General features: G+C 34.5%; 1 long non-coding RNA gene across 1 annotated transcript; it reads right to left on the reverse strand.

Annotated features, from left to right (window-relative positions):
- Nucleotides 1–8,169: 8,169 nt before the first annotated feature.
- LOC119871650 lies at nucleotides 8,170–45,234 on the reverse strand. The gene is made up of 3 exons (XR_005357656.1): nucleotides 45,147–45,234; nucleotides 19,666–19,961; nucleotides 8,170–9,558 (listed from the first exon to the last, which is right to left on the reverse strand). It is a non-coding gene; the product is annotated as an uncharacterized LOC119871650 (long non-coding RNA).
- Nucleotides 45,235–72,089: the final 26,855 nt, after the last annotated feature.

Below are 72,089 nucleotides of genomic sequence, written 5' to 3' on the forward strand. Positions count from 1 at the left end.
TTAAAAAGGAACCAATACTATTTATTAAATAAAAATAAAACTAAAATAAAAATATGATTTTTATCTGCAGACATATCTTTTATCAACAGCTTCTAGAAATTAATCAAATGCAAAGTTCCCAGATTTTGCAGTTTTTGAATTATGTCTCTCTAGTTCTCTTTTCTTGTATTATAAATATAGTTGGATGAATTTTGCTGTAAGTATGAGAAACATTTTCAACCCCAGAAGTTAAAGTGCAATTTAAACGGAATGCCTTTTTATGTATTTTATTTAATCGCCAACTTTACTTTTGACTCAATGAATGCCATATATTTTTTATTCCTGAAATTTAGTTCACTTTATAGCAGCTGCACAAATAGTCACTCACTCAGTCACTGCAATTAATAACAGATGGCAGGCAAGTAGTAAAAGTGTTCAAACCATTTATTTTCTTTAGTGCAGACTCTTGGGGCAGTTTGCTATGGCACAGGTTTCTCACTAGTAAGCAAGTTTCTGTTGAGTCGTGTGTGACTTTTTTTTCTGAGAGTCTCAGCCACAAAATAGTCTAAGCTCATGACTCCATTGTTCTCACCGAATGCTTCTCCCAAATTGCTCCTCTACGTTCGTGCCTTCGCCTATCACCTTCAAGATTAACAACCCCTCATACTTGTTTCTCTAGTTATGTATTCACAACAGCTTTCAAAATATTTGCACTTTAATTTTCTCCCAACCAGACAAATTTAAGTCATTAAACAAAAGTTATCTTCCTACACTGCTCTTGTGCCTCTTTTTTCCTTAGACTCTTCTCTTGCATCTGTAGATCGTGTCCAGTATCCTCTCTTCCCAGACTTGAAGGCTTCAATTCCTTCTGGCAGTGGCCATTTCTAGTTCCTTCAAACGGTCTACTCTGAGTGTGTGTGTCAGCTTTCATTTGTTTTACAAAATGCCATCATTTCATAGAATCTTTGTAATCTGGCTAAATCCCTTAGCCATCTCAGACTTCCATAACTGACAGGACATGTTCTATTCAGTCATGCTTACCTCTTAGCTCTTCAAACCAATATCTTTAGTTAAGTCATCTTCACTATTTGTCCCCTTGTACCATCCTCTACACACACACATACACGTATTTTACTCATATTGGCAACTGGGCTTTCCCCATTTTATGTCTCATACGGGAAACTCTGAGATGGTCAACTAATTTAAACCCTATATTTTACTCTAACGGCTACCTCAGAACTTTTTTTTACAGATTCCGAATTGTTTATGCTTAAATATTCCAACATTTTGATAGTCTCTTTTTACAACCTTGACCACTATGTGATGTGTGATGACCTAGAATTTAAGGGGAAGATTTAAAGAGTTATTTATTTATTGGAGGGAGCATGTGAGTGCAGGGAGGAGCAGAGGGAGAGAGAGGGAGAGAAAATCTTCAAGCAGAATTCCTGTTGAGTCGGGACTCCGACCCAGGGCTAGATCCCAGGATACTGACATGATGACCTGAGCTGACACCAGGAGTTGGATGCTTAATCAACTGAGCCACCCAGGTGCCCCTTGAGGGAAATTTTTAGGAGGAAATTTCATGGGAGTGTAGATGTTCTCTTTCACTCCAATCTTAATTAAATATGTTGGCATTATTTTAACACGATGACATTTAAAAAAAATCATTTCCTTTTTTGTAAATCAGTTAAATATAATAGTAGAGGTTATAAAAAACAATTATGATGTAATGATAGAAATTTCAGGATTTCTGTGGGGACCAGATGCAAAATTCAGAAAAGGAAAATGTAATTCTGGAGAGGAAATATGAAGGAAATTTTGTAGAAATTCTCTGAGTTTAAATATAACATTTAGTAGGTTTTATTCTGCTTAAAAATGATCCAAACATGGTGTAAAGTAAAACTCTTTAAATTTTTGATATTTTAAATTTGTGAATGCACTGCCCACTCCCGTTTTTGTTTAATTAACCATTTTTTTAAAGACATGGGCAGGGTACAGGCATTATTTCTTGCACAATTTTGCCTTCATGCCATTATATTTAACAATTGAATGATTGAAAGCTATGACATAATCAAGTATAAAAAACGAAGTAGAGACTGCAAGCTTGGCTGTCAAGAACATCGCTTTTCGGGTGGAATACAGGTTGAATAAGACAGGAAAGGGGCTGATGGATAGAACTTTTGTTAGACTGAAATTCTCTAGAGATGATGTCTGAGAGAGATTTATTTGCATGAGATGTATTGAATAGTTCCCTTAGTAACAACTGCCATTAAGTGACAGAAATAGTGAGGGTTTGAAGCTTGATGTTAGTTGAAAGAGAGGATTCATTCAATCCTATGAGAAGCTCTAGAGTTTGGTTGGCCAAACAGACTATAAACTTAAGTGAAAATTTGTGGTAATGACATAGATAATGCTGAAAAAAAAAAAAAAGACTGATAAAGAATGGTAAATGATTATAAAACTAATTAACAAGAAAAAATGAAAAATTACAAGTATGAAAAATAAATTAAAAAGCATAAATGGTAAATCTCTGTAGAGTATAATGGACAATACCTGATTTAACTTTGTGCATTGCAGGTTTGGGTATCTTCCTCTAATAAAAAGCTTCACATAATAAAAAAAGTCATACCGACTTACACTTTCAGGTTGTAAGTCTTCTAGATAACTATCAAGATAAATGGAGACATTTTTAAAAGAATTGACCTAAAATTTCTGAAACCTAGGTTTAGGAATAGTAAAATAAAAGTTGGGTTCTGATAAACCCAATGTATCACCAGGATATTTAAGAAATAAAAAAAAAAATCAGTCACTGTAGTCATAAATTAAATTAACCAATATTAGAGACTAGATTTAACCATCAGTTTTTCTATATCAAGAGGAAAGTGATTGTCAACTAATATAGGAAGATGAACAAGCAACAACAATGACATAACGCATGCTATCTGAGCTCTCAGTATTTGCGAATTTATTTGATGCACCAAACACTCAATGAAATGGATGCTGGGGTAAGAAAATGGTGCTGGAGCTGAGAGTTACAATACTCTGCTGGTAAATGAAATTGTTCTCCTCTTACTTATCTAAGAATCATTCAGTTTCTCTAAGGAAATACATATGTTTGCTGTTGTTAGCCTTTGTAGGAGGAGGATGAGGTGTCAATTTTGAAGGAAATGAAAAAAATAAAAAATGAAAAACAAAAATTGAGAAAAACTCACTCCAGAACTAATTTTTAAAATTTCCTGAGAAAAATAATCTACATTGTCAGAACTCAGGATAATAATTCCCTTTGGGAGTAAGGATGGAGGAGACCCCTAGACTAAGATGTTTAACAAAATCAGTACACTTCTAAACAGTTGCATCTTTTTTTTAATGCTGCAAGCTTGAAATATTTTTAAATGATTCCAGTAAATTATGAAATAGCACAAAAAATAACTACAAAACCTAATGATGATATTTAACATCTGTATTTGGATCCTGCAGTAGAAAAGATCCTAAATAATCCACCCAAGATTCCTGCTCCCTGGTGTAACGGACTTCTATCATCTTCCCTGGAGCATGAATGCAGTCTGTGAACAGGGCAGGACATCACTGCTGTGATTAGTTTATCATTAAATCCACTGTGTTAATCAAAAGGGAGATTATCCTGGTGGGACTGTTAAGTAAGCCTTTCAAGGAAGGTGAAGAAGCCTCAGAGATGAGAGAACACAAAGTTGTTCCATGCATTCCATGAATAGTCCTATTATAGAAAGAAGTTTAAGGAAACCTATATCGAGTTCATGGATTATAGGTTTTGCATTTTCTATTTTTATCTATTATTATATATAAATTATCTAATTTTATTAATTTCAACTATTGCCTTTCTTCTTTCTATTGCCTTTGGATTTAAAGGGAAAAGTTTAGGACATTGTCTTGATCTCTTTTTTTTCGCTCAGTAAAGTACTCAAAGTCACACATCACAAGCTTGCTTTAGCAGTACTAAAAACATTTTGATCTAATGTATTTTTATTTTTAACCAGTTAACATATTTTCTATTTTCCTTATGAATTTTTTTCCTAAGTATTATTTACATGTGAATCATTTCGTTTCTATACATTTGAATATTTTTTATATGTTCTTTTTTTGTCAAAGTCTTATATTTTAGCTCTTACATTTAGGTTAGTGATCAGTTCTGAGTTAATTTTAGTGTCTGGTATGAAGAAGTGGTCCAGCCACACCTATTGCTTGTGAATATCCTGTTGTTTTCATACTTTTTATTGAGAAGACTATTCTTCCCTTATTGAGTTATTTAGGAAGACTTATCAAACATGAATTGACCATGAATGTAAAGATTTGTTTCTGGACTGTCAATTCTATTCCACTGATCTATATGTATATCTTTATGACAGAACCACACAACCTAGATTATTGTCGCTTTGGTTTAAGTTCTGAAATCAGAAAGTATGAATCCTTAAGCATTGATATTCTTTTTTTAAAGATTGTCTTTTGAGTGGCTCTTGCATTTCATAGAAATTTAGAATCACCTTGTCAATTTCTGAAAAAAAAAAAAAAACTAGCTTGGATACTGATAGGGATTGCACTGAATCTACAAATTAATTTGAGTTCGGTCATATAACAATAAACATGGGATGCCCATGAACATGGGATTTTAAAATATTTGTTTACAACTTTTAAAATTTATTTCAACATTTTCCAGTTTTTTTCTTGCATTTTTTCATATTTGTTTTGAATGATTTAATTATTTTTTCATTCTATTGTGAATATGTTTGTTCTTAATCTAGGCCATATGGCATTCATTCTTACACCATGAACTTTGATATAAGCTGTGAATTATTCATAGGTTTTCTTTTTTTTATTATTCATAGGTTTTATTTAACAAGTTGAGTAATTTTGCTTTTATTCCTAGACTTTGGAGTACTTTTATCATAAAAGTGTATTGAATGTTAGCACATGCTTTTTCTGTATCTATTGAGATGATCTTGTGCCCTGTGTGCCACATAACTCATTAGTCTATTATGTTACATTGATAATTTTCATAGATAAAATTGACCATTCTTTGGAAGAAGCCTAGTTGGTCATGTATAATATTTTCATATATTATTGAATTCATTTTGTTAGTAATTTTTGAAGATTATTTGTCTATATTTAATAGAAATATTGGTCTGTAAATTATTCTTATAATATCCTCATACTAGAAAGAAATAACCACCTGTTTTGTTTCTATGACAAGAACATCTTTTTTTTCACACTAATTCATGAACTCATCTGTTTTGATCATAATATAAGCAGAAATAATATAAATTTATATTAATGTAGGAAAATTAATCATCATTGTCCATTCTTTTGAGTGGAAGAGAAGCATGTAATCTCTATATGAAAATGAACATTTAGAAGGAAAATTACTGTCTTTATTTTATGGTGCTTTTAAAAAAGATTTTTCACCTTTAGTGTTGTTATTTTAGATCCAATAAATTTGAAATGTATATGTAGGGTAGTGTTTATATCTCATATGTGCTTGGCCATAAACATTATCTAAATTATGCAAGTTTTTTACATTAGGGCATTATTTCCTAGCCTCTCAACTAAGATTTATAAATAATTGATTCTGGCACTTTGTACATTGTAATACAAATAAGCATCGGGTGCAATATCAAACTCTTACCATAACTGATCATTAACACTCAGGAATGTTTTATGTTGGAGGAAAAAAAAAAAAGTTGACTATCATTGAATGGAAAACAGAAACATGATTATACTTAGAAAATAAAGGCAGTAAATGGTTCATTTGCTCTCTTTCCATTTGCAGGATTGTAATAAAAGTGCCAACTAGATTGATATTTAGGCAAACAGTACATTGCAATAAAGTTAAGATTACTAGAGGAGATGTATTAATACACAACATTCTTCTTTGAGTCTGCTTTTCTATTTCAATTTCAAGAGTACTTCGGTGTTTTAATTTCAGTTATAGAATACTCATTTAGCTCCCGATTCAAAGAGAACTCTCTTTTCTATAAAATAAATGTTAACACTTCTAAGTTATTTCATTTTACCATGCTTTCTTAGATTTTAATCTTAATATTAAAAATCATATTTGAAAGAAGTTACAGTCTTGTATATCATACAAAGTACTGAATGCCTTCCTGTTTACACATTATTAAGCTGCTGTAGCAGCAGCTGCATAGGATTTAGCACAACATATGGTGTTGATTCTTTCTCTTTTTTAATGAAAATCTGATTTATAAATCTCTTGCAACAAACTAGTGATGAGATGTTTAGCAAAGCTCTAACACATATTACTTGATATTTAAAAATGCCACTTTTTTTTTCTTGTGAGCAAAAGGGTGACAGGATTATGGAGGTATGTTAAAAGACAAGAGGAAATAAAACGGAGTAAAAATGAGAAAAATGTAAAATTACAAGGTTAATATCTTATATAGTTAATACCTCCTATGAGTTTCACAAAACAATAAATTTAGTTTTATAGGTTAAATAATTATTTAAATAGTAATTTTAGATTTTTTTCTGAAAATTTAAAAGCAATAGGATATGATTGATTTTTGTGTGTCTTATTGATGAAAAGTAGAAAGGTAGTACAGAAGCTAAAGAAAAACTATGCTATTTCAGGATGTGTAAGAATATTATGTAAGATATTTCAAATACATGTTTTTAACAGTAGCTATGCAACCTTGTAAAATATAGAAAAATTATGTTATCATTAAAATAAAATGAAAAATGTTGTACAGACTCTGGGGCATACATATTCCAAGAAGGAAAACTTGATGAAACTCGCTTTTCTTACTCATCAAATCTTATTTTTTTCTATTCCTGTGGCATTTATTCTTTCTACAAATTAACCAATGACTTCATGTGGTTCCAATTCCTCCATCTCATGTAAGGTATGATTCTAAGTAGCTCCATCTTTAACTAAAATAGTTCCCATAGGACCAATACTTCAAGTTTCCCTGCTATGGTGCCTGGAATCTTTCCACTTAAAAAGGACGACTTCAAAGATATCACAATGAAAATATATATTATCAATAGAAGATCTAATAAAGGAGGAAACCATCTTTACCTATAAAGTAGTATAATGCAGGTGTTTTAAGGAATAATAGAGTTTCCTTACATGTTCATATATGCAGAGAAGCTTGATTCCCCATCTAATAAGTTTTAAACCTCAATTACTCTCACAAAATTGATGTTTTTTGTTACCAAAGATACTATCATAATCTATCTATACAGCAGTCCTTCTCAAAAAGCAGCACTTCCATCATCACCAATGGTAGTATATTATTTTTCAATGTCGCTTGTAGATTATAGATTAGGAATTAATGAATAAATAAATAAAAATCTTAAAAAAAAAAAAAAGGGGGATCCCTGGGTGGCGCAGCGGTTTGGCGCCTGCCTTTGGCCCAGGGCGCGATCCTGGAGACCGGGGATCGAATCCCACGTCGGGCCCCCGGTGCATGGAGCCTGCTTCTCCCTCTGCCTGTGTCTCTGCCTCTCTCTCTCTCTCTGTGACTATCATGAATAAATAAATAAAAATCTTTAAAAAAAAAAAAAGATTAGGAATTAATGTGTCTCTTCAAATCCATTTATTAATGCAAGCATTCACATGTTCTTGCAGTCTGAGCTCGAGAATAATGGGAATGACAGGTTTTTTTTTTAAGCTATTTTTTTTAACCTTTCAGGTTCCACTTCTTTATTCAAAGTAAGTCTCCATCCCACAATTCTTGCTAAAGAAGAACTTCCATGTCCTGGAAGAACTTTCCTCACCCTAATTTGGATGTGTCAAAACATGTCTGAACATTAGAGCGAGCATCAATTGGTCACAGGCTGGTAACTCCACTATATATAAGAATACTCAGATCAGGACACCTGAGTGGCTCAGTGGTTGAGCATCTGCCTTTGGCTCAGGGTGTGGTTCCAGGGTCCTGGGATCGAGTCCCACATCAGGATCCCCGCAGGGAGCCTCCTTTCTCCCTCTGCCTGTGTCTCTGTCTCTCTGTGTGTCTCTCATGAATAAATAAATAAAATCTTAAAAAAAAAACTTAAATCAATATCAGACTTGTAAGAAATAAAACATTTAGAGCTAGCAAAGATATTTGAAAAAAAGAAATATAGTAACTGATATCTATTATTAAGTAGTGTATTTTTATTTATTTACAATAAATAACACAGATCTTATTAAGCCAGCGAATACAGCTTATAAAATATTTATAGGTATTTCCAATGGAATTCATGGTATTTAGAAATGGCCAGGCATTATCATTGTTCTGGTTATCATTACCCTTATACCCATCATCACTGAGCACAAATAATTTATGGTTGTCTGTTGACCTGTATACAAAAGGAAATGGCATCAACAGAGAGGAAATTAATGAAATATTAAATTAAATCTTGACAGTAGGCTCTCAGAGATGGCAAAGAAATTCTGTTTATAATACAAAACCAACATATTTAACATATTTTCTCACTTATAGTATCTATTATCTAATCACATGAGACACCTGCCCCAAAGTTTCTATTCTCTCAACTCTTACTCTCAACTCCTAGAAAACATGATTTCTGCAACTCAGGCTGGTGAGTACATCTATGTCCTTTCCTCCTCCCTCCCCACACACAGTGTTTTGGAGGCTTTATATTTTAGTGTAGCTGTCTATAATTCTAGAATGATTTGAAATAGTCAGTTTTTTTTTTTAATTTCATTTTAGTGCATCCCAAGAGACTGACATTGATCAGACACAGAGAATCTGTCTTTTAAATCAAAGACTAAGTAAAAGTCTGTGAATGCTTATGTGTGAATATGGTTGTGTTTGCCCCTGACATAGTTGCTGTCAATATTACTTTTCTTTTGCCATACCTTTGCACTGAATTTAACCTGTTGCATTAAAGAACACTATTAGGTATTCCAGGTAGCATAGATTCTAAAGACCTCTTAACAAGCACCTCTGAGGAGCTAGCTCTTGGAACTGTCCTCGTATTTATACTGCTGAGGCAAGACTCTTTTGATAAATAAGATGCTATTCATTTTATAAATCACTTGATTTCTTAAACTGGAGGAAGCAGTACATACCCTTAATTACAGAAGTTGAGAACGCTTGGGGAGAGAGAGATGTGAAGTTCTTTTAATTTATTGCAGTACTGGAAGAGTGCTTTACCTGGATATGCCATTTGTTTAGTCTCAGTGGCTATCCTAGGTGTTAAAGCTCTTGCTTCGGTGTCTGTGACACTGGCCTCCAATTTTACTCCTTATTGACAGCTGAGTCCTCTCCACTTAGATCTAGATTCCAAGGCCAGGCCAGTCTGGATGGGGCTTCTCTCATTGGATATGAAAATGATCATGGTTATTATAAAGTGGTGGATTTAATTGAGTATACAAGAAGACACCACTTGTAGAACTGAGTGGTCACAGTTCAGGATCTGTGGTAGAAAGATACCCAGTAGCCATGCAGATTGTAGTAAGTGGAGTAACTGGCTGGTGTACAGGATTTTGGTTCTAGAAAGCTGTAAAACTTAAGAGTAAGTGCAGTAGGCCATGGCTTGCTTCTTCATATTCTCCAGTCACAGTGGTGGTGTGCAGATCAACTGGGTTGGAGTTGAAAAACATAAATGAAGCAAGAAGACATGATTAAGAAAATGAACAAATAAAGAAGCATCTGAATCAACAATAAAATCAAAGAAGCAATGGATCTTATCAAACAGAACATTGTGAAATCCAGTGGAATTGCAGGAGGCTATTTGCTAGATTTGCATTGCAAGGACATGGATGTTCTGTCATAGTGGATTCATTTGTGCGAAGAGAAAAAATGGTGACCAGGGGATGTCTCAACAATACAAGCCACCAGATTATCCAGGGGGAGGAGAAACAAGCTGGACAAAATCAACTCAAAACTCAGTGTTTTGCCCTTTGAAGCTTTGCAAACTAGTATCTGCTGTCAGACAACCTACATATGTGCACAATAGTATTCCTGAGCGAAACATGGCTTTCATCATTTTTTTAAAAAATTGCATCTGTTTAGAAATTAGCCTATAAAACACTGTCATTCGACGAAGAAATGGAAAAATAAAAAATTTATTGGATTGATTCTCCAATGAAATACTACTCTCTTTTTAGGTTTTTTTTGTTGTTGTTGTTGTTGTTGTTGTTTGTTTGTTTGTTTTTTAAAGAGGGAGAGACAGAGTGAGAGCATGCCCTTGGGTAGGGGCAGAGGGAGACAGAGAATCTTATTCCACATCCAAGGTAGACCCTCGACACAGGGCTCAATTTCATGCCAAAATCAAGAGTCAGACCCTTAACCAACTGAGACTCTTGGGTGCCTCTACCCTATTTTCCTTTAAAGATGTTCTTTGTTGTTTTTTATAATATAGTGCTAACAATTAAAATTTTGTATTATAGCTCCACTATTATAGCTGCTACACTTTTTAAAAAAAATATTTGCAATAAACCAAAGAACTATAATGCCCTTTTGCTGGAGGTCTTAGAAATGATAGAATTATTAAAGGCATTAAATGGATTCTACTGACGTAAACTAATAGTAATTGGGGAAAAATTAGTACCTTTCCAAATTCTCCAAGTGAATGTATCCCCATTAATATACTTTTAAAACGTAATGTGTACATAGTGACATAGTTGGTCTTTATGATATGATTAATCCGGCGTGTATCTCTCAAAGCTTCACATTCTATCTCTCCCCCAAGACCAGAATGTAGTGTTGTGCTGTGTGCTCTGCTTCTCAGCATAGAAAATATTGGCAAAGAACAAGCAAGGTGGCTATACTTCTGATTGTTTTACTTTTTTAATTTATTATTGAAGTATAAGTGATATACAATATTATATTAGTTTCAATTGTACAGCACAGTGATTCAGCAATTCTCTGCTCTATGCACTACTCAGTGCACACCACAATGAGGGCAGTCACCATACAACATTATTACAGTATTACTGACTATATTCCCTATGCTGTACTTTTTATCTCCATGACTTATTTTATAACTGGGAAGTACGTACTTCTTAATCCTCTTCAACTCTTTTGCCCATCCTCCCACCTATTTGTTCTCTGCATTTAAAAATCTGGTTTTTGTTTGCTTATTTGTTAGTTTTGTTTTTTAGATTCCACAGATAAGTAAAGTCATATGGTATTTTTATTTTTCTGTCTGATTTATTTCACTTAGCATAATACCTTCTAGATTTATCCATGTTGCTGCAAATGGCAAAATCTCATTTTTTAAAAAATGGCCAAGTAACATTCCAGTGTGTAGTGTTGTGTGTCTGTGTGTGTGTATGTGTGCATGTGTGTATCTCACATCTTTATCCATTCACCTACGGATGGACACTTGGTCGGTTCCATATGTTGCCTATTGTAAATAATGTTACGATAAACATAGTGGATATATTCTTTTCAAATTTTAGGTAAGTAAGTAAGTACGGTAAAATAGTATTTTAATTTTTAATTTTTTGAGGGACTTCCCTACTGTTTTCCACAGTTGTGGCACAAATTTACACTTTTATCAACAGTGCACAGGAGTTCCTTTTTCTCCACATGCTCGCCAACATTTATTATTTCTTGTCTCTGTAATACTAGCCATTCTAACAGGTGTGAGGTGATATCTCATTGTGGTTCTGATTTGCATTTCTCTGATGATGAGAGATTAAGCATCTTTTCATGTGTCTGTTGGCCATCTGTATGCCGTCTCTGGAAAAAAAAAATCTATTCAGGTTCTCTGCCCACTTGCAATTGGATTACTTGTTTTTTGGTGTTGAGTTGTATAAGTTTTTTGTGTATTTTGTATATTAACCCCTTATCAGATACATCATTTTTGTTTTGTTGATGGTTTCCTTTGCCGTGAGAAGCTTTCTATTTTGATGTAATCCCAATAGTTTATATTTGCTTTTGTTTCCTTTTCCAGAGGAGACATATCCATAAATATGTTGCTAAGGTCCAAGTACAAGAGATTACTGCCTATGCTTTCCTTTAGGAGTTTTATGGTTTTAGGTCCTGCACTTAGATATTTAATCCATTTTGGGTTACTTTTGTGTATGGTGTAAAAGAAAGTGGCCCAGTTTCATTCTTTTGCATGTAGCTGTCCAGTTGTTTCAACACCATATATTGAAAAGACGGTCTCTTCCCAGTTGTATATCCTTACCTCCTTTGTCATAGATTGACCATATAGGTATGGTTTTATTTCTGGACTATCTATCCTGTTCTATTGATCTATGTGTTCATTTTTGTGCCAGTACCATACTGTTTTGATTACTACAGCTTTATAGTATATCCTGAAATCTGGGAAGATAGATGTCCTTTTAATCTATTCTGAACTACCATTTATTCTTGAAGGAGAATCTTTTAAAGAACTGCTTGCTTTGGTTTTAAATGGATTGTAATGAACTCTGAATGTAGACAACTGGATTTTACAGTTACATAATGGTTTTACAGTTGCATAATGGTTTCCTCAACTGAAAGATGCCTAATTTTAGTTTTTCTGTTTTCATTCGTTTTACTAAGAATGTTTTATAAATTATAAGCCTGAAATCAATCATACTTATGTGTATATGTTAATAAGAGTAATCATTTCTAGGTCAATCATATGCCATAATGTATACAGATGTTTTGAGTACTGAATTTATGGAAAATATATCTATCTCCATTAACTGCTAGTAACACATTTGAATATGTGAAGACACTCCTGAAAATTTATGTAGAAAAAAAATCATATCAGATAGCTCACAGATTAGATTGTACAGATATTGAGGACATTAATAATCATTCATTAAAAACAATCCTATGCAAATATAATAGTAATAGGAAGTCAGTTTTAAGTCAATCTTTTGTGAGAAAAAGTTAAGAGCATATAGGGTATACCTAAGAGATATCAAGGGTATAGTTTAATATATTAAAGTGAGTGTGCTAATTAAGGATATCATGCCACACTAGCAATTCAGAAATTTTAACAATTAAGGTCAAAGTTATTATGATTATTTTGCAGTGCCAGCCTGGGAATACACTAGGAAGTGTATCCCCACTTCCTTGAGGATAAATGTCACCAGATAAATAGTTAAATATATTGATTACCAGGCATCTGCTCCAAGAAGTCCTCATTCAGTAAGTTATGTTGAGACATAATTATCTATAGTTTACTGAGCACCCCGTGAGACTTATCAGGCAAACTTGAAAATCACCAAGGCTAGAGAAGGACCATGACCTTGACGTATTCTCAGTCTTAAAATCTTCCTCATTTGTACTCAGTTTGTGAAGCAGGTTACCACTGTTACATTTTTGAACCATTTTATCAGCCCTTGATCACCTGGTCTATCTGTGACTGACAGCTCTGTGAGCTATTTGGTATATATATACCAAATAGCTTATATATATATTCCTTATAGTCTTTACTTGGATTTAAGAATACACATGTATTCTCAAACTTAATGTGCATAACGGCCACTTGGACAAATCAAAATCCAAATTCATGACCCACCACATAAACACATAAATTCTGATTCATTTGGTGGGACCTGGTGGGACTTAGGAATTCACATTTGAAAGAAGCGTTCCTGCCAATGCTGATTAAAGTGTTGTAAGGATTGCATATAGAGAAATCATGCTGTAGACAACTTATAAAATCACTGTAAATACTGGGAACTGCATCATACTAAAATACCTCCCTAAATCTAAGAAAACATGATGGAATTTTCTCTGTATTTGGGGGGTCCTATCAGCTGCCAACTTATCTGAATTTACTATAAGTGACGTACTTGAATGTCATAGGGCACTATCTTTATTAATTGGAATTATTTTGAGATTCAATCTATTAAAAAAGAGCTCTAGGAAAGAACTGGTAGGTGAATTGATTAAAACAAAATTTGTGGGGGTTTTTGTGACTTACCTGAACTTTTTTCTTAATATTCAAGCTAAAAAGATAAAATTTGCAACTGCAATTATGCTCTTTACCTATGTATCAGAAACTCCGCAAAGAGACTGAGATTGCTTCCTTACAGGAAATCTTGAAATTCTGGAATTCACATTTTTAGCAGGTAAGATATAACTTTCATCATTATGCATAACAAGATAGGGCTTTTAATTTATTTGAAAATTTAAATGTTTCTGATCCTTTTTGCAATGTTATGTACATGTTTTAGGACAGTTGAATTACTCTGCTTTTCACTAATGATCTGAGTGAAATTTTCCATGAATGTGTTATAATATTTCTGAATCTCATTAAATATTTGCAGGATATTATTTTGGAACCATCTATCTTAATTGTCATGATCTGGAAAAACACTGAATACATTTAAGCTGGTCTAATTTGCATTTTGATGTATTTTAAGTGTTTAATCTCAGATATCAAGGTTGATCAACATTTGAACATGTCTGATTTGCAGAAGAATGAAGCTGTCAGTCTTATAGTGATTAAAATAATGAATAAAAATATATTAACCATGTGAACTGTGGATTTCTTTATTGGTACATTAGTATTATAAATTAGGTAAAATTTGTCAGTGTGATCAATTTCAGGTTTTTTAATTTCAGAAAATGTAGTCCAATGTAATGAAGAATAATAACACTGGCTTTTTCATAGAATTATTACTATAATGCAATCAACAAAGTATATTAACAATTTGAATGAGCAATGCTTTGTGGTGTGTGTGCATGTATATATATGTATGCACATACACATACAGCTTTGATTATAATATCAGTGTTTTAAATATGGCTGATTTTGTGTGAGCCAGTTTTGATTTATTTTTTGATCAGAGAGCATTAATTCTACTATGCCACTGATCATCTATATCTGATTTCCAAAATAATTGTTTTAAACAGAAGTCATGTTATTTCTCCAGGCTTGTTTTCCTCATCAATATTGTGTAAAAAAAGTACCTTTATGAAGAAAAAGAGAAAACCTGAATCTTAATTTAGAGGAATGTCTTTACATCTTCATCCTTGACAACAAAAGGGCAGACATTTTAAAGCTTGGGCTTTTTATATGATTGAGGTTAGTAAGTATAGAACCAAGAACTTTATCTTCACTTGCCTGAAAACATCAAACTTGATATAATTTTTCAAGAACAAAGTTTATATATTATATCCTAAGTTACATTTCACATCTCACTGCCACAGTCACATGCTTTCTCTCTCTCTCTCTTTTAAGAAAGGAAAGTAAGCCTTTCTGTTGTGAATATTATTTTTATCTTATATGCTTTTATAATTGTTTTTAATATCAAAGAATTAATACATTTATAACAATAATGTTTTAAAAACAGAGAAGATTACAATTTGTGAGAACTTAAAGACATGGTTCTATTCATTTATAAAATTATAAAATTGAAAATTATAAAATTTAAAAGTAATAGTTCTTGTATTTATTAAAGTGTGGTATGAACAGTATTTGAAAAAGAGTCATAGACTTGTGTTCCATCTAGTATCACAGAATATAACTGATAGCTATGGTTTCAGCCCTAGGAAATCATTTTAGATACTTATTTGTCCAGGGGATTAGTTAAACAAATGTCCCTAACCAATTTAAATTTGTCATCTCAATTGAAGACAGGTCTCAAGAAAGTGAATTGGTGGACCCTGAAACACATGGACACATGTTGTGACTTTCCTATTCTTGGAAACTAAAAAGGTAATTACAAATCACAGAGGTGGCAGTGACTCGAAGGGGTCAGGTTAGAAAGACAAGGAGAAAAATTATGGTCTAATTAAAAAAAAAAAAAAAAAGGATGTGTGTTTAAACCCAATTGAGTTATTTAATGAGTAGATTTAGAGAAAGGATGGTACCCTGTCATACCACTTCAGCATATTGAATAGCTCAAGGGGAAAACGTTGCAAGGAAGCTTTAATTAATTTCCTTCATCTAATCCTCTGTTAACACTGAACAAGCCTCTGTCACATGCATCATATGAATTCCAAGGACAAAGTAAAAGCCATTTAAAAGTAGTCATATCCCAATAAGGTTATTAAGAGACCATTTCTAAGTTTTTCATTAAAGTTAATGCATTTAACACTAATGCCATTTAAAAAACATATTACAGTCTGGCAACTTCACAAAATATTGATTGCTTTGGTGTGTCCTTATATACTAACTTATTATATTTTTAAGTAATTTAATGAAGCAAAAGTCTAGGTTATTTAGTTCCAGCTTGTTGTGAAAGATTGCAACTCTTGTAACAGCTTGAAATAGCAATAGCTCAAGCCTTTGGGTCTATCAGTTTCTGTATCTAAAATTGAGTGCCAGCCTTATAGCTCTTGTGTTTTATCTAGAGCTTTTCTCTCTCAGGGTCACACAAAGGGGTAGGAGATTAATGAGGTGACATATTAAAAAGTTTTATGAGTGATAAATATTATCCCTATTTTTCCGTAGGAAGAAATGGAGTCATATGTAGGTTAAGTAACCATTAAAACTGTTATTCTTTAAAAGGATCCATTTATGCTGCATTTAACTGCATTCCAAGCACTTATTCCCTGCTACTATTCTTAACTGTCACTTTGAATGCCAAAGGTGGGGTGAGGGTAGGTATCATGTATAAAAGTATGCAAATTTTGAATCACTCAAACTATCTTTTTAAATATCGATCAATATATCAAATTTAATGCTAAAAGAAGAGGTTTTTGCTTACTCTTTGCCAAAAAGCTTCTTTTACTGACATTTTCTTTAATGTAGTTGGGGCTGGAGGTGGTGAACAAGAGATAGATTTGCATATAACCCTTCAGTAAACTTACTTACTCAATCTCTAATACACTCTTGACTGAAAAGATGGTGTAGAAAGAATGTCAAAGACCTCATTGAAGAGTGGTTGTAGAATGCTTCCCCACTGATTGCTGTAGAGCAGGTTTGACGGGAATGACAGCATCTTTCACTAGCTTAAGGAAATTCACTTTTTTTTTTTTTTTTCCCCTGGTCAAAATGCAGCTTAATTCAGCATCAGGAGTACAATAGCTTGTTCTGTGAGGTGCAACATTTTCAGCATAACAGTGATGCAGTATCATTTTAACAATGAATTCTCCATTAAGATTTTGAAGAATATATTTTCAGCATAATGGGTAGAGTGGGAGAGTATCATACAGTGGACCAGGAAGGGAGATGGGAAAGTTAAAGGGATGCAAAAGAAATAAAAAGGTATTATTTTACATGAAATAACATTTTTTTTTAAGATTTTATTTATTCATGAGAGACCCAGAGAGACAGAGAGGCAGAGACACAGGCAGAGAGAGAAGCAGGCTCCATGCAGGGAGCCCAACATGGGACTCGATCCTGGGGCTCCAGGATCATGCCCTGGGCTGAAGGTGGCGGTAAACTGCAGAGCCACCCAGGCTGCCCAAATAACATTTAATTAATTAATTAATAATTTACAGAGTGTTAAGCATAACAAAACATGCTGAATGAACTGGAAACTAACGCAAGTGGCTAAAGAAATTTTTGCAGATGTATTCATTCATAGAAATAAAGGCTGAGTAAAGAAAGAACATGGAGATAATTTTCTTTAATTTCCATACAAAACGTTAAAAACCTATTGATATCAGAAAAGTTCTTTGTTTTTAGACCTCCCAAGTGAGTGGTATAGCTCTTTCAATGTCCTTAAATCCTTCATCAGTGAATTTCAAATTTCTTCTATGTATGCTAAAGACCTATGTCATGAGTATTTTAAAGAAATTAACTCAAATGACAAATAAGAAGAAATGAAGGAGAAAGAGAGAGGAGGTGGAGGAAGAGGACATGTACAAAGGAAAATGCATTAATTAACATCAGCAAAAGCAAATGATCAGTGTCTGACCTCCTTTCTGGCAATCTGCTTCCTTATTTGGTCAAATTTACCTTAGGCATAGCTATGTGTTTCCCCCCCCCCCATACTTTCCATTTGCATGTGAACATATTCATATTTCCCACGTTTTCCAGAATCTGACTGAAACAAGTTTATGTCTTAAACACATGACAGGTTCCCTACTCTGTTCTAAGCAGAGCCAAATGTGCCATGACTAAACCACAGGGAAGTATAAGACAGTGTAGGGTGAGGTACATTTGGAGGAAAGGAAGGAAGACTTTCCTAATATACAAAACACATTCCAAAGGTAGTTAAGCTTGAGGAATTTCGAGGGTCCCTAAAAATTAAAGTTCAACATGAACAAAATACAAGTGGAAGAGGAAGAGATTCCTATGGTCTGAGCTTAAAGCATAGAAAGTTAATCATTTCAAGAAAACACTAAAAATATTCGTATTATTGGATATTATTTTATTAGAGGGAGAAAGAGATTAGGATATCAAATACATGAGGTGTAAACATTTCCTTGACCATTTAAAATCAGCTTTCCTTTTTTTTAATAATTTTTATTTATTTATGATAGTCACACAGAGAGAGAGAGAGAGGCAGAGACATAGGCAGAGGGAGAAGCAGGCTACATGCACCGGGAACCCGACGTGGGATTGATCCCGGGTCTCCAGGATCACGCCCTGGGCCAAAGGCAGGTGCCAAACCGCTGCGCCACTCAGGGATCCCTAAAATCAGCTTTCCTAAACAAATGTTTCTATTTGTTTCTTTACCTATAAAAGAGGGATTATAATGGCACTTCTTGGCACAGAAGATTATTGTAGAAAGTCAATGAGATGTTATATGTAAGTCACTTAGCATAAGTTGACAGTTTCATGCATATTCACAAATTTTAGCTATTATTGTGACCACTATCATCACCATTTAAAACCCTGATGATGCATATAATGTCTTCACAAAAAAAGTGAATGCCTCAAGATTAAATAAGCAACCCTAGTATCAAGAAGCCAGGTAGAGAGGGAGAATCCAGGACATGAAAAAGGAATATGAGCATCTGTGGCAGTAAAAGTGTAACTGTGAAAATGTTATGCCATAGATATTAAGAAGGGGAGTCCTCCAAGCATGGAGGGTGTAACTTTGGGAAAAAACAAACAAACAACTCCAAGTCCGGAGAAGATGAGAACTGAATAATTGTCCACTGTACTAACAATAAGAGCATAGCAAATATAATGGCAAAGAAAATGAAATAAAATATAAAGATGGAATTGCCATGGCTTAGGCATGAATTCTTTGGAAGTTCACTATACCTAAGGAGCAGTAACTAGTATCACCAAAACATTTATCCATAACAGATGTCATGGCTTTGGAGGTTGAAGACAACAAAAGGAGAAGAAAAGGAGAAGCTAAGAATATCCTCAAATGATTGAGGATAACTTGTGACATGTTTGATGGAATTAATCCTGCAAAATTTTTTGGAGGAGTGCAAGCTATTGTATATATTTAAGGGAATTGACCTGTGTTCTAGAAGAGAAGTGTATGGTCACTTAATCTTCTAGAGACGCAGGTGTTGACAAAAATTTGTTTCAATGGAGTAGTGATCATCAGTAACATGATCTCTGAAGTGTTAGGAAGAAGAAAAGTTTGTGTTAAAAGCTGTCACAACCTGATTGGATAATCATGGTCCCTGCTGTATTATCCATGGGGTGTTGCACAATATCAGCCATATCGATCCAGGGTCAATCCTTAAAACAAAGACACTTTACAATGGCTTATATTCATTTCGTCCTCTATCTACGGATAAAAATTCTCATAAAATATAGACTCCTACAGCATTTTAACATGAGTTTTACAGTATTTCAGAGATTATCTCCCCTTCAAAAGAGACTCACTCCTTCAGCACTTGTTCAGGCTCCATCAAATTAACCACAAACCTCTCATCGTGGTACTGCTTTCTTTTTCTTCATCAGCAAACATCTTGAGACAACTTCCTGCTGTTAATCACTACTCTTTCTTTTTCATTTTTGGGAGCCTTTTTCCTTCCCTTTCCTTTTATGGGCATTCCTGTGTGTTTCTTTTTCCTAGCTTCTAGTCTCTCCTCATTCTCCATATTCTTAGGCAGCAATTGGATCCAAATACATGTTTTAATTTTGGATGATAGGCAGACACTTCCACCTCAGACTCAAATTCAAATGCCAATGTTTTTAATCCCAGACCAGAGGCTTGGGAGCTGGAAATGAAAATGGAGAGAAAGTCAGATGAGAAAACTGCTGTTGAAACCATGGCTGCCCTGAGACCATGTGGTGGTGAGTTTATCCCAGATCCCATGGTTGGAATAGTCCTGATGGAAGTAGGAGAGAATGGGAATGTGTTGGATTGACACAAAATGGTCAGACTCTACAAAATGGAATTAATGAATTGGATGACTCTGGGACTCTGAAAGTACTACACTCTCATGGAAAAATTAGGGGGAAAAATGCAGGCTGTTACCATAAAAAAAAAAAAAAATCTTCTGAAATGCCCAGAGTGCTAGATGGAGAAGACAGGGAAGACTCATGTGAAATCATAACCAAAATTCTGCTATCTGTAGGAACAGAGTTTTAACTCTAATCCTTTAACTCTATTCCTTAACTATCCATAGAGTTAAAGAAATGAAAAGTCCAAAGATTAAATATAACTAATTGTTATTTCTTCATAATCTCTGCAGAAACAAAACAAATTATCTCTAAAGTTAGTCTTTCTGATAGGTAGGAAATCGTATGAATTTGCCTTTGTCTTGACATCTAATGAAGTTGAGAACTTTTTCATACATATATTTTTTTAATGTAGATATCTTTGTTTGTAGAAGGCTTATTTGAGGGCAGTCCCAGTGGCTCAGTGGTTTAGCACAGCCTTCAGCTCAGGGCATGATCCTGGAGACCCGGATCGAGTCCTGCACCTGCTTCTCCCTCTGCCTGTGTCTCTGCCTGCCCCCCCGCCCCCCCCCCCGCCCCGTGTTTCTCATGAATTAAAAAAAAAAAAAAAAAAGGCTTATTTGAGACTTCTGTTCCTTTTCTCCAAGATGCCTTTTACTGACAAATTTCTTGGATTTCTTAATGCATTTTATATGTATCTTATAAATATATGTATTTCGAATATATTTTGCCATGCCGAATCTTGCCTTTTAAGATTCTCAGTGGTGTCTTTTGATAAGTAGACAGTCTTTCTTTTATGTACACTTGTATTTTTTTTTCCTGCATGGTTAATGGTTTCTGAGTTTAAGAAATTTTTCACACTCACTAGAATTGTTAAAATGAGAAGACAAACAGTAGCAAGTCTTGGCAATTATATGGAGCAACTGAACATCTAGTGGTTAACTGACCCAATTCCACTCTTGGATAAGTAGCCTATAAATAGAAATACCTTTATTTAGCTACCTGAAATCATGCACAAAAGTACTGGTGTCAACAATGCATATAATAGTGAAGAAAAAAAAAAGAAATAACCCAAATGTCCATCAACAATAGAAGAGATACAGATTGAGTTGGAGCCACACAATGGAATGATAAGGAATAAATTAGGTTTACACACAATAGTTCAGAGTCTAAAGATGATTTTTCTCTTCCTTCTGGAAAATTTATCTTTATTATTATTATTTTGCCTTGAAGTTCCAAGATTCCTTTTTTTAAGATTTTATTTATTTATTAATGAGAGACATGGGGGGTGGGAGGAGAGGTAGAGACATAGGCAGAAGGAGAAGCAGGCTCTATACAGAGAGCCTGATGCAGGAGCCTGATGCAGGACTCGATCCCAGGACTCAGGGATCACACCCTGAGCCAAAGGCAGATAGATGTTCAACCGCTGAGCCATCGAAGCATCCCAAGGCTCCAAGATTCTTTATTCAAGAGTCCTGTAGTTTCATTTTGGATATATGTTGGCATTGATTATGATGACAGACACTGCAGCTTCAGATATTTAATTATTTCAATAGTTCTTACATTTTCCTTTGAAGGGTTTCTATTTAATTTGTTATTCTTTTTTCTTCAGCAACAAATGTTATGCACGCTAGATCTCTTTCTGTGCCATAGCTATCATTTACTTCCTAATAATACATAAATCTTTATTTCCCCCAGCTTTATTAGTGTTTATTTCCTCAAGTGATTTCTGTGTCTTCAGTCCATTTTTTCTTGTAGCTTCCAAATTACAATTTATTTACTTTATTTTTTTCCTTTCCTTTTTGTTTAATTCCTGAGTATAGTCAGGACATGTTTATAGGCTTCTGTTATCTCATCACTTCTTAAATGCTTCATATCTCTTATTAGATTACATCTTTCAAAGAAAACCATTTTCTTTAATCTCTTTTATAGCATTGAACAAATGATATTAGATTGTTCTAATTTCTGATTCAATACTGCTTGTGTGAGTTTGTTTCTGTATTTTGGGGGGATGATCTATTCTTTTTATTATTTGGGATTTTTTAAAATTATATTTTACTAATACCTATGAATATGCCTTCTAAGTTGTGAGAATGATCTTTTTCCTAGAATAGCTATTGTTATATGGGAAAAAAGTCAGGTTGGCAAGACACAGACTCTTAGCTATAGAGAACAAACTGATGGTTACCAGAGGGGACATGGGTGAGGGATGGCTGAAATAGGCGATGAGCATTAAGGAGTGCACTTGTGATGACCACCGGGTGTTACATGTAAGTGTTCAATCACTATATGGTACACTTGAAACTAATATTACACTGTACGTTAACTAACTGGCATTTAAATAAAAACTTTAAAGAAGTCAGGTTGGGAAATAGACCTTTTGGATTTAAGGGATGTTCTCGCACAGTGCTTTCCTACCATTTCAGCACTGGAAGTATATCTCTGCTCCCCATTCTTTTTCCTTTCTATGCTTTTCACTAAAGTCATACATTTTAGAATGCTTTGTTTTCATTTTCATTTGTTTGTTTCCTTGTTAGCTTATTGGTAATGCTTTTTAAAAAATTTTCAATTGTTTATGTATTGGGAGAGCATTTATGATTAATGATATAATTAAGTGAGTTGAGACAAATAAAAACACCTTATCTTCGCTAATCCAGTGAATGTTATTTCAGACAAGAAGGCATTTTCGAAAAGCTTGATGTATGAGAATAACATAAGATTTGCACTTTAGGAAGATCTGTCTTGATTCAAAATAAAGGATTTTTTTGGAGGAGGGAGAATGTTCAGTTTGATATGTTGCCACTTGTGAGATATAAATGGAAATATGTAAAATGAGTAACAAATGTATATATGAATATGTCAAGACCCAATACCATTCATAAAGAAAAAAAAAAAAAGGTTCTGGAATGAAGAAAATGACCTGGAGATTCCTGTGGAGGATATTAGTTTTTTGATGGCAACCAAAGTCACAGGGTTAATGTAGTTCACTTTTATTAATTATCCATTCTTTAACATATATTTTGAAAATCGGCTGCATGTCAGGCTAAGAGCTAGGTACATCACAAGGAACAAAACATAAAATGTTCCAAGCCTCATATATTCTGGTATATAGAGAGTGAGAAGCAACCCACAAAAAGTAAATGAGAGGTCATATGATGGAGCGTCTGTAATTAAGAATGAAAATAAACACAATAGGATAAAATAAGAATATAATGATGACCCAGAAACACCTACTATGTAAATATTCACAAATTTAATTCCTAACTGCTTAGCATTTTCTATTTATTTATTTATTTATTTATTTATTTATTTATTTATTTATATTTTATTTATTTATTCATAAAAGATGCAGGGGGAGAAGCTTCCTCCATGCAGGGAGCCCAGTGTGGAGCTCGATCCTGGGACTCCAAGATCACACCCTGAGACAAAGGCAGATGCTCAACTGCTGAGCCACCCAGGTGTCCTGAGAGTTTTCTACCTAATTCAATGTGTATTTGATCGTTTCTTCTGAATATTCATAGATAGTATGGATACAGAAGAAAGTATCTATCCCTGAAGCATTTAAGTAGAAAACGTTATGTCTGAGACAACATATGTGATCTTGAATGATGAACAGGTTTATATTTGTAAAACAATGCCATATTATAGACTAGCATATGGAGACAAGGACTGGGAGAGGTCAGAGCAAAAAGATGATGTGGGTGAAGGTTGTATTGTGAAAGGAAACCAACTTAGAGAATTATTTTTGGTTTGATAAGGAATTTAGCCTTTACGCTAAAGATACTTGAAAATGTTTTGATAATGGGGTGAGATTTAGTTTTAGACATATTTGAAATCAAGATCGAAAATTGAATGGGGACAAAAAAGAAACAAATATATTACCTATGAGCTCCATATACTGTGAGAGCTGAGGTTCTGAATTAAAGCACTAATACTTGTGATAGTTAATGGGAAGTTTTATTAATTTTTGAAATGTGGAGGTAATGAAGTCTCATTTGACTTGTCAGTAAAAAATTGGGAGTAAATCTAGTTTGGAGGGAAACTAGCCTGTTTAATTTTGCAAATGATTTGTTTGAAAACATCATATGATATACTTATTGGTGGCAGCATGAAGCTGGTAGTGAGTAAAGCATATGGATATGGGCATTAGTACCATAACAGGTATGGGAATCTGGAGAGAAATCTCAACTTAATAACAAACACCAAGCTGTGTAAGAGATTGCTGGAAGTGCGATATAAAAAAAAAAAAAAAAAAAAAAAAGAAAGTGCGATATACGTATGTATACATATAGCTAGCTAGATATGCACACGGAGCTCATTCACAAATAAACATACCCGTATACTTAACACAGAGATCAAGAAAGAAAATCACGCATTACATATTCTTTGGAGTCTCTGTTCATTCAGTCAACACCGTTTGAGAAATTTATCCATAATATATATAATTATTAATTCATTCACATTGTATATAGTATTTCATTGTGTAAATAGCCTAGAATTGATAAAATTAGCAGTGGAGGAGGAGGACATCGATACTTTTAAGGTTTCACAGAACTTTTGAATGCATAAAGATAATAGGAAGGGACATGTCTTGGTGACACATGGTGAACCATGGCAAAAACTCAGTAGACAAAAGAGTATGGAGAATGTGAAATTTGTTAATAATATCAGGTAAAATGAACATCAGATAAAACAGAAATTGTGACATTTCCATTAGATTTGGCAATTATTGGCAACATTGTTTAAAGCTGCCCATTAAGGAAAGATGCACAGGATGGGAAAGTCTGAGTTAATGATGTTTGAATAAAATGAAGAAGAATATATAATTTTTTTTTAAGATTTTATTTATTTGAGAGAGAAAGTGAAAGCATGGGCAGGGGGAGGACCAGAGGGTGAGGAAGAAGTAGACTCCTCACTGAGCAGGGAGCCTGACACAGAGCTCAATTCCAGGACTCTGGGGTGATGACCTGAACCGAAGGCAGATGCTTAACCCACTGAGCCACCCAGATCCCCCCAGACTGTTGTTTTATGACAAAAATTATTAATAAAACATATCATGCAGTTGTCCTGGGAACACATAGATTTTTAGAATAGCTTTGTTGTTGCTAACTTACTTTTTACTTACTGTGGGAAATGTATATTTTTATATGTATAGAGAAAAGAATGACTATTAAGAGAACTAAAATTGTAGACGGGGGAAAGTCTTAAACATAAGGCATCATGTCAATATTGAAACATGCAAGAGGGGATACAACCCAATGCAGAGACAGTGGATATAAGTTTACACAAGAAATGAACACTCATCCTTTGGAACCAAGGAAAAAGAAGGCATGTGGTTGAGTTTTTAAATAAGTAACACAGTATGGTTGACAAAGAGAATGTCTGTGAATTTTGTGCCTCCTGACTTGATAATTATTTTTTGAGATAAATTCTTTTTATTTATTTGAGAGAGAGAGAGAGAGCAAGTGTGAGGAAGCTGTAGAGGGAGAGGGAGAAGCAGGCTCCCTGCTGAGCAAGGAGCCTGATGTGGGGCTTGATCCCAGGACTCTGGGATCATGACCTGAGCTAAAGGTAGATGCCCAACCGACTGAGCCACCCAGGTGCCCCTGACCTTGATAGTTCTAATGAAGCATGAGGCAAGGGTAACAGCTGAGAAAGGAGGAAAGCAGTGACATAGAGGTTACTTCACATTTGTGACATTTTGCAATAGCTAATTCATGAAAAGCTTTAAAGTGTGAGGAATTTGAAAGGCAGGTTGTTGAGATGATTGATGAGAATTTAATAGAGATCTGTGATTAAAAAACAAGTATGGAATCAGAATGAATGGGTTTGAAACACACTTCAACCACTTACATATTTTGTGACTTTGAGTTTCAGGTTATTCACTTGAAAAATAAGAGTAAAAATAATTTATATGCCTGTAAGATTGCTATAAAGATACAATGGAATATGATAGGTAAAATATAGACACACATCTCAATAAATATTAGCTACTCTTTTTTTTTTTTTTTGGATGAATTAGTGGATCTATAATGATAGGATAAGAAAGTGGAAAAGGTTGATGGAACAAGAGAAGAATAAGGGGTCACAACACATGACATATTCGTTTTTATTTTTATTTTTTTAGACCAAAAGTACGTGAAGTGAGGTAGAAGAGTTAGAAGAATAAGTGGTTTTAGTGAAACTAAAATTAAATTGATTAGCATTCATCATTTAAGATATGGCAAAATTATACCTGATGTCTTGGTGTGAAAGGTACTCAATACTTACTAGGAAGTGGAAAGTTGTTCCTGAAGATTCTTAGTAAATTCAGGGTGTCTCACCCTCACATTTACTCATTCTCCAACCAGTATCCATCTGTATTTTGCTCTTAACACTCTGGTGGCATTGCTTTGTGAAAATCTGGTATCTGCTTTTAGTTGATCTAACAACAGATAAAACAACTGAATGAGCTCCTCTTCCTTTTCAAAACAGCCACATCTCTTGACTGCCTTCACGTCTGTACTGTTGTCCCAAAGTCCTGCATCTGTGGCTGCTCTACCTCTAGCCTCTCCCATGATTCTAAATCCTCAATTTGGGTGTCTTCAAGATAGAAATGATATTCAGATTGTGGATGGAGTTTACTCAGCTTTGGGGAAAAAAAGTGTGAGTTGAGAACATGATAGCCCAAATCTATATCTTGAGTAAATTTGATATTCAGACTTGCTTAGAATGGAAGATTCTTTCTCTATTGATTACTGGGTGCTTGAACTAGTATGAATAGCCACCTATCCCCAGGGCTCCTTTTCTCTCATTGTAAGTAGACAAAACAAGCCTTCTTCCTCCCATGGTCTGTAATCTAGTCCTTACTAAAAAGTTCTAAATAAGCTATATGTAGTTTTCATAGAACTCTTTACCCTCAAACTTCTAGCATTATTCTGTTCAGGCTCTAACCTTCTGGTCAAGTCTTCCACCACAGCACAGAAGATAAGGGTATTTCCACACCTCAGGCCACTTTTCTTTTCATACACATTGAATGACAAGGGTCTTTCTTGTCTCTTTTCTAATGATAGTATTTCCCATCACCAGTACCTTCAAGGTCAGCCCAGGGGGAGAAGTGGGTGCTGTCATAAGATAGCAGTCCATTTTCCATAGTGACAACAGACCATACCAAACTTTTAACGAGGCACGAGTCTTTCTCATCTCTCTCTACACGACCTCTAGTTGCAGGGAACCTTTACAACTCACTTTGAATTTATAGTGGCTGAGACCTCAAAGTACAACAAAGTATTCTGTAAGTTAGGAGAATTTCTGGAATGTCACAGACCACTAGACCCGCACAAACATCACAGATATGGCAGATGAGTGAATTTTAGAAAGTTCTATCTCTCACTTTCTGGTTTGCTATGTCTTACTAGAGAAGAGTACATCACATTTACTACTTCCGATTCTAATTAGCATGACATTATTAATATTGGTGGATCAATATGTTGTTTGGTGGAATATCAAGATAGTCAAGGTCCTTTTGAGCATACTATAACAGAGATCAAGAGTTAACATACTCCTGTGACAAGACAGTTAAAGATTTGAGAACTGAGTAGGAGAAGCCCTTCCCAATAGAGGCACTCCTCAAAAAAACAACACAAAACAGTGGTGCTTCTCGAGAGGATGGCATTATCACTCCATCAGACAGACAAATGAGAACCAAAGTGCTGGCCAAAGATGAGTGAAATCTAAGATGAATGGTGAAGGAAAAAGAAGATAAATATTGATTTTGATTTTGAGATTGCCTGTAGCATCAAGGAATGTATCTGAAGATATTCAGATTGACCTCTACTTTGAAAGATTGTACTTGTTCCTTTCCTGAGAAAGAAGGAAGGACCTCTTTTTGTCATAGCAGATTTGTATATGGACTATTTAATTGGCATAAATAGTAAACTGTTACAAATTGAGATAATCTACCATTCATAGCTACTAGGATCTCATTCATTTCCCTTGATTCCAGAGTAGAGGGAATGATTGTAAATCCCTGGCAGCAGTGACAGTTCCTCGTGTCTGAACAGCACAAGTATTCCCCGGGTAGCCATGGGACCAGGGATGCTTATTAGGTATGGGTACTATTGTGCCCTCCAGGGCATGAGCTGCAGCAACTTTAGCATCCAGTTCAACTGAACTGGACTTGGTTCCAACTGGAAATTTCTGCCTTCCTCATGGCACAGTTCAGGTGAACTAATGTCTTACAAATATTTTCATTGATAAGAGACAGGAGATGGGGAACAACTAGCATAAAAATGTCTTTCATTTCTTCCATCAAGGAATCGATCTGAGAGCAATAGTTCTGAGTAATCTCATGGAGATGTCCCATAACTGAGCGATCATCTTTGTTCTCTTTGAAATTATATTCAGTTTGATAAAATGTAATTTTATCTCCTATTCCACTTTTCACACATTAGCTTACATTTAACTCTGAGCATGGAAGTCATGCTCTGCTTTTTTAGGAAGCTAAGGCTAAAACATGTTTCTGGGACAGGTACTTAAGATAAGTTGAGAGTAGAGTAGAAGACAGCTTAAACATTTCACAACCCTAAGATTATGTGAGGCATAGAATTTATGTCTTTAGTTAATTACACTTATGTTTTAACCCTCACAGTATTATTGAGACTATAAGCAATACCGCAAAAAGAACAAGAACAGAAGCAAAACAAAAAACAGAGCTATGAGTCCTTACTACAGGAAAGACTTTTACAAGTGTGTTTTCCAAAGACAATTTTTCTAGTGTGAACAGATGCAACAAATTAATTTTTTTCCTAGCAGAGCTATAAAAATATTGCAAACAACCTGTCAGTTACGACCTTTAAAATGATATTGGCCTTTTAATCTCATAATGGTGAAAATGCATTAAAGTGTGGCTGCACATAAATTGTATTTCAAAAGTCCCCCCCAACAAGATTGGATAAAATAAGAAGTGGAAAAATACAGGGTTGTTTAGGGCAAATCACATTCAGGGAGTATAAGAGTTTATGGGACAATTATTTTTCACATCCAGAAAAGAAACATGTGTGTGAGAATCTTACTGTTCTAAGCTGCAAAACTAGTTTTTTTTACACCATATTCAGCAACATTGAACTAATATTATTCTAAAGTTAGAATGATTATAAAGAGGACAGTATTATAATGAGAAATATATGAATATGTGAAAAGCTGATATTTAAAGACAACCTTATATTATATTGCAGTTTATGTATCAAGACTAATGGGAAAGGGGCAAAACAGAGGCCCTTTTATGCTAAATTAAAGAAGAGGTGTATGTTAGAGAAGGAGGATCACCACGGTGATTCCTCCTTTAAGAGAATGTCTATATTATGTATAATACCCCAAATGGATACCAGCGTTTGTAGGTGAGTGTCCAGACCTGTTTCCCTCAACTTCTTTGACCAGAGTAGAGGCTCCAAAGCCACCTATTTGAGCTACTTTACCTCTCTTATATGACTCCAAATCCAGGATTCTGAGTTCTTCATCAAGTAGGCAGTTACTTCTGGAAGGTACAGGAATTGTGTGGTGATGTGCCAGGTACTTAAATCCTCTTACTCTGAGTCCCTTAGAGTCAAACTTCAAATGAAAACTATGTTCTAACCCATGAGCACATCCTGTGGCCTATAGGACTGTATTCATAGATCTTTTAATTGATGAGTCAGAGAAGTTTTATGAAGCTGATTTAGAAACTTGGAAGTAGATCTCTTAGGTGGCTCAGTCAGTTAAGCATTTGCCTCAGCTGGGGTCATGATCCCAGAGTTGGCATCTGGCTCTTTGCCCAGCGGGGAGCCTGCTTCTCCTTTTCCCTCTGCCCACTGCTCCCCCTGCTTGTGCTCTCTTTCTCTCTCTCTCTGTCAAATAAATGACTGAAATCTTAAAAAGAAAAAAAAAGAAGAAAGAAAGAAGAAAGAAAGAAAGAAAGAAAGAAAGAAAGAAAGAAAGAAAGAAAGAAGAAAGAAAGAAGAAGAAAGAAAGAAAGAAAGAAAGAAAGAAAGAAAGAAGAAAGAAGAAAGAAAGAAGAAAGAAAGAAAGAAGAAAGAAAGAAAGAAAGAAAGAAGAAAGAAAAGAAAGAAAGAAAGAAAGAAAGAAAGAAAGAAAGAAAGAAAGAAAGAAAGAAAGAGAAAGAAAGAAAGAAACTTGGAAGTAGGAGACCTAAAGTCAATAAGATATGTGGTGTTCTTTTCTGTATGGACAGATAACTCCAAACTCCAGGCACTATTAGAATGAGGTAAGGAAATAGGTGAACCAAGCAACTTTTGGGGATCACCAACTAGTAAGGAGTCAAATAATATTAGTGGACTAATCTAATGTGATATTAGCTTCTCTACTCCTTATAAAGATGACAAACCGTAATTTAGACCAATTCTCATCTGAACAGGATATGCCACTAAAGACAACACTCTTTGCTGCCTCTTTTGGTCATGCACAGTTCCCAGCTTCAAGCTGCAGCTTCAAGCTGAACAGAAGTCTTACACCAGCTGCTAACAGAAAAGAGGAACCAATAGGTACAATCATCTTTAATTCCCAAACATGCCTAACAAGATGAATGGTGTATTTGGTGATTTAAATGTAAACCCTTACTGTGTTTTCTGAGGGGAAAAAAAAATGTATCAAATAACTACAAAGAAAAATGAAAACTGCAGCTGCCATCAAGTTGAAAACACTTCCTTAAGGTGTTAAGTGCAATTACAATTAGGAAACAAAAGTAAAACAACAGAAGCAAAGTTTCAAGCTTACTCCTAGAACAAAACTTGGAACTGTATCTATGTATGTTAACTCTAACTTTAATGAGAATGAGTATTTTCTGACTCATGCTCTCTATTTATCAATAATAGATAAATGTAAGATGATAGGCAGTAGCAAATAAGCAAAAATACTAGAAAAAATACTAGCAAGATGAAGCTGCTTCTTTTACTTTACAGTATCTGACACTGAGACACTAAGTGTTTGACATGAATTAGTATATTCCTATTTCACAGATGAAAAATCAAGGCCCAGAGAGTTCAAGTAAATCGTTTGTGACCATGATACTAGGAAGTGGCATTCAGCAGTTGCACCAAAATCTTGGACTTTAACCACTAGAGTGTCTCTACCAGGCTTCTGAAGGGAGTGAAGAATGTAGAAGTCAAATGTCTAAATGATATTGTATATGCATTGGGCAATGTAGAATAAACATGTGGAGTCTCTATTTTTGGGGCATCCATATTGACTTTACCGAGATGTCTTAATTATATAGATTTCTGAGAAGTTGATTTGATAAACAAAAGTTACAAAAACAAGATCTTTCAAGTTGCTAATTTATTGTGGTGCTCATATTATTATTACTTATTTAATATAACACTTTGGGGGAAAAAGCCCTCCAAATTTCTCTTTCATGATTCCAATAGTTAAATAAAAGAAAAAACAGCATGTGAAGGATTACATTTTTTTCTATTTACAAACACAAATGAAAAACAAAGTCATGTAAATCATATGGATGGATTTCTAGTACAGATGTGAAGGGAAAGATTGATTACAACCTCAAATTGTCTTGGATATGACAGGAGTGAGTTAATTAATCAATGGTTATGCCATATTACTCTAGTACTGCTTTATTTTCCCATCCAATAACAATTCTAAGTTACTAATGTTCTTCTTGACAGACATGACTTCTGCATTCCAGAGACTGGTTTATTTGAGGGTCTGCTGCTTCCTCTGTCACTGTGGAGGAGCATTATGTTGAAAATTAACTTCATCTGGTTCGTGGAAAATAACAGACCATTGGGAATCTTCACAATAAATTATGTACTTACATTATCAGAACAAAAAAAAAAATGGACCTTTGTCAAAGAAATTCTTGCTTTAATTTGTTAAACATTATCACTTAGATTATTTACATGCTGCAATAATTAAAATAAAAATCACAGGAGATAATGAATATACATTTTGATATGTTTACATAGAAGACAAAGTAAATTGGGTCAAACAGAGTATGAACACCAGGGCAAATGCAGCAAACAAATAAATATTAACTTACATTTTCCAAAGGAATAATATCAATAAATAATAAATAAAATCAACAGATTTTTCCAAGGGAATAATAATAAAAAATAAACAAATAAAAAATAGAAATCAAACCATACTTGAAAAATTAACATCAGTTGTCTAAAACACAGAAATTAGCTAAAACATTGAACAATTTTGTACAGGTTAAGAGGAAAAGCCCTCTTCACTGTCATAAAATACTCTTTCTTTCTTTCCCTCTGATATTTCTTTCTATCTAATTAGGAGATATCTTAGAATTTTTGTGTCATCTCTCAGGAATATGCATACTGTGGCATTGACAGCTGGAGTCCAACGTGAGAAAGGGAGAGGTCTGAAAGACGAAGAGTTCCCCCTGAGAGCTAACATTTTCAGAACAAATTGGCCAGCTGACAAATAATCGCCGAATTTCAGAAGATAGTTAAAATTGGTGATTTCAGAATGACCAGAGTAAACAATTACCAAAGATGTACTCAGAACCCAAATATTTGTTGTGACTCTCTTCAAAGAACTCTCAGGTAAATTTTTTTTTAATAACTGCAGATTTTGCTTACTTTCTGAATTTGACTGCTGAGTAATTCAAATACTTTTCCATGGAACAATATATTTTTCTAAAGTAGATTTAAATATAAATGAACAAAAATATTCCAATCCAAGATCAAAAAAGAATATTGCAATTTGAATCAAATCCATATATTCTTTAGTATATGGCATGCATTTTATTTATAAATATATATAAATACATATATTCAGACTGCTTATTCTTATTCATAGATTTTGTTTTGTTTTATTTCATAGAATTCCAGCAGCAATCACTCTTTCTGCTCTTTATTAATGAACACCTTCATTTAATTGGAGAAGGAATGATGCATTTTTTTAAAACATGCATACTTGAATACATGTTCCCTACTTTTCAAAAAAGGAGTTTGCTGTTTTTCACTTACATTACATATTCAGATTTAAGAGCATAATGGAGAAAAAGTATTAAGAATAAGTATTTAAGCATATTTATAATATTTCTAGTAACCTTGATATTCTTGGAAAATCATTTTTTATACTTGAATGACCTAGATTGAATCTTACTCTTCTGTGAAAAATGATGAGAATTTGGAGTGTTGCTGTATTTGTTCTAGGACATCACACTTAAATCTGGAGAAGCAGCATGTCGTGTAATTGTTAAGAACCCAAACTGGGGGGATCCCTGGGTGGCGCAGCGGTTTGGCGCCTGCCTTTGGCCCAGGGCGCGATCCTGGAGACCCGGGATCGAATCCCACGTCGGGCTCCGGTGCATGGAGCCTGCTTCTCCCTCTGCCTGTGTCTCTGCCTCTCTCTCTCTCTCTCTGTGACTATCATAAATAAATAAAAATTAAAAAAAAATTAAAATTTTAAAAAAGAAAAAAAAAAAAAAAGAACCCAAACTGGGGACCAGGCTACTTGGGTTAAATTAATAGGTCTGCCTATTACTGGCTGTGTTTCCTTAAGAAGTTATTTAACCCTTGTAAGTCTTTGTTCTTCATCTATGCAATGAAGATACTACCTCTGTTTCTGCTGTCAGGATTAAATAAATTAAGGCATAAGAAACACTTAGAATGTGGTCTGACCCTTATTAAAGCAGGGGATGTTGGTGAATATAATCAGTCTGTGTTCCTACTCAGTGATACAAATTCTAATTTCACATTCCTAGGGGGATTTTATAACCACTAGAATCCACAAGAAAACAACAACAACAACAAATAGAAGTTCTCATAGGTATTTTAACTTGCCCAAAGTGCTTTCTGCCTGTATGTATTTCTTCCTTTGTCTAATCTGTATTCTACAACCGATTGTCCTACTTTACCCAAGTACCTCTCTGCTGACGTTTCCCCTCAGATTCCATGTCAGATGCTTCCTTCTTCACTCAAAAGCCTTATTAAATCCCCTGATACTAATCAATATTTCTCTATCTTAAGTCGCATAAGCATTATCTTTTCCACAGTAGCCAAGATTGCTTTCTGTTTGCCTATGTTCACCCTCGGGGAGACCTTAATTAGCTCATCCTTGTACTCTTGGGCTTCGAGTTGACTCATTCTTCATTGCATGTATGGAAGGAGCTTTTTCATATTGCTTTACAGATAGTTTTTAAATGATAAACGAATGGTTTTAGCATATTCAACATATCTTAATAATATCTTACATAGGCAGATAAAATTATATATTTTAGACATTCAAATTCAGGAATTTTCTAATTTTTTTTATTTGCAGATATTTAAACAGATATAGGTCTTTGCTCTTTTCTGATTTTAATTTAAGAAAAAAATAGTACTTTTCCTCTGCATTTACACATGGCTCTACAATATTTCAAAATTTAATTTTCTCAGTGTTCAACCATAATATTAAGAGTGTATAGTATCCTGAATATAATTATATAAAACTATATATATAACTATATATAACTATATAAAACTATATATAACTATATATATAAAACTATATATATAACTACATATATATCATATTCTCTTTAGGTGAGTTGGCCTAAATTCTAGTTTGGCATCTTTATAAGAGGTAAAGAAATTAATCCATATCCCATTAGATTAATCCACTAATATTATCTAGCTTTTTACTAGTTGGTAACCCCCAAAAGTTGTTTGGTTCACCTATTTCCTTAACGCAGTCTAATACTGCTTGGAGTTTAAAGACAGTTGCCCCTACCTACCTGTCCATTTAGAAAAGAGTCAACACCACATATTTATTGATTTTAGGTTTCCTACTTCAAAGCTTCTAAGTCAACTTCTTGCAAATTCCAGAGAATTAAAAATAAATAATGTACTTCACATACAATTTCAGGTGAATTTATGCAAAAAAGAGAGATAGAGAGACAGAGATTAGCTTTTGAATCCCCAAAACACAATTATTGGTTCCTTGTTAAAACCTTTACTAATAAAATAAGGATGCTTGGACTTTTTTATTTTTTTTCCTCACTTCCATAGAAAGGAGTTTTTATTCTTTTAAGACATAGCTTCCTAGCATTTTCCTTTTTTTATGGGAAAGAAGCTATTCTTATATTTATTACATGATTTTCACAGCATCAGGATCTAGAATAATCAGAGTCATTCACCAGGATGGGCGTGCACTGTAACAAGGCCATAGACAGCAGCAGTCTGTCAAAAATGGAATCATTTTTTAATGTAGAGGAGCCAGGAAGAAATAAAATGAAATGTCTGCCCTTTAACATTTCAGAACAGGGAAACTGATTCACTCTGCCCCATTGCAGTTAAATGTAATAGATGTATTTTTGTACATGTTCAAGCCACAGAGTTTCTGATGGACATTCTTTTAAAAAACTCCTATAAATAGAATATTTTTTTCCTCTCTGCTTATTTTCTCTGGAATGGTAGCTGCCTCAACTTAATGAGATTGAGACCATTTCTCTGAGGATCAGGTGCTAGTTCAATAAGATTAATGAATAGCGTGAAAGCTTAGTTTGCTATTTGAAAAAATGATAATAATCTATCTATATGTCCATCTATTTACTTACCACTCTCTTGTGGGATTCTACTCCATAACTAGTGAACTCCAGTTCCCCAGACCTGATTGAGAGTAACTTATAGGCTTTAATATATGACCAGTAAAGTAATATTTTTCTTAGTTTTCTTAATATTCACCACTGATAACACAGGCTTCTGTTCATTTTCATGGCTAATTTTGAAAACAAAAGATTATCATTCTTTGTTTACGGCTATGACTCACTAATGGCCCTCCTATTCTGTCAATTTGTTATGATAATTTCATACTAACGATACGGTTGACATTCTTGAAGCTCTACAAAATCAGTAGATTTTTAGCAACATTTATTATTTATACATTGGTTTATAAAGATTTCATTCATTTGCATTATCTACTTTTCACAACGTATTCATGAAGAATGATGGCTATAGTTTCTACAAATACACATTCTCAATTGAAGGAAACTTCTCTCTAATCCTTTCATATCTTGATTAGACATGTTTAGAATGTAAGTATTATTTACATCAATTACTTTCCGATACCAATTAAAATAAAAGCATCATTTCTCTGTGTATCTATTAAAACTGTAATTGCTCTATGGTAAGATGGAAAATATCTTCCTCAAAGATAACCAAACACAAAAACAAGTTTTTGTTTCAGGTGTAATTACATATCTCAAGAGGGGAGATTGTCCTGGATTATCATGGAGTGCTCTAAATGCCATCACATTATGGCTACAAGAAGGGCACGGAGGCGCAGATTTTACACACCTCATGGAGAAAGCCATGTGAAAACAGGGCAGAGAGACTTAAGGATGCTGCCCTTGAAGATTGGAGTGATGGCACCAGATGCTAAGGGATATGCCTATAGCCTCAAAAATGGGAGAATTCAAGGAAAGATTCTCCTACAGAACCTACAGAGGGAATGTGGCCCTTCTCCCACTGTGATTCTGGTTAAGTGAGATGCTGATTTGAAACTGGCCTCAGAACTGTGAGAGAATATATGGAGTACATTTTGTTTGTTTTAAGCCAAGTTTATGATAAATTCTTGCAGCAGCCCCAGGAGACTAAGGGAACTCATGTTTATTTAAAATCCAATTTTTCCAAAAAAAAAAAAAAAATCCAATTCTTCCATCAAAGAAACAGAATCAGAGGAGATATATATATACATGTATACTACACACACACACACACACACACACACATGCACACACACACTGGCATAACCACGCTTTGGAAATTTCCACGCTTTGGAAAACTGGCCTGATCTACTACTATACACTATCTATATACTTATCCAAAGATTCAAGTTTCACTCTTAAGTATATATTATAAAGATGAAGATGGAGATAGAAAAAGGAAGACATGAGTAGATATATAGATAGAGAGGAGAGAAATGGGAAAATATAGAAAGATGTGTTTATTTTGAGTCCCTAAAACCCCTAGGACAGGCTGTCAAGAAGGGCCGGCTGGAACTCTGGGACATAAGCTATAGCCACAGTCCACAGGCAGCATGTCTTCTTCCTTCCAAGAAACCTCAACACCCCTAAGGCTTTCCTGCAAATTGAATCTGACCCCCATGATGTCTAGGATAATACCCTCAAAGTGAACTGATTAAAGAGCATCATTCTTAATTAAGAGCCATTGGGGTGCCTGGCTGGCTCAGTCAAGCATGAGACTCTTGACCTGGGAATTGGGAGTTTGAGCCCCATGTTGAGTGCAGAGATTACTAAAATAATAAATAAACTTAAAAAAAAAAAAAAAGAATCACATCCACAAAATACCTCACTGACTAGTGTTTGAACAACCGAGGAGTATAGTGTCACCAAGTTAAGATATAAAACTACCACGAGTTAAAAAATAGATGCATATTAATTTGCTAGGATTGCTGTAACAAAATACTACAGATCGGATGGATTAAACAATAGAAGCTGTTTCCTTCTACTTATGGAGGTGAAAGCCCAAGATCAAGGTGGCCCACCTCTGGTTTTTCCTGTGGCTTTGTTCAGTGCCTTGCAAACAGCCACCTACTTGATGTGACATTTTCACCGTGTGCATATCCCAAGTGTTTTTTTTCTCGATCTTCTAATATCTTCTTATAAGGATACTGGTTAGATAGGACCCAATCTCAGGACTTCATTTTAACTTAATTACCTCTTTAAAGGCCATATTGTCAAATAAAGTCATATTCTAAGATACTGGGGTGAGTACTTCAACAAGCAAATTTGAGGAGAACAAATTTAGCCTGTAACAATACTTTTTTTTGTTTTTTCCCATTGAAGTATTCTTATTTGAAACATATGCAGTAGTGATGTTCTTTTGAAATACACTTCTGTCTTCAACTTACTACTAGTGTATAAGGGAATTTTATCTATAATATTCATTTTTTCTGTAATCGGTTTTTGGTTTTGTTCTAAAGCTTATTATAGAATCAAAGAATGAATATTGCCATTTTTAGCTACTTCTATGCTCTACAGTAAGTCAAAGAACAAAGCAACTGTCTGTTTTATTTTTAGGTTCTGAAAGCTTGATACCTACAATTTTTGAAGATTTATTATAATTAACAAGTAGGAAGAACCATGTGTACTTGCTCTTTATGAATGTATATTATTGATTATATATTCATATTTTAGTGAATATTAATATATTTAAGTTTTTTTCTAGAATAAAGTTCAAGAATTTATATTTCTATTTAAAATAACCCCACCTTTTAATTTTCTAAATTAATTGGCATAAATTTTAATAATTTTCCCATATGTTCTAATTTTTTCTGGATTGGCATTTTATCCTCTTTTTAAAATAATATTATGTATTTATGTTATATCTTCTTTTCAGTTAATAGAATTTTCCAGTGATTTATATAATTTTTTATACATATGCCATTTAACTGTTTAATTCTTCCTTTTATGACCCCTAACTCATTTTGTTTTAATTCCTTTCTTTTTATTATCCTTATATGAACTGTTTTAACACAGAATACATGCGTTTAAGTCAAACAATAAATAACACAAGGAGAGATGAAATGATAACCAAGAACCACCATGTATAAATCTCCTAATTCAAAACTTATATTTGGGATCCCTGGGTGGTGCAGCGGTTTGGCGCCTGCCTTTGGCCCAGGGCGCGATCCTGGAGACCCGGGATCGAATCCCACGTCGGGCTCCCGGTGCATGGAGCCTGCTTCTCCCTCTGCCTGTGTCTCTGCCTCATTCTCTCTCTCTCTCTGTGACTATCACAAATAAATAAAAATTAAAAAAAAAAAAAATTAAAAAAAAAAAAAGAAAAAAAAAAGAAAATTCTTTGGTATCTATCTTACCTACCAATGAACACATTATATCATTTTTATTTGCTTTGAAAAAATATATTTTACTCCATATTATTTCATAATATTTATAATAAAATATTCTTTTACAAAATATATTTGCATATACTTTTTATGTTATGACTTATTTGTTTTTGAAATAATTTAGTTACACAGTTCCGATTTTAGATGTTAATGCCCTAATAAGATTTTTTCTTGTCATAAATAATGTTGTAGTAAACTTACTTATGCATATTATTTTGGTTTAGTTCTGCACAGATTTGTATTTGAGAAAAAGTATGTGCATTTAAATTTTGGTAGACAACGTGTGATAACAATAACAAAGAATGAATGATTACCTTCCAAAACTGGGGAAATAATTATTCTTATGTTGTCTTATTATTTGAATGTATGGCTCATTTATTTCTTAGTTTTTAGTTACTTCTTTAGACGTGGATGCTCTGGGAACCGTTTTTATCATATTATATATCCACTGGATCACATTCTGTAGGATTTCCATTTATCCAAATTTAGTGAGATTTTTCTTAGTGCTCTTAGTCTATGTGTATGAAACATCATAGATGTTTGAATAGATTGTTATCCATATATTGGACACATATATTATAGATTAAAATACATAAGAGATATTGGCAACTCTTTTTTTTTTTTTTTCTTTTTTTGAGAAAGAGAGAAAAAGAAAGATGGGGGCAGTGGCAGAGGAAGGAGTAAGAGAATCCCAAGCAGGCTCCTTGCTCAGCCCAGAGCCAGACATAGGACTTGATCCCATGACCCTAAGACCATGACTAAGCTGAAATCAAGAGTGACACTTCACTGACTCAGCCACCCAGGCACCTTGGTAATTTTTAACATCAAGTAAAATCAAGTTATATTATGACACAATGATTCCTTATTTTGTCCTATTAGTTGTTTATTTATTTTGCTGTGTTCAGAAAAAATTGTTTCCAAATTTGCCATTATTTTCTAGTTCTTCTTCCACGTGTTGGAATACTTTCCTTATGCAGTTGTATGTTATATTATTTTAGGCTTACACATTTCTGATGTTCTTCTAAACTTTTTTATCATAATTTTTATTGATATTAAACAAACCCCTTGTAGAGACAGCTTTTAGACTACAGGCTTGACCAGTGGAAACTTGATTAAGCCAGAAGGGCCCAAAGTGACTCAAATCTCCTGGCTGAATATAGACAGGCTCATGAGGCCACCGACCTCAAAATATCCATAGGCCCTAACTTACCAATGGACTACTTAGAACCAGGCACAGTTATCACCACACCTCTTCATCTACTCCCTCTAAAAACAACCTCCACCATGGGGCACCTGGGTGGCTAAATCAGTTGAGTGTCTGACTTTGGCTCGGTACATGATTTGGGAGTTCTGGGATCAAGTCCCCAGTCCAGCTCCCCACTCAGCAGTGAGTCGGCTTCTCCCCCTCCCTCTGACCCTCCCCTCTCGTGCTCTCTCTCTCTCAAATAAATAAATAAAATCCTTGAAAAAAAAAAAAGAGAAAAAAACAAAAACACAAAACAAAACAGCCCCCACCCACTGCAAACAGCCTTTCCTCCACTGTCCTGCCCACTGCTCTGTAGCAGTGGATTCAATAAACTTCTAACTCCTTTGTTCTGCCTCAGATGAATTCTTTTACCTCCTGCACCACCAGTTTCTACCCAATCATCACCCCACATTTGGGGGTCCCTTCTGATTGGGAGAGACACCACACCCTTGAGGTTTTATTTTTACCATAAATGATATTTTGACCAAAATTCATATTGAAAATACTGCTTTAATCTCACTTAAAGATTCTGGGTCTGTTTCTGAAGATCATATTATTTTTAAATGTTTATTAAAATGCTTTTTTCTTTTATTATTATTATGAAAATGTTTTTGATGTGTGTATTGTAAATATAATACTATCCTTATAAATTGTCAAAGAAAATTTGTCATTTAATACATATATCAATAAACTCACAATTGTTATAATTCATAATATAATTAGTCTTATATCTGATTTTCATTTAAATTCTTGTGTTTTATCTCCCTCCCTGCATTTTCCTTTATTCTATCCTTAAAACTTTTCTAGAAATATATGTATTTTATATTTATGGTTCCTGTCTTCCATAGTTCTTAATAATGTCTGTCTTTTTTTACAATTACAAATCTAATTTAAGTAAAATGTTCTATTTATTTATTTGAATATTTTTTCTTTAGTTTTTTCTCTATATTCCTCTCAAAGGCCTATGTTGTTAAGTCTTTGTTTGCATTTATTTTAAATTCCCAGGCTCTCTAATAACTAAGTTTCATATTAATATTTTGTGGAAATGCTATCTTCTCCAGCTTTAATGAAGAAATTTATTAAGCTAATTGTATTTGTATTTGCATTAATTTTATTTCCTGATGGATAGTTCTTTCATTTGTTCCAGCTGGTGTTCTTCTATGTCCCCCTCAAATATTTGGTGATTATAGATTTCCTGTATAAATTCTTAATAGTAGTTAACACAGATCAATATTAATAGTTTAACTGGCTTTTTAAAAAAAAATCCCTCACCGCAACATTAAAGGTTTTTCTTTTTCAGACAATGAATGCACTTTTAGTTTACTGATTTCTAGCTATGGTTATAATTATGCATTTGATTCAGGTGCAAATAGTTTCCTGAATAGAAAGGAAGAGATCTTCCTACAGTAATTGTCAGAATGCTTCTCTCTCCAGATGCAAAACCCTCTCTAAGAACCTGCTTTCCTCCATCTCTTTGGAAAGGTTTCCTCGCTAATTTATTCTGGGATAAACACATTAGTTACAGCAAATGATAACATTCATGAAATTCATATTTGAGTACAAAACACTCTCCTCTAGTTTCCCAAAACATGTTTCTTGATCTATGCATTTGGGAAGATTTGAAATCTATTTTGAAGTTTCTTCATTTTGTCTACTTTGGGTTGTGGAAGTTTCAGATTAGGTTTGTCCTGTAAAGGCAAGCTGATCTTTTTTTTTTTTTTTTTTTTTTTTTTATGATAGGCTCACAGTGAGAGAGAGAGAGGCAGAGACACAGGCAGAGACACAGGCAGAGGGAGAAGCAGGCTCCATGCACCGGGAGCCCGATGTGGGATTCGATCCCGGGTCTCCAGGATCGCGCCCTGGGCCAAAGGCAGGCACCAAACCGCTGCGCCACCCAGGGATCCCAAGGCAAGCTGATCTTATTGGTTTATAACCTCCAGAAATATCTCAATAGTTTATTTTTCCAAAGGAATCTTCTTGGTTTTTCATGAGCTCACAGTCTTTAATTGGTTTATTCACTTTATTTTGTGGTCATTCTGTAATACCAATGGGATTTTAGAAGGAAGAAGAAATGAACACATGTCTTTATCCACTTTAAACCCCCCAAATTGGATATCCCTTTTATGTAATATCACAGTGAGGGAACAAAGAAACAGCAGCAGTCAGGGTTTAGGATATGACTACAATTCTATGAATTATATTTGCATTTATGTAGATAGCAGTTGAAATTTAATCTCTATTAGAAAGAGTTGCACATTCTTAAATGTAATTATTTTAAACTTTATTAGGATTAATTTTGATAAAATTACATACCAGTTTTCTGCAACCCAGCTTTCCAGTAACCAAAATCAAGGATATGATTAATGTATCCACATTAAAAGTGCTTTTAAAAAATTAAGCAAGAAAAATACACTAATAAAGTAAATGTGGATTTTATTAGTAAATAAAGTCAATTGGCTTCCAATAAATTGCAACTAGATATTTCCTAGAATTTAAATTGAATGTAGAATAGAAATTCCATAGAGAATGTAACTTTAATTCACAAGCTAACATGGCAATTTTTACAATTTATAACTTGAGAGTGAATGAAAAATCACTTGGGTTTCTTTTTAAAATGTACATTCCAGGTCCCAGTCCCCCCGTATGCTAATGTGATGCCCAAGAAACTAAGTTTCTAACAAGAATCCCCAGGTGGATTCTGAGGAGAGACTCGAATCAAAGAGAGTATGTACTCATTTTGCCACTCAAAGGCTCAACAGAAATAATATTTGATAATGCTGCAGCATTACTGAGTATAATAATGACAGTAATAGTAATAACAATAACAAGAGAAAACACAAATTAATTGCTTTATAGTTATCAGGTGATCTGCTTAATGACTTCCTTAATGATTTCACCTAATCTCTATTTTTAAAAAATCAAAGTTTCTAGTAAACAAATTCATATTTCTGATAGACTTTGGTCTAAGAAAGAGGAAGCTGTTTGTTTGATGTCTTGTAGGTAAATGGTAGTTCTCTCTGACACCAGAGATTTCTCTCACAGTCCTTCCTACCAGACCATTCTATCTAAAATCATAATTAATTTTAATAGTGAAAATTTTTCAAATATATATTTCATATAATTACCGTGCATCATGTTATTGTATTGACATTAGTCAATAGAGAGGCACCTTTATAATATTGATTTTTCCTATAAAAGAACAAGGTACTAACTCTCATTTATTTTAGTTTCCTTTTAAGACTTTCAATAATGCTTCATCTGTTGAATACCTAAAAATTTCTGAAGATTTCTAAATATTTTCTTTCTGTTCTACTAAAAGATTAGTAGATTCTTTTGTTATTATTATGTTTATCTTACTGTTAATTCTAATTAGGAGAAGTATTTTGGGTGTGAAATTAAGTCTCCAGATGATTTAACAAGTTTCTTATTTTCGTTGTCTATTACTAGACTTTTCCAGGGGAAGCACCTATAAACTTTGAAAAAAAATTGCATCACTTGTCTAGTAGTCATGCCTCTCCTATAATCATATGTTATTTGAATGCATGCTAATAAAAAACTGTCTGACACTATGACCATGGCTGGAGTGAAAAATAGAACAAAACAAAACAAAACCTTGCCTCATGAAGCTTACACTTTAATGGAACTTTCAGGTCTTTGTTAAATAATCATACAGAAATATGATTCCATGGGCACCTGGGTTGCTCAGTGGTTAAGTGTTGCCCTCGGGTCAGGTAGTGATCATGGGGTCCTGGGATCGAATCCCACACTGGGCTCCCCGCAGGGAGCCTGCTTCTCCCTCTGCCTGTGTCTCTGCCTCTCTCTCTGTGTCTCTCATGAATAAATAAATAAAATATTTAATAAATATGTAATTCCAAACTGTGATAAGAAAATACATAGGAAGTTTGACAAGGTATTGCAAGGGCGATATGACTAACAGTTTAGATTTTAGGGAGGAGCCGCAGTTCCTAGAGGAAGCATCAGAACAGAGCATCGTATGCAGGCGACACTGTTTGCAAGCTCCAGACACCGAGGAAAACATGGCACAGCCCACAAAGGAGGAGGAGATTGGAGAGTGTATCATCTATTGCTCTGTAGGAAGTTATCCTAAATCTAATGGCTTCAAATGAGGACTATGTATTTTCTAGGTTTTTAGGAGTCAGAAATCAAAGTGTGACTTAGCTGAATGCTACAGTCTGAAGTCCGACCAGGGGGGCTGTGGTCCACACTCCAAGTCAAGTGTAGAGGCTGAGGTGAATCCACGCACAAGCCCACTCACAGGGCTGTTGGCAGGACTCCGTCCCTTCCCACGGGAGTCTCCTACAGGGCTGCTCTGTGAGGCAGTGGAACATGGTGAGCAAATACAAGAGCGTGTGACAGAGCATCCAATCTCGAGGCCAGTCTTTTTACAGCCTGATCTTGGAAATAACTGCACCCCTTCTGTTCTATTCTGAATGTTAGATAGGGCTCTGTAAGTCCCATCCCCACCACCCACCACCCACAGCTTCCTCCGTCCTTGTGTGCACACTCTGTCATCCAGATTTTCTCCACCTTGCTCTCTTGGTTCTGTTTCCAGTGTGACCTTAAATTTCACTTGACAAGAATCTTCATTCTGTGGTGCTTTGCAAAATGACCACGTTGGGCTCCTCCTACCTCCTGAGGACTTCTCTGTTAAAGCTGGTATACAGGGGCACCTGGATGGCTCAGTGGCTGTGTCCACCTTTGACTCAGGTCGTTATATTGGGGTCCTGGGATCAAGTCCCGCATCGGGCTCCCTGTGGGGAGCCTGCTTCTCCCTCTGCCTGTGTCTCTGCCTCTCTCTCATCAATAAATAAATGAGATCTTTAAAACAAAGCTGGTGTAAGGCCTCATTTGACCAATTCACTTACACAACCTGAAAGCGTGTGGTTGTTAAGGCTCCGTGAGGTACACTTTAGCGGTAGGATTCAGTAAGTTGTGATGAATACATTCTTATTCCTCCCTTCTAATAGAAGGATGAAGTCACTATAAATTCTTGAGAATAATAATGGTATCCCGGAATTTTTCAATAATCCACATTTGTATTGGCTCCCCCTTCTTCCCTGCCTTACCCCTTTTTGCCCCTCACTTCTCCTTAGAATTCAACATTACTTCTGTGACTCTGGCTCAGCTTTCTGGAAGGACAGTGTTACCAGTTGATAGAGTGCTAATATTCAGGGTGGAATTTTGGAACTGGCTTTTACCCCCAGCTAAAAGCAATAAGGACATCATGGAGTGGCATTATTAACTAAGACTTTTACCTTTAATATGGATTAGATACAGATAGAAGGTGAAGAGTTGAGATATGCAGTGGCTAAGGCACTCAAGCACTATGACAACCAAAAATAATTATGAGGATTGTGAAGTAAGTTGGCTTTTTTATAAACAGCTGCCTACTAGAATGTGGAGTGTACAGCTATTATTTTTGAGTCAAATTTTAGTGTAAAATATATGACTTTCAGGGGCACCTGGGTGGGTCAGCCAGTTAAGTGTCCGGTTTGGCTCAGGTCATGATCTCAGGGTCGTGGGACCGAGCCCCACCTCAGGCTCCCTGTTCAGTGACGAGTCTGCTTCTCCCTTTCCCTCTCCACTCTTGTAAATTCTCTCTCTTTCTCTCTCAAATAATAAAATATTCTTTAAAAATATACGACTTTCAGAAATTAAAAGTTTACATTTACCTGTCCTTTACCTAGAGTGTCCAGATTTCATTATTTGCTATAGAGATCCCTTCTTTCTCACTCTCGACCTAAATATATCCACATAGAAGACACATTTTGGATTACACACTTACTATTTGAAACTAAGTTTCTGATACTTCACACTTAAATATTTTAGCATTCATTTCCTTTTTATAAAAGACATTCTGTCTAACTGCAGTGAAATGATTACATTCAGGAAGTTTAACACTAATAGACAAACATGTTCTTTGTTATGTATGCCATGTAGTCAGTATATCGATTTGGGGCAACTATCCAACTGGGTTTCTTTCATAAATATTTGCACTTGCTTATTTTTGATCCAAGATCTCATAAATCACCACAGATTGGATTTGTTAGTTACCTCTTTCATCTCCTCTACACTAAACAGTCCCATCATCCTTTTGCTTGTATGACATAGAGACTTCGGATGTCGTGGCCATGAGGATTTTCTTCAGGAACCTCCAAGTCCCAGGAATGAACTTGACTGAAGGCTTCAAATCCATCACTCTGAAATCCATCTCTGTGATGACACTGAGGTTACAGGCTGTCCCTCGGGCAGATTCCTGGAAGATGATGGATTCAGTTTAGAGCTGATGTTGTCAGTGCTGCCCTCCTTTTATTTCCCATTCTTTTTTTTTTTAAGATTTTATTTATTTATTCATGATAGTCACACAGAGAGAGACAGAAAGGCAGAGACACAGGCAGAGGGAGAAGCAGGCTCTATGCAGGGAGCCCAACGTGGGATTCGATCCCGGGTCTCCAGGATCGTTCCCCGGGCAAAGGCAGGCGCCAAACCTCTGCGCCACCCAGGGATCCCTATTTCCCATTCTTGATTATGGTAATATTTCATTCTTTCTATGGGAAATTCTTTTGTTGTTGTCACTATAATTGTAGGTTTATCAATTTTATTGAACTTTTCAAGAAGTAACCTTTCACTAGCATTGATTTTTGTCTATATTTTTTTTCTGTTTTCCATTTCTTTAATTTCTTCTCTAGCCTCTCCGCCCCCCTTATTTCTACTTGGTTTGGGTTTACTTTGCTTACTTTTCTCTAAATTTCTTAAGATAGAATATTAGACTATTAATCTGAGACTTTCTTTCTTCCTTTCCTTTTCCTTTTCCTTTTGCCTTTTCCTTTTCCTTTTCTTTTTTTCTTTTTCTTTTTCTTTTTTTCTTTTCCTTTTTAAGGCAGACTCCATGCCCAGCACAGAGTGACGTAGGGCTTGATCTCACAACCCTAGATCATGACCTGAGCTAAAATCGAGTTAAATGCTTAACTGAGCCACCTAGGTTCCCCTTTTTATTTTCTGATATAAGTATTCGATACTACAAATTATCCTGAAAGCACTACTGTATGTGCACCAACATATTGTTTTATGTTGTATTTTTATTGGTATTAAATTCAAAATTTGGGTGTGGCCCAGGTGGCTCAGTGGTTTAGTGCCACCTTCAGCCCAGAGAGTGATCCTGGACACCTGGGATCGAGTCCCACAGCAGGCTCCCTGCATGGAGCCTGCTTTTCCCTCTGTCTGTGTCTCTGCCTCTCTCTCTTTCTCTCTCCTTGTGTCTCTCATTAATAAATAAATAAAATCTTTTAAAAAATTAAAAAAAAAATAAATAAATTCAAAATTTATAAAATTGGGATATTTAATTTTTGAATATTTGAAGATTTTTTTCAGATATATTTTGGTTATTGATTTATAATTATATTCCATTATTATATTAGAATAGAGTTGGTATGATTTCTATCCTTTTAAATTGCGTGTTTTTTTGTTTTAATGGCCTATTATATGGTATATCTTGATGGAAGTTCAATGTATCTTTGAAAGAATGTGTGTTCTGCTGTTGTCAGTTAGATTGTTCTATAAATGTCAACTAGGACTATTTGGTTGGTAATATTCGAGTCTTCTAAACTCTTACTGACTTTCTACTTGTTCTATTAGTTACTAAGAAAGGGTTGTTGGAGTCTCCAATTTTAAACTTATATTTCCCTGTTCATTTTCCTAGCATCTATTCTTGCTTCTTTATTTTGATGCTCTGTTATTAAGAATGTAGATGTTTAGGGTCATAATGTCTTCTTGGATAACTGACACTTAATTATGATGCAATGTTGCATCTTTTACTCCTCATTATGTACTTGGTGTGAAGCTTGCTTTTTTACATATATTAAAATGGCTATTCTAACTTTTTCTTGGATAGTGTTGGCACAGTATATTTTTCTCCATCTTCTTTACTTTTAACCTATCTTTATCATATATAAACTGTGCTTCTTGTAGACAATATGGAATTGGATTTTGCTATTTGATCCAATCTGACAGTTGTAGTCCTGAAAAAGTTGTATTTAAGCTATTCATAGTTACTGTGATATTGGATGTAGTTGGATTAAAATATACCAAATTACTTGTGGCTTTCTACTCTTTTCCTTTTTCTTTTAAGATTTTATTTATTTATTCATGAGAGACACAGAGAGAAGACAGAGACATAGGCAGAGGGAGAAGCAGGCACCTTGCAGGGAGCCTGATGTGTGACTTGATCACGGAATTCTGGGATCATACCCTAAACCAAAGACAGATGCTCAACCGCTGAGCCACCCATGAGTGCCTCTACTCATTTCAACTAATCTTTGCATACTCTTGTTCTGTCTTTTTTGTGTTAAATGAACATTATTGTATCAATTTACCTCCTCCATTGGCTTATTACTTATATGCTTCCATGTATTTTTAGTGATTTCCTTAGGATTTAAAATATATAGCCTGATATTTTTAACCAATCAGTTTTTACCTTTAAATAACATACTGCTTCACCTATTATATGAGGACTTATAACTGGCCTTAACATGTCTTACATCCAGCAGTGTTACTCTTCATTCAGATTTAGGCTTCTGTTTTGTGGTGGAGGATCTGTGTGGAGGGACATCATTAAGAAGACCTGGCTGCCCTTTGACCTATAAGCTAGACGTGGGACAATTTGAGGCTCCTTCCCCCTCACCTGTCCTTGGAATGTGGATTTTGCTTGCCTTTTCTCCTCCCAGAGTCTGCTCCAAGAATATATCCTTGAGATGGTGATGCAGTGGTGAGAACACCTGAGAACTATATGTTACCAAACCCAGTTATGACCTCAATATAAACTTTTAAGATTTGGTGGGAAGGAGGAGGTGTTGGATCTGTTAAACTTTCCACCCAGGACAAGCTTCCTATGTAAGTTCCCTTTGCTTATTAAACCTTCCACCCACCAACCTGGATCGGTCTGCCTTTCTTCATCTTTCTCTGCTCTCTCCTTTAAGGAGCCCCATTTCAGATTCCAGCCCAGAAGCACCCCAGGAGTTTACTAACTGCCAATCTGGGTGGAAATCCTTGCCCCTCCCACATGACTATTGTTTTCTTCCCTAGTCTGCATTACAACAGGCACATCCTACTGACTAATTTCTTCAGTGTGCAGATGTTTCACATGGTACTGCCAGCCTATAATCACCCTTCTCCAATTTGTCAGCTATACCAGCTAAATTCTTCCTACCAGTTGAACTGCTGTGTCTACCAATTGTGTTTTGTTTTGTGTTCTTTTAAAACCTGTGTTTTATCTGTATATAAAAGTACTATAGCATTATTTGGAACATTAGTCTGTCTCTTAGTTGTCACTTTCTAAAAGACAATTTCACATCTGACTCTGACAAATTTTAAATATTTAAGTGTGTTAACTGCTAGAACTCTCACATGATAGCATATGTTACACTGAAAATATTTTATGATGAAAGCTTTTCGAGTAAAATGCCCTTGGAATACTGTAAACTACGTTTTAACATATTAAACAGGGAAGTTTTTAAACCAAAGTACTTAGTAAGTTTCTCACAAGTTGGTATGCCAACTTAAATACATACCTCACTAAGAATGATTGCTTCTATCATAGAACAGTCCAGTGCTGAGATCTATTTCATTACTGAAATAGCTGAATATCAATGTGTTATTGGGGGAAATATAGCCAGTTGTATATTCATATTGTGCAGTATACTTTATAATAAATACCCAAGGACTTTAAATTACTATGGCTAAGTGATTTACCCTTGAGATTCAAGGGTTACTGTTATATATTTTGACTTTCATATTTTATCTAATAGTAAGTTCATTTGGTTCAGATAGAAATATTTTCAAATGACTACAATAATTCCAGTACCAAACAGTTTGTGAAATAATTGCTTTGAATCTCATTTTTTTTTATTACCCATCATCTACACTACGCCATCCAGACAAGAGAACAGTGAAGTAAAAACACATTGTTGATTTTCTGGTTACATTACAAAATCTTCTTATTAACATTCATTGATATGGGCTTGTTTTTTTTTTTTTTTTTTTTTTTTTAAGTTCAAGGACTAAGATCATTGAAAGTAGGAAATGGTGTGCTTTTAACTGCTGTTACCGATTTTAGATGGCCTCTGCTGTAGAATTGTTGTTTCAATGATAGTCACAAAATGCCACAGAAGTCAGATGTGTAAACCTTATATAGATTATGATACATTAGTTCAAATTTAACCTAATCCTAATTTTAAGAAAGATACTGAACATAACAGAAACAGAAAGTGAGGTTAAAAGCTGATTTAAGATATGCAAAAGTATGATTTGAGATAGAGCAAAAGACAGTGCATTCATACCATCCTACATTTCTTTTTTTTTAAGATTTATTTATTTATTTATTTATTTATTTATTTATTTATTTATTTTTATGATAGACATAGAGAGAGAGGCAGAGACACAGGAGGAGGGAGAAGCAGGCTCCATGCTGGGAGCCCAACGTGGGACTCTATCCCAGGACTCCAGGATCATGCCCTGGGCCGAAGGCAGGTGCTAAACCTCTGAGCCCCCCAGGGATAGCCCCATCCTACATTTCATAATATGTAGGGCCTAGAATTGTGAACACTTTTGAGATATTTGACTTAATCACATAAAGTTAGCACTAAAAATTTTAATAATTTTTCAGAATGTTTAACAATTTAAAACAACATAAACTATTAATATGTGATCTGGAATTTACAAATTAAAGCTGAATTCCCTACCTGAAGCTGAGTGATTATTGATTCTTTTGATCCAAACAAAATGAACATTTCAGAACACTAAGACACAAATTAGTCAAGTAAGTTCAATTTCCCTTATTTTCTCTACTACATGGGAGACAAAAATATTCAGATAAAAACTATGTGTTATTCTGTGTGATGATAATATGTCAGACACAGTGGAGTTCACCAACCCAATTCATTCAGCCCACTATTTTCTTGGTAATTTTTCATCCAGGGAAAGCAAAGTAGCATGATTCCAATAATGAGATGAAAACAAGTCACTGAGTGGAGCTGTTAGGAATATTTTAAAGAATGGCCAGAGTCTGAGGCAACTGAGTGGCTCAGTGGTTGGGCACCTGCCTTTGGCTCAGGTCTTAATCCCGGGTCCTGGGATTGAGTCTGGAACCAGGTTCCCCAAAGGAAATCTGCTTCTCCCTCTGCCTATGTCTCTGCTTCTTTCTGTGTCTCTCATGAATAAATAAATAAAATCTTAAAAAAAAAAAAAAAAGGTGGCCAGATTCCACTGGCATACACTTAGGCTTTTGCACTAGGCACTTTATCTTTTTTTTTTTTTTCTAATCTTTTCCTTTCTTTTTGCTTAGAATAATGGCAGGTTACCCAAAGCTCATCAGCCATTCTATGAATAGGAGAGTAAAATCCACATGTTAAATAAGGATGGCAGAGCAGGAAGACAGACTACACTAGGGCCTTTAATGGTATTGATCAGGAGTTGTATTCTTAATAGGAATTTACAACAACAATACCACTACCAACAAAACAGCTAAGAGAGAGGTGGAGTATGAAAGAGACTCATAATGAAGAATTTCTTTAATGTTTCCCTTCTTTCTTTGCAGTCTTTCTTTAAGACAGAGCACCATCATAGAATAATATGCTCCAAAAATACTCAATATTTATAGCTAATGTATTCAATATGCTTTCCATAAGGAGAAAAATCATCAACGATAGAATTGTAAAAATATCTCCCCAAGATTTTCTGTTCTCTGATTATTCAGCAAGGCACTATTATAGGTAACACTGAAAAGATCATTTGCACATGGAATTAAAATTACTAAACCATTAATTGATATTAGGAAGATGATCCTGGATTATGCGAGTGGGCCTGATATAATCACACAAATCCTTAAAAGTCGAGAAAGAAGACAGACTAGTCAGTCAAAGACATGAGGCTAGAGAGATTTGATGAATGAAAGGAATCTGACCCACTTTTGCTGATTTGAAGATGAAGGAATGAGACCAATTGCCAAGGAAGCCTTTGGAGGCTGAGAAGAATCCCTGATATCTGGCCAACAGCCAATAAGAAAACAGAGATTCTTAGCCCTGCAACCATAGGAAGTGAATCCTAGAAACAATTTGCATAAACCTAACAGTGTATTTTCCCCTTGAGCCTGCAGAGAGGAACACAGACCTTGGAACCTTGATTTTGGCTTCTGAGACCCAAGACAGCTAGACTTCAGATCTACCTAACTGTGAGATCATGCCTGGGTTGTTTTAATCTTTTAAATTTGTGGTTATTTATGACAACATTATGAAACTAATAGTCATGGTAATATAAAAGAGCCTGTTTAGGGAATTTGCAAAAATTCCCTAAAATTATCCTGAAATATTATCCTTTCAAAAGGATATTTCTCTGAAATATTATCCTTTCAAAAATTATTTTCATCAAGTTATAATGCAGAGGTCAGAGATCAGAACTCTCAAAAATTACTACTAGGAACTAAGTGTTTTAATTGAGGAAAGGAAAACAAAGGTCATGAGATGCAATCAGAGTGGACAACGTGTGGCACTATGGATGGTTCTCATTGAATGGGCTTCCCCACCTGAAGTATGAAAAATAAATACCATGAACCTACACTACTTTATATTTTTCACATTTGTCAATTTCTTAAGAAACTTTTTAAAAGATTTTATTTATTAGAGAAAGCACAAGCAGGGGAAGGGGCAGAAGGAGAGGGAGAAGTAGACTTCCCACTGAGCATGTAACTGGATGCAGGGCTCAATCCCAGGACCCTGGAATCATGACCTGAGCCAAAGGTGTATGTTTAACTGAATGAGCCACCCAGGTGCCCCAATTTCTTATGAAATCTTATATAAATTAACATAATTTTGACAAAACTGATTTTACTAACATTTTACATTGTTGTAACTCTTATTTGAATTGTAACATTTACTGGGACATACAGGGAATTTATAATTACATATTTTTAAGTAGATTGTGGCGGGGGGGGGGAACACCTGACTGACTCATTCGGTAGACCAAGTGACTCTTGATATTAGGGTTATGAGTTCAAGTCCTACATTGAACATGGAGCTTATTTAAAAAAATGAGTAGATTGGTCAAGACTGTATAATCCCATCTGTTCACTCTTTTTATTATTGTGTTGAAGTGCTGTTCTCTTTTTTAAAAAAGTGTAGAGTGCAGTTGAAATGAAAGGATTATAGTTTATGAATTGTTCATGTATAGTAGTAATATGTTCAATCTAAAAGTATTAACAAAATAACCATTATATCCTATTATTTTTATGCATAAATGTACCTATATGGCCAAAACACAATTCATAATTTGAATGTGTGAAATTGTTTTACACATCTACACAAATTAAGACTACAATATGATTATTAAATTTCACCCCTAAATATCTTAGTAGGTGATTAAATAATAGTAATACAGAATATAGTTAGTAGTATCAGCCATCATTTCATCACCCACTCATAGTCTGAACACATATTGAATAAGGAGTCAGTGTTTTAGTGATCTGAGCTCCTCAAGCAACTAACAAAGTACCTAATACATAGGCAAATAAAAATGTGGTTGGAATGATCCCTATCTTAATATTTATAAAATTTAAACAAGAACATGGCCAAGGATATTTGTATATCTGAGGAGTTATGCTTTGCTGTTTTGATCAAATTTTCAAAATAACACTGAAAAGTCAAAATTACATTTAATTCCTAATAACTTGACATCTTTCATTCTCTACACAAATATTATATGAGTATTTACCATGCAGCAAGTATTGTTCAAGACTTTTAGGATATGGAAATGAACTGACAGAGTCTTTAAGAATGTCCTAGACACGCTAGAACATTTTGCAGGTAGGGTAGCTGAAGATGCCTATTAGAAATTTATTCAGCATCCAGCAAAGGGCACAAGAGGAAGTTCTTAATTCAAGGTAATTAATTCGTTATTTGCCTGCTTGCTTGCTGGAGGAAAATCAGTGAAATTGGCCTAAAGGAAATGTCATGTGGTATTATTGTTTAATTATTCTGAAATGGGAAATGAAATATTTAATATGGATACATTAAATTATTTTATGATGAGCAAATTAAATGTTTTTGCATTAAGGCTTTTTTTAGTTTTATTTTTTAAAATATTTTTGAGGTGAAATTTAAATTTTATTTTTTGAAAGCATTTATTGAATTTTTGTTTGTTTCACGTTTTTATTTAAATTCTAGTTAGTTAACATATACTGTAATAATTGGTTTAAAAAAAAAAGAGTAGAGTTTAGTGATTCATCCCTCACATATAACACCTAGTGCTCATAACAAGTACCTTTCTTAATACCCATCACCCTTTTAACCCATCTCCTTTCCACTTTTCTTTCTAATGACAATGTACCCATGCTAATTATGAACTATAAAAAAAAGTAAGTGATACAAGAGAAGTGAGTTGTAATTTTTGTTATTGAACAGAGGAAATATATTTTAGGCAGGAGCAACTGAAGGTGCAACTTGCAGGGTTAATTCATGGAACCTTTGAACAAAGACAAGTAGTTCAGTACAGCCAGAGCAGAGAGTTTTTTGTAGAGAATAGTGACAAGGGATGAGTCTGAGAAGCAAGCAGGATCAAGATCACAGTCTCAAACATGTTGCCAAAAAGTATTTTATTTAAAACTAGACTGTGAGAAGCCAATGACATGTAAATTGCAGAGGACTGACCATATTTCCATTTAAGAATAATCACACTGGCAGCAACATAGAAGATGGTCACAAAGGGAGGCCAGAATTTGAGTACACAAATGAAAAGAGATAATGAGCACTAGCCTTAGCCCGATGCCAGTGGACATTGGGTGGAGGAGAGAGCTTCAAAAAAGATTTAAGACATAAAGTTGGCAAGACTTTCTGATTGATTTGAAATGAAGGTGAGGAACAGCAAAGAAAAATTTAAGAACCACGCTAGTTCTCTGGCTACCGAAACTTAAGTCATCATCTATACTTGTAATAACTACTAATTGAGATGAAAAAAATCTTATATATACTTTTCAGAATTAACCTAAACATTTCTTAATGAGGTTTGCCTATAAATTGTGCTTACTTCTATTTTCCTTTCTAGCACTCAAAAGCAGTAACTTTGCTTTTCATGTAATCATGGTGTAAGTACCATGAGAATATTAATTGTAGCATATTTCCTTCAATAAGCCTTTCTCATGTTTGAATAATTCAAAAACAGTTTGTGATATTGGATAATAAATAAAAAGATATAGTTAATTCTGAGTGCCACTATGAGATGTAAATATACAGTTTGTACAATCCAGCGAGATTTTGAAAATGAAAAAAATAATAGTTTTTTCCACATACATTGCCTACTGATTTGTAGCAGTGGTAGTTCATGCAAAAAGCTGGTATGGAACACATTGGAGATTACTTTTCTACAATCCTGTAGAAAGAATGCTGGAAGTATATGATTTGTACCAAAGCTGGAATCATTTTCCTGATGATACTATTCAAGAAAGTCTAAAGGCTGTGCATTTTCAGAGTAGTCAGTAAATATGGGTGGTACAAATCACTTATTCCTAGTAAGAAGGTCACAAAACGTGCTATCTTCATGATTTCCAATAATATTTTAAGTCATCAAAATAATATATATGTAGAAAAATAATATACACAAAAGCAAAGCAGGGTGAAAGAAACCGAAATCACTTGTGATCCTAATAGCAATTTTATATATATATTTTAGAGAATGTATATGTGTGTGAGCAGGCTGGCTGACCAGCAAAGGCTTCCTGAGCAACGTCTACCATTATAGGGACTATGGGGATCTACCAGGGAGAAGGAATATCTTGATTCTAGAATATCAAAGTGGTTAGTCATTGGGGAAGCATATCTGTCATGAAGATATTGGCCAACTTGGAGCAGCTAGAGGCTGTCAATCAGCAATCTTTCCCACAGAAGTTTACCTTAAATGGAAATATAAGCAGGACCCTTCACAGCCATCTCTTGCTTCACATCAATCCTGTTCTCCAACTGTGTTTGGAAAGCATCTCCTCCATAGTTCTTGTGGGTCTGTGTTTTTGAGGGCAAACTTAGATTTAGTGGGGAGAAGTACATCCACCATTGCTGCAAATGGCTTTAGAGTACTTTTTATATTAATCATCTCCTTCCTCAACTATCAATACTAATTTCCTCCCCATCTTAACTATTACCACGGCATATTTGTCTTCATGACATAGAACCTAGACATAACAGTACACAACACAAGTGTACTATTCCTTGCTCAAAATTTACTAAGAATTTCAAGACCTTCACAGCAGGGAACTAAATCAAGCATGAAGTCCTTCCAAGTACAGGATGCTTCATGAAGCTGGCCTTCTTGTGGCCCAAAACTAAATTTCTAAAGGGATTGAGGCCTTGGTAATCACTCCTTTCTTTGGCTGGGGTTCCCATATTCATTCACTCTCAGTTACAATTGGGTAAGCACCAAATTTTATCTTGAAAATGTATAATAAATTACTGAGTTGAACATAGGGAATTGGATTAATATTGAGATTGTAGATGGGGCAATGGTTAACTGGAAATTAGAATTCAATAAATTATAAAAATGAGGAAATCTACCTTTTTTTTGGGGGGGGGGATCTACCTTTAAGAAAAGTCTATGCCAATTGAATTATATCCTTTCTTCTTTTTTTCCAGTTTTTTTCCTCTTCTTTTTAGAGAAGTATGGAGTGGGCATGTGGCTGGGGTAGGGTAAGGGGCAAGGAGCAGAGAGAGAAAGAAAAGAGATTCCTAAGCAGGTTCCATGTTCAGTGTGGACCCTCACATGGAGCTCGATCTCAGGATCTCAAGATCCTGACCTGGGTTGAAATCAAGAATTATCAGTTCAAACAACCGAGCTACCCAGACATCCCTGAATTGTACTCTTTTAACTGTAAATTATTTTGTTTCCTTTCAAACTCGATCCTTCTATTTCTTGAAAAGACCTATGATTTCTGAAAAAAATATATACATTTTGAAGTTTTGTGATTAAACATAAACTAATTGAGTTGAAAATTGCTGTTTAAAGGTTTTATGTTCTTAGAAGAGTTGATAGTTTGTGAATAAAAAAAATGAAAAGATGCTTATTGGAAAATATGAGATTTATTTGCCAAAGAATAAAAACATCTTAAAAAATGAATATACACTGTCCAGTAATAATAATAAGTATTCACAAAGCACCTTCTAAGCACTAGAAAATTCTAATTGCTTTGTATATATTTGATCATCCTAAGATACATGTCCCCATTTCATGGATGAAGAAACAGAATTAATAAATCTATATGAAAAATCAATGTTATAGACTTAATTTTAAGATTAGTTATAGATCAGTAAAATTAATGTGTTGCTATAAATTAAATTGCTTTGAATAACTTATGAATTTTTATTATAATTTTTAAAAAAATATTTATTTATTCTATTCATGAGAGAAACAGAGAGATGGGAGACATAGGCAGAGGGAGAAGCAGGATCCCTGCAGGGAACCTGATGCAGGACTTGATTCCAGGACCCCAGGATCATAATCTGAGCCAAAGGCAGATGCTCAACCACTGAGCCACTCAGGTGCCCCAATTTTTATTATAATTATACTCAAAAAGAGAAATATACTCCTATGTTTGATTAGAGAGGTCATATTTCAGGAAGTAGATACTCTAAGTTTATGAATAATGCCAGCACCCAGGAAAAGGCTGCCTGCTGTAAAGTTGTTCATTTTTTTGTTTTTCTTTTAAATAATAGCTTTATTGAGATATGATTTACATACTGTGAATTTCACCACTTCAAAGTATACAATGTCAATAGTAGTAGTAAAGCATTCAATGTTTAGTATATTCATAGAGTTCTGCAAACATCACTACCTAATTTTGGAATATTTTCATCACCCTAAAAAGAAATTTCACACCCTTTAGCAGTGACTCCTCTAGGTTTTCCTCATTACTCTTATTCAACTGATAAGTTTTCAAAACTTAGAAAAGCCATATTGAATCTTAACCTAAGATTTCATTTTTTTGTTTATTTGTGTTTAAGCTGTGAAAGACTTGCTTTAAGAAGTTTATGAGAATTTTGCTTCTGAGAGAATTATAATGCCAAATTATCGAGAGTTTGATATGAATGTTAATTTAAATGTGTTATACTAGATATTGTAATAAAATTAAGTTTTTTTTTTTTCCTCAGGTAGCATGTTAAAAGATTGGGCTGCTTATAAATTTTAATCCTTTAAAATGACTCTGCATTGAATTTATTTATTTATTTATTTATTTATTTATTTATTTATTTATGAGAGACACACACAGAGACAGAGGCAGAGACACAGGCAGAGGGAGAAGTGGGCTCCATGCAGGGAGCTCGATGTGGGACTCAATCCCTTGCCTCCAGGATAACACCCTGGCCCAAAGGCAAGCGCTAAACCGCTGAGCCACCCGGGCTGCCCTCTGCATTGGATTTTTATGATAACTGTGCATTTCCCAGATAACATAAAAGACATTGAGAGTTCTGTCGTTTTTCAGTGCTTCTCCTTTTTCCTTTCAGATCAGGAGATCATGACTCTCCAAAAATCCCGGGAGTGCTCTATATACCTTTATTTGGGGGATGGAAATAGTAATAGTAAGTATAGTAATAGTAAATGATACAATTTTAAAATTGTAATAATAAATTATTTCCATCCCCAAAACTACCTTTGAAACTACCCTGATAGATTTACAAAGAAACAGTTTAAGGTTGGTGTGACTGGGTGATGGGCACTGAGAGGGGCACTGGGATGAGCACTGGGTGTTATGCTATATGTTGAAAAATGGAACTCCAATAAAAAAATAAAAATAAAAATAAAAATAAATGAATAAAATAAAAGTACTCATGAGAAAGAAAATCGTCATACGTTGCGATAGTAAAGAAGAAAAAAGAGGCAATCAAAATATAGGAAGTCAAATTCAAAGCATTCTTCTAAGATCAACATACATAATAATTTATCACACTTTTTCCAGTATATTTTAAGATGAATATAGATTTCAGATATACCCTACCTGATGCATAGTTATTTTTGGAAAACAATGGCATATTTCATTATGGCCTCAAGAATATCTGAAATTCAAGGTGAATGTGGGACCAATCCCTCAATTTTATAGTGAGTTCTAGTACAAAAAGTGCCCTTTGACTGGTACTCAAGTGACTCTTTGTACCTCATATTATTATCAATGTTTCTCTCTATATCATACATAATAAATTAGATATTCTTTTTTTTTTTAATTTATTTATGATAGTCACACAGAGAGAGAGAGAGGCAGAGACATAGGCGGAGGGAGAAGCAGGCTCCATGTACCGGGAGCCCGATGTGGGATTCGATCTGGATCTCCAGGATCGTGCCCTGGGCCAAAGGCAGGCGCTAAACCGCTGCGCCACCCAGGGATCCCTAAATTAGATATTCTTTTATGAGTTTTCAACTCAGAGTATTTGGGTCTAGTGAACTTTATTTCAACATTTATAAACTTGCTACATTAAAATATTTCTAATTTATCATTTTTTAGTCAGTTAATGTTCAGTTACTCAAATATTCAAGATAAAACTTAAGAAGCTAAGCTTAACATACATTATTTCTCAGGTCTAGGGAAGTACAGGCGATTAGAGAGTACTAACAAATTTAACCTTCAGCATAGAATTACCACGGTACACTATCATGATTTTTTTCTGAGCTGAGAGTAAGGGAAGGGGGACAGTGAGATAATTTCTAATCTAAACAGCTCCTTTGAGCAGAAAGGACATTGTATAGGAATAGAGGCATGAAGAGAGTGCCAAAATTCCCTGCTTCTTCTGTAGTTGATTTAAAAGTTTGCTATACCCATGGATATCTTTAACATTGGTCACTTGAGTGGGTAAGGTGGAGTGCAAATGGATGTGGCCTAGGTGATCAGAGAGCAGGAGAGTTTGGCTCGGCCACTAGAAGGATTCATCTTATAGAGGCATGAGCTTGGGGGCTCCATGCATCCACAATACAGGAGATTGAGCAAGCCATGAAGTGAATTCACTCACAATGCTAGAATTCACACTACCATAAATGATGGAATGCCTAGCTTCTCCAAGTAAGCCTCAAAATGAATCAGAAGCAGAGCAAAAATAAGTCTCAGCTAATGCAGAAACGGAAGTTAAGGAAAATCAGTGGTAATATGATAGCAAATGGAACATATGGGCAGATCTCTCAACAAGTATGTCCAAGGAGAATAGAAATTGCCACATAACAATAGAAAAATAGTTCTTCATTTTTCTTTTAAAAACTAGCATGAAAAAGACAGAAAAGAACCAAATTTTAAAGAAAATCTTATTCAACATACAGAAAAAATTTCCTCATAGAGATTTGTTGATAAAATGCACTCAATAAACAGGAACTCAAAGTTGAAAAGAAAAATTATTAAAGCCGGTAGAGCACAAAGCAGAACTTACACAGAACTGAAAAATGATTAGACATACAAGGAAATGAATTGATGTAGCTGAAAATAGACTCACTGACAAAAAAGAAAATAGAAATTTCTAAAATGGAGTAGTTTAAAGAAATTAGGACTAGGATAACAGATAATGAGAACAGGAGAAAAAAATCATCCCATTTAAAGATAATTGGTATTTCTAGATACCTTAACCGTGAGAAGGAAATGATTTTAAGATAACGTTTTACTGAAGGGAAATTCATAAAAGAAGGAATTTAAATTTAAAGCCTACAAGGAGCACACTGGGAAGTGATACAGATAATTGACACTGAAACATATCCATTTTAAGTTGCAGAACATCAGGATAAAAAAAGAATGTAGGCAACCAGTCAGGGAAAAAAAAAAAAAAAAAAAAACACTTTTGTTGGTAAAATTCAAGCTGGGCCCAGATCTCTTGTGAGTGTCAATCAGTTCCAGAAGATAAATGAGCCACCAGCACATTTCTCAGATAAATAAAATATGACCCCATTTTAACCAAGATGTTGTCAACTATAAAAACAGAATACATACATTGTCAAACCTGAAAAGTCAAAAGACAAAATCTAACACTCATTGGTTTTTCTTGAAGACAAAATCCAGCCAAACAAAATACTTTCAGAGAAGGAAACAAAGGACTAAATGAGATTTCTTCATAGAAGACAAATGGATCATCTCTGAAAAGTTCTGAGACAAAGTGTGAAATATAAATTTTCTACTTTTTTTTTAACTGAGTAAAGGCAACACTCAAACATTCACAAACATGCAGAAACTCATGCAGAAACACCTGCAAACTGCTTTCACAAATATTTTTTAAAGATATATTTACTTTAGAAAGAAAGAGAGAGGTTGGGCCAAGGGAGAGGGAGAGAGAAAATCCCAAGCTGACTCCTCACTGAGCACAGAGCCCATGGCGGGTCTCCATCTTACCACCCTGAAATCATGATCTGAGTTGAAATCAAGAGTTGGGCACCTAAGGGACTGAGCCACCCAGGTGCCCTTGCACTCACAGATATTAAAAACAAAGCAAAACAAGAAACAAATTAGACAATTAAATCCAATGAACTAAGGAGATGAATGTGACAAAATAACCTGTGACTAGAGCAGCTTTATCAGAGACTGATGGATGTGTTGAATTATCGTGAGAGGTCAAACATGCTCTACCAAGGAAAACTAAGAAACGTGAAGACTTTGACATTAAATTTGGTATCAATGAAGTAATGGAAAAAATCAGAAGTATTCTGGCAATTTCTTATAAGTATGGGAATAATTTTCAAATAGGTGTGGATAAAGTAATGTAGATCCTGAAGCAATCTCTATTTGGCTTTATATGGTGAAAGGACTTTTAAATCTATTTTTAAATATAATTTAAATTGAACAACTGTGGAAATTAAAGTTGTAGCAGAAACATTTAAAAGAAATGATGAAAATTATAAGATAATGGATGGAAATGTGGGAGGAAATTTAGGTGAGCTAATTCTCTGATCTCTCAAAGAAGGATTCAATCTTAATTCAAATTACGTAGCTTTTTATATTAAAAAAAGATAATGTCCCAAACTCTTAGTTTTTTTTTTTCTTCATCAATCTACTTTCTTTTAACTTTAGATGAAAGTTTAAGAAAAAAAATTTGTATATGAATAATATAAATTTGTGTCTGACATTCACTATGCCTTTCAGTATTACTTCAGACTCTTTTATACTTCAAATCCCAGTAAAAATATGTTTTATTAATATAACATGTATCTTATAATTACTCCCTAAGAAAGCACAACTTAAGGATGCATGTGAATACGTCATTGGGCAGGTGATTTCAGGAAACAATGGTAATTCATGTAGGAGAAAAATAGAACTAAAGGGAAGGCCAAAACAAGAGATATTATTATTTATACCCTATGGACTTTTAATGGCATGTTCCCAGATAACTGAGAAGTGGATTAGAGTCTGTCTCAAGACCAGGGAGCTGAAAAAGAATGCACTGATCCATCAGCAACCATTCCACATTTTTTTTTTTAAAGATTTACTCCGGGATCCCTGGGTGGCGCAGCGGTTTGGCGCCTGCCTTTGGCCCAGGGCGCGATCCTGGAGTCTCGGGATCGAATCCCACGTCAGGCTCCCGGTGCATGGAGCCTGCTTCTCCCTCTGCCTATGACTATCATTTAAAAAATAAATAAATAAATAAAGATTTACTCCATAATGCATCTCCATTAATTCTTCTCCACTTTGTAAATGTAAGGCAGCCAGATTGTACTTAGAGTGATTATCTGTACTGGTTTTCCTGGGACTGAGGGGTTCCTGAGGGACTTTTGGTGCTAAAAACAGGAAATACTAATAAATACTAGAATTGGTTGGTCGGGTTATCTTAGTCATATCTTACCTCATGCCTTAGTGTCTACAGAGAAGCCACATGGTGAAGGCAAAAGTTATATTATGTGGACTGAGGCAAGATTCTTTATGTTCAGCAAGTCCCTTCAGTGGCTGAAATAAGAGAAAGGAAAACAGAGAGCTCCTGCAGTGGTATATAGAAACAGACCACATTTGTAACACTAAGACATCTTATTCTTTCAGTAATTCTAGCTCTCCTGTTACAAATGTGTCCCACAATACTGGGAGAAAAAAATTGCCATTACTTCTTGGAGGTATGAGTACTGTCTGCCAAAAATATGCCCTAAAGATAGTATCCAACCACATTTTTTTTTATGTTTTATTTTTTTTAAGTGATCTCTATACCCAATATGGGGCTCAAACTCATGACTCTAAGATCAAGAGTCTCATACTCTTCCAACTGAGCCAGCCAGGCAGCCACAATTCTTGAATGACTCAAGACAAAGCAGTTGGTGAAAAAGCAACAGTTCATACTTGTAGGTGACTGGGAAATCTGCATGATTTTACATGTAATGTGCACATACCTTTCATCGTTGTATGATCTAATTCTGAATGCACCATTTTTATTATACAGTCAACTTATGCTGCGACTACTTGACTTTATGGCTCAGTGACCTGATAATGTCAAATTGATGATGGGCAGCTGTGGTCACCTGATGTCCTAAAGGCATGCTTAATTTGAATCTAGTGGCATGTGAGGAGCTGCCATTCAAACTAGAATAATTTACTACCACAGAAATCAAGACCTCTTCTTCCAACCATCAGATTCTTGAGTTAGACTTTTCTTTTCTCTTTTCTTTTTTTTAGATTCTATTAATTTATTCATGAGAGACCAGAGAGAGAGAGAGAGGCAGTGACACAGGTAGAATGAGAAGCAGGCTCCCTGCGAGGATCTCAACACAAGACTCAGTCCCAGGACCCCAGGATCACAACCTGAGCCAAAGGCAGATGCTCAAGCACTGACCCACCCAGGAGCCTCTTTCAGTTAGACTCTCTAATTAGGAAATAATGAGTTTTTAATTTCTTTCAGATTCCCTACCTTGTTCATAGGACCAGATGACTTCATTGGTGAATTCAATCAAACATTATAAGAAGAATACCAATCCTTCTCAAACACTTCCAAAACATAGATTTGAAGCAAAAGCTTCCACACTCATTTACCAAGGCCAGAATTATCTGATACCAAAGCAAGAGAAGGACACTATAAGAAAATAATATTATAGGTCTATATCCCTAATGAACATGCACCAAAATCCTCCATAAAATATTATTAAACCATATTCAACATTACATTAAGAGGATCATATATCATGAACAAGTGGAATTTATGCAAGTGGACACAAGGATAGATTGACATCTGTAAATCAATGAATTTGTTACACCACATTAACAAAAGAAGGATAAAATCATATCATCTCAGTAGATGTAGCTGAAAAGCATTTGACAAACTTCAACATCCATTTATGATAAAAACCCTCAACAAAATGGGTATGGAAGGATAATACCTCAACATAGTAAAGGTCATATATGACAAGCTCACAGCCCACATCACTCTCAATGGTGAGAAGCTGAAAGGTATACCTCCTGTGATCAGGAACAAGACAAGGATGCCCACTCTTGCCAATTTCATTTAACATACTACTGGAAGTCCTAGCCAAAGAAATTAGGCTAGAACAATAAATAAAAGGCATCCAAATCAGAAAGGAAGAAGTAAAAATGTCTTTGTTTGCAGATGACATGATATTGTACATATAAAATCTGTAAAACTTTACCAAAAACTGTTAGAAGTAAATAAAGTTTTTTTATCCTCAGTAAAGTTGCAGGATACAAAATGAATATTCAAAGATAAGCCATGCTTCCACACACTAACAAAAACTATAAAAAAAGAGAAATTAGAGAAAGATCCCATTTACAATTACATCAAAAAGAATAGAATTAACCAAGGAGGATACATTGAAGATTTGTTTCAAATCAAATCTTGAGCAACTTTTCATGAGTTGGTTGGTTATTTGAATATCTTCTCTGGAAAATTTCTGTTTAGCTCCTTTGTCCATTTTTAAGATTAGATTCTTTGTAGTTTTGAATTGAGTTGTATAAGTTCTTTCTATACTTTGGATATTAGCCACTTATCCCATAAATAGTTTGGAAATATTTTCTCCTATTCCATAGGTTGCCTTTTATTTTGTGGATTTTTTGGCTATGTAAAAGCTTTTTAGTTTGATGTGATTCCAGTTGATTTTTGCTCTGTTGCTTGTGCCTTTGGAGTTAAATCCAAGAAATAATTGCCAAGACCAAACGTCAAGGAGCTTCTTCCTTATGTTTTTCTCTAGGGGTTTTATAATATCAGGTCATATGTTAAATAAGTAATCAATTTCAAGTGAATTTTTGAGTGTTGGAGGTTAAGAGCCCAATTTGATTTTTTTCTATGCAGTTATCCAGTTTTCTCAACAGAATTTATTGAAGAGATTAATCTTTCCCTATTGAAAATAGAATATCAAAAGCAGACTGCCTGGATGGCTCAGTTGGTTGTCTGATTTGGGTCATAATCTCAGGGTCCTGAGATTGAACCCAACATTGAGCTCCATGCTCAATCGGGACTCTGCTGCTTCTTCTCCCTCTAACTCTCCCTTGTGCTCTCTCTCTCTTTCCAACAAACAAACAAACAAATAAAATCTTTAAAACAATATCAAAGAGATATCTGTACTCTCATGTTTATCGTGACATTATTTATACTATGCAAATTGTGGAAACCATGAGGTGTCTATCAATGGATGAATGGCTAAAGAAGATGTAGCATATGTATAGGATGGAATATTACTCAGCCATAAAAAGGAAATTCTGCTATTCATGACAATGTAAAAGGACCTTGAGAGTATTATGCTAAGTGAAATAAATCAGACAAAGACTAAATAATATATGATATCACTTACATATAGGACTAAAAAAAAACAACTTGTAAAAACAGAGTAGCATGCTAGTTATCAGAGACTAGGGGGCTGGGGGATTAGGGAGCTGTTATTTGAGAGCACAAATTTACAACTAATAGATAAATAAGTCTTGAAGATCTAGTGCACGACATTGTGATTACAGTCAACAATATGTATTATAAACTTCAAAGTTGCTAAGAGACCCATGACTTCAGCAGTTGAGGGGTGTGCAGACTATTGTCTATGGGTTCTCAAAACTACCCTTTCCTCTGTGTGCATTCTTTTGTACCTCTGGGCCAAAAGCCAGCAAATTCTATTTTTTAGACAATATTGCTAGCTGGATTTCTCTTACTTTCTGTCAATGAGAAGTACCGGATAGAATTTGGAAGGAAGTAAGAAGGAAAAGAATATTATTTTGCTGCCTCTTTTGGCTTCTGCAAGCACCTCAGGCTGTGATAATAGCAATACTCTAAGGCCATAAGAAGGTGTTCTACCCATGGTGTTTTTGGTATGGAATTCCTCTCCTAAGAGAGGGCTATGCAGAGCACAGTGGGGGCAGAGAAAGTTAGGCGAGTTCTGCAACTATACTGAAATTCTCTGAGTATATGCTTGAAATGGGTGAATTTTATAATATGTAACCTATATTTCATAAAGCTGATTTTTTTAAAAGGTGATTTCAGACAACAATGGATGTCAGTAACTGAGAATAGTTTAGCAGTAATGGGAAAATGGGCTCCCAGGTTTTGCTTAACAGCAAAACATGTTTCTAACAGTAGCAGAAGCAGAGAGAGTGCTTGCACCTCACTGTCAGCAGCTCTAGGGCCAAAGTGGTCACATGACTTACAGCCAAAAGGCAGTGACAATTTCTTGATCTATAAAGAAACAACTCTCCGGGTCGCCTCTATAGCTCAGCGGTTGGGCTTCTGCCTTCAGCTCAGGGCATGATCCCAGGATCCGGATGGAGTCCCACGTGGGGTTCCTTCTAGGAAGCCTGCTTCTCCCTCTGCCTGTGTATCTGCCTCTCTGCGTGTGTGTGTGTGTGTGTCTCTCACGAATAAATAAATAAAATCTTTTTAAAAAAAAAGAAACAACTCTCTTCTTCCCTCAACACCTTTAGCCATTCAGCACTCTTGTAACCAATAGTCAGCTATGAATTTCTCTGTACTTAAATACTGAATGGTTTCCCTTTATTGGAATGGACTGAATCAAGTAAGGGGTTTTGTTGTGTGATGAATCACATTGACTATATGCATGCTGACTACTAAAGAAGGTTTTCTGCCAGGCAAATAATTTGATGAAGAAGAGTTTAGAAACATTTCTGAATAAAATCCACAGTTCTAGTTACAATTGCCAAAATCTCTGACAATCCACAAAATAATTAAAAAATGTGTCATCATCATAACGAAAGTGACATGGCTTCTTTGCATAAAACCCTTTTTTCCCTTTAAATTAGTAAGTGGAGATTTCTAATGAAGCACGGCCACAGAAAAACAACAGAAAATGGAAATGATTCCTATATTCTCATAGAATAGGTGGATATCTTTATAAATAAAACATGAAATTTAAACAGTGAGAATAAAAAATGCTGAGAAGATTTCATATGATGCTCAAAGAATATGGAAGTGAGGTGAAAATGTTATAACAGGTCAAAAATAAAAATAAAAATTCACTGAAGAGAATGAATGCCCATTATAAGTGGAAAAAGCTAGATAGTCATAAGTAGTTATAAGAATGATGATCAGAAACAGAAGAATGTAAATATGATAGAAGGAATGGTAGACTTAAAATGAGGTTATCTAACAAGAATTATTAGTATTTTAGGAAGAATTAAGCAAATAAAACATTAAAAATGTAGAGTCAAAAGTACAAGTTTAGGAAACTTTTCTGAAAAAAAAAAAAAGACAAATTGAATGTGCAGACTGAAGGGGCTCATAGATTTCTGAGAAATAATGATACCTAACATTCATACCTAACATTTTAAATCAAAGCATTTTCTGTTAAAGATGTTAGAATTCAAATACAAAGAAAGAATCCTAGGAGTCGGCAAGGGTAAAAAATCATGTTTCCTACTAGTGAAATAGCAAGTTGGATTCGACTTCCTCACAGTAGTATTCAATGCAAGAAGACAGTTTGATCAGCATCTAAAATATGCTGAGAGGAAGAAAATGTGATGCAATAATTTTAAAATCAGTCAAACTATCTTTTGGTTATAAAAAATAACTTTTGAATATAAAGTATGCACAAAGTTATGCCAGTTATTAGTAACAAGGTCTGAAACTCTTGGAGGAGAAAGCAAGATGATAATAAAATAAAAGAAAGGGGAGAATGGAGCTGAAATCAATTGACTAGATAAGGAGAACTAAGTGATGTTTTTTGGATACACAGAAGTAGACACTTATTTTCACCCACCTCCATTCTTGCCAAAATACACTAAGATTAATTTTTACTTAATGAGAACCAAAGCAATGTAAGTGAGGTGGCCACAATGATCACAATAAAAATAGTAAGAGTACTTAGCCAGCTTCTTTTGGTTTCCAGAGTCCCTAGATTTTTACCCATTTAAGGAGTTGACAAAATATGAAAAGCTCGATTCTTGCCATGTTTACAGCTTTTTCAGACTCAAATCATCCAATATAATTCAAAAAGAACTTTATACAACTTGGATTGTGGTTTTCCAGTCAAACCAACCAAAATCTAGTCCACATTCTTTTCTAGAGACATGTTATTGGAAACAGAAATCCTATTTATTCCCAGTCCACATCCTCTTCCTTTCCCTCTAATCCTTCGCTACCAAGACAAAGACAGAGACAGATATAAAGATGGAAATTCCACACTAAGCAAATCTATTTTCTTGCAAAATGTTACTCAGACTACTTCATTTGATTTCTCCATAAAGTTATTGTTCTTTATAGCTTTTTTTCTTTCCTGCCAATGGATTTGTGCCAGTACCACACTGTCTTGATGACCACAGCTTTGTAGTACAACCTGAAATCTGGCATTGTGATGTCCCCAGATATGGTTTTCTTTTTTTTAAAATGTATTACCTTGAAAGTAGTACAAAAGAGGTAACATTTGAGAATTTCATTAAATATCATAAAATAAACCTATATGTACAAACCTACATAAAATAAATAAGAAGGACAGGTATGAAGAACATGAAAATCAAGAACAATGTGCAGGAAACTGGAAAATAAATTCATGAACTTACTAGTAACTATAATTTTTATTCAAATTTTTATTCATACACCTAAATATGGCACTTCATATATTATATACATGGAAATTATTGTAATCATAAACAAGTTTTCTCCACATTTCAATTGATAAAGGATATTTCTAATAATTTAGTTTCATTAAAATCTGATTTTTCATTCTAATGCTATATAGTTTTCACTTTTTAATCCTATTTTTGTTCCCATAAATGGAGTTATTAATCTAAGGCAGAAAATTATTTCAAAAACCCAAAATATCAGATTATTAAAATTATATATTTTTCTGAGTAGATTTCTTGAAATCATCCATCTCATTGTAGTTCTGTTAAAGTAGTATATGTTACAACAAAAATAAGAATGTATAGAAATTATGTATGCAATGCATTTATTCAATAATGAATTCCTATTTAGGGATCTTTCTGTGCCTTTTAAATGGAATATAATTTTTAATAAAAGATAAGCAGAATTGGGATGTCTGAGTGGCTCAGTGGTTGAGTGTCTGCCTTTGGCCCAGGGAATGATCCTGGAGTCCTGGGATCAAGTCCCACGTTGTGCTCCCTGCATGGAAGCCTGCTTCTCTCTCTGCCTGTGTCTCTGCCTCTCTCTCTCTCTCCCTCTCTCACTGTCTCTCATGAATAAATAAATAAAATCTTTTTAAAAATAAGCAGAATTGTATGAACAATATATATTTATATTGGGGAGCCCTAAAAAAAGTGATTTCGTTGCCTACCTTCTAGAAGTAAAATATTGGTGTTTGTCTTTAAAGGAGTCATACCAAAAAAAAAAAAAAATGAATAAAAATATAAAAAAATTAAAAAAAAGTCATACTAGAACTAGTTTTTTTTTTTTCCTAAGAAGCACTTATAGATAAAAGCATAGAATTATTTTAAAAAAAGAATAAGGTTTCAAGAATTGGAAGTTATGTAATAGTGATTAATAGACAAAGAAGTATGACAGCCTGATCCTCAAGGGTAAAATAAGCAGGATCCCATTTACCTGTTTTTATCTCAGGAAAGGCTTTGTGCTCATAATCAAGTGGATTAGGGACAAATGAAGAAGTATGGATAAGACAGAAGAACTTATTAAATATATTTTTTAATGTGACAACTAACTGTACTAGTCATCTAATTAGTATACTTCCCACCAACCTACTGATGGAAGCATCCGGCATTTTCCCCAAAGCAAAACATTAAAATGATTATCTATTTTTTAAAGATTTTATTTATTTATTCATGAGAGACACACAGAGAGAAGGCTGAGATACAGGTAGAGGGAGAAGGAGGCTCCATGCCAGGAGCCCAATGTGGGACTCGAACCCAAGACCACTGGATGACACCCCGAGCCGAAGGCAGACGCTCAGCCACCCAGGTGCTCCTCAAAATGGAAGTCATAAGAAAAACATTAAGAAGTGAATTTAACTGCATAAAAATGAAATACAACATATCAAATCTTGTGGAATACTGTTAGAAGAATGTCAAAAGAAAAATTAATAGCAATAATAGCATAGTTCAGAAAAGAGGAAATTGAAGAGCAAAGTAAATCTGAAGCAAGCAGAATAAAAGAAATCATAAAGATAAAAATAGTAACCAATCAAATTAAAAACAGAAAAATGATAGAAAAAATATGAAACAAAGAGCTGATTCTTTGAAAAGATTCATAAAATTGCCAAACCTCTAACAAGACTGACAAAGTAAAAAGACATTATATGAATATCAGAGTTAGAGAAAGGGATATCACTATAAATTTTGAAGACCTCAAGGTTAATACATGTAAACTATGAACAACTCTACACACATAAATATGATGTATTAAATTAAATTGTTCAATTCCTTAAAAAACACCATGTAATATCCACTATGAAATAGATCACCAATAAAGGAATTGAATTCATAATTAGCAAACTCCTAAAAAGCAAATCTTCAGTTGTATGTGGTTTACATTAGAGACTTCTGCCAAATATTTAAAGACAGACAAATAAATAACAAGCAGCACAATTAGAAATTAAACAAAAGATATGAAGAGACTTTCACCAAAATGATTGTACAGGTGACAAACACATGAAAAGATGTTCAATAATATGAGTCATTAAGGAAATAATAACATTTAAAAATTCTAGATGAGATTAGTAGTCTAAATGTTGATATCATAAAATAAAGGCTTTGTCAGTTTGATGTTTGTGTTGTCAAAAGTTAGGCCAACTGCTAAGACCAGTTCAAAAGAAAATTATTCCATGCATCCTCTCATCCAGCAGAATCAACATCTGTAGAGGCCTATGTGCCAATCACTAGGCGGAACGCATACTATCTAATACGTGTGTGTGTATAAAACTATACAGGTATTACACATAGTGTAGGCTGCAGAAATGTTACATGTTAAATTCACAGCTTAGGAAAATCTTTCATTGTGAGTTTAAGGGAAGAAAAAAATATCTAACATATACATTAAAAGAACCTTACAATAAAATGATAAGAAAAAGAGATAGAAAACCCCACAGAGCAAGTAATGCAATTCTAATGCATACCACTACAGGGACTTTTGAGGAGAAAGTGGTAGTAGAACACAATGATAACCATAACTGAAACTGAAAAATAATGAGAATAAAACATGCAATTTTTTAAATGGTCAGTAGAAATCCCCAAAATAACAGAAATTGAAGAAAAACATTATTTTCTGAACATTATTTAAACTGACTTTTTACCAATGAGAAAATCCTTTTAGCTTAACTTTGTCCCTCAAGCAGTATTTGGATTATGACTGAATTCTTAGGGATGGGTAGCTAATTGGTACTTCATTACTCAATATGCTTGCAACCATAATAATATAAATATTGTTTATTGACTTTA

The sequence above is a fragment of the Canis lupus genome, chromosome 4 (genome assembly GCF_011100685.1).
Source record: "Canis lupus familiaris isolate Mischka breed German Shepherd chromosome 4, alternate assembly UU_Cfam_GSD_1.0, whole genome shotgun sequence".
Lineage (NCBI taxonomy): Eukaryota > Metazoa > Chordata > Mammalia > Carnivora > Canidae > Canis > Canis lupus.